Raw genomic sequence first — 69,307 nt, 5'->3', positions numbered from 1 at the left:
ATTTCAGAGTGCCTTTTTTATCTTAGATATAGAATTAAAGTCATGGGTGTTCATCCTATGTAAGATTTCAAATTATTTTGTTTGTAAATTATAGATTTTGTTTTATTTACATTAAACCTATTATGTACTAGGGCAAAATAATGAATAACATCCGGCTGAAAGGGATAGTTCACCCAAAATAATGCTAGGATCTGTCACTTGTCCGTTGCCCATCTGCTAGCTTCTCCGTAGCTTGCTAATCGCACTACTTTGAGCAATGTAAACACATATTAGTAATAAAAAAGTAAAGAAATTTTCAGATCATCCTCCATAACGCAGTGGTTATTTATAGCTCATATCATATGTAAACGTTTGTTACCACAGCCATGACTGACGTATATAAAGTGCATTGCATTGAGATCCGTTGTCAGCCCCTCAGTGGAAAACAAAACCAAACTGTACTGGCTGGCTCGGATCGGCGTGGAATAGAATGGTTCTGCAAAGAGAACCCTTCAGCGCGATGGTGGAAAAGCGGCTAAAGATTATTATATTTAGGTGAACTATACCTTTAATGTAAGACAACGGTATTGTAATAGATTTTTTCTGTGCATTCACAAACATTATTTTATGTGTGATTTTTATAAAATATATTTAAATATATATTTAAAATGTACTCCATTTTATGATAAACAAAAGGGTATTACGATGGTGGAAAATAATTCTGCAATGTTGTGCATATCTACCAAGTACTGTATGAGCAGAATATTTCATTGGGATTTTTTTTCTTTAAGGGTCTTTTTTGGTCTGTCTTAATGTGTCAATGTCTTTACGCATCAAGATCTATATATAAATAACATATTTTAGTCATGTTTGACTCTCCCTTGTAATAAATATGAAATGAACAATAAATATTTTAAAGAACAATGTGTCCTATGAGCTAAGGTGACTGTGAGAATAAATCTGCATCATTTATATTTCATTCAAGAAATATAGCCTATCATTGAAGTGAAACAATGTTTCACACTGGCCAAAATAATTAACATCTAATTATTGCAATGTCCTTTCCCCAAGATAACAGCAAAAACCTGATGAAAGATCAGAGACCATTCCTGCATACAGAATCTGTCCATATCCTTCACATTGCCAAATGTGTGTTGCTTCTTCTCTTTAGTTCAGCCCACTGATTTTCTGTAGGGATTAGGTCAGGGAACTGGGACGGCCATGGCAGAAGCTTCATTTTGTGCTCAGTGACCTGTTTTTGTATAAATCTTATAATGGCCCATTACAAGATTTCTAACAGTAAACCATAAAGTAACCCTCTTGAGCAACATGTGGTGCTGTAGAAGCTAGTTATTTATTTATGCATTCATACATAAAGTTGTAATTCTTGAAGCGTCTTTGGCCACACAAACTCTCTTCCCAAACGTGCAATAGTATGATAATGGACACACGTCCTCTTCCAGGCAGATTTAAAGTTAATTCCCTGATAGCACACGTACATTTACATCTGCAAGACATATTATTTAGGTTGTTTGTTCATCTGTTATACATCTGTTGGACGTCTCCTTTTAGATGTCTTTAAGATGTTTTTGATTTAGAATGTATATAAAACTGACATTTGTAAGACGTCTGCCAGATGTTGGTAGACAGTAGATGCTTTCCAGATCTTTTAACAGACATCTGGCAGATGTACGTGTGCTGTCTGGATTGATCTTCTTAATTATCGCCCTGATGGTGGAAATAGGGATTTTCAATGCTTTGCCTCTTTTTACAGCTACTTTTTTTGTTGTTAACCTCAAAAATGATTGGTGCAACTGGTCTAGCGAGAACTTAGCGAAATCCTTGTGATAGTGGTATGATGGAGTGAGGACCAATGTTATACTGGTGTATCAAAGCTCAGACAGAAAACTGTTGCTGCATTCTATTTATGACGTGCTGACACATTCAAAATGGTTTCCAAACATTGCTTTATCGCATCCAGTGTGGGCAGACTTGTGTAGACACTGTGTTATCCTGCGTTCGAGTCATGTCGTATTTACGAGTTGAAAGCACATGAAAGCCACCACAAAGCCGTTGTTACAAATGGGAAACTAATTTTTTTTATCTTTAAGCTACGTTTTTGAGGTGAAAATCATTTCTTCTATATCATTTCGTCTCTTTCAGATGTGAAATCTATGAAGCGCAAATTAATGGTATCAGCTCTCTGCTCGTGAAACAACTCCTAATTAATATCATTAACACACAAAATATCCCTAATCACCAGCAAACTGCAAGAACAGCTTACATTTTCAAAGACCTGCAATACTCAAAAAGTGAGTATGTCTGCTCAGACACTGGCTAAGCACATTTTTACATCAAAGACGTTTTTAATGTACGAGATTTGGCATCGATTTGAGTGTATACATACTCTACGATCAAATCTGTGCATACGCATGTTATAGGCCCCTTAAATTCTCTCCGGCACTGGAAAGCTAATACGATATTTACACTTGTCCTACCTCATCGTTCTACAGACATTTTCTGTAGTGTTATTTCTTTTTATTTAATTATACTATTTGTCATTTTTGTGTAATTATTTGCCTGTCAGCTTGTGTCAAAATATTTAGCAGTTCAAATGTTGTTTATTATAGCATGTAATACATTAAAATAGAACTTTTTTATTTGAAAAAGTTGATTACAAAATGCACCTACATTTTTTTGTTTGTTTTATTTTTGTTGAATAAAATACAAGATTTTTAAAAAAGAAATCCTCTATATAGTGAATATTTGTCTCGTCACACTCCTAGTATTTATGTCATATCTGTGGAAGGCACAGGAGCATAAAATGTTCATCGAATCAAAATGTTTAGTCCGAGCATTATAATGGGCTGTCTTACCTGCCTGTCAAAATATATCTGTATTATAATATCTGTCAGACTGATATGTCATCAGCACGGTCCAGCGAGAAAGAACTATTAATATAGGTGCTTTGTCTCTCTCATTCACAGATGAAAAGTACATCACAGTACAAAGTAATCTGACAGTGCTGCATTGAAACTAGGCCTGCTTTGTGAAGTAAAAATATTTTTGTGTATGTCTCACCAATGACCTAAAATCATCTACCACATTGAAAATCAGCCATTGGACCCCACAATAACTTAAAATAATACACATAATCATGTTTTATTTTAATCATTTAAATGCAGCCTTGATGAGCTTAAGAAAAACATTAAAAATAGTGCTGATCCTAACATTTTGACCGGTCCTGAGCTTAGACCAGCAATAGACCAGCAAAAGACAAGCTTACTCTTAGTAAAAGGAGGTTTATTCAAATGTACTATTAGTATAGTACTTTTTAACTTAAATTAGGAAAATTATACTTTTAGTCTACAATCAAAATGAACTAAAGATCAGTGAAATGCATTTATGCAACATACATAAATTATAATAGCATACATTGTTTTGTTTCAGTACAATGTATTTACTTGTATATTGTATTTGTATATACTGTGATGAGTGTCCCAAGCATCAATCAGCGTCGCCCTGGTAACAAATGAGGTGCACCTGACCACACACATCACTGGCTGATTGGTCACACCTGTACCTCGTCAAGGACTGGCTATAAAAGCCACATGAGGCAAGCTGAAAGATGAGTATCACACTGAAATTTGGAGTGGGATCAAGACAAGACAAGACAAGACAAGACAAGACAAGACAAGACAAGACAAGACAAGACAAGACAAGACAAGACAAGACAAGACAAGACAAGACAAAGACAAGACAAGACAAGACAAGACAAGACAAGACAAGACAAGACAAGACAAGACAAGACAAGACAAGACAAGACAAGACAAGACAAGACAAGACAAGACAAGACAAGACAAGACAAGACCCCTTGGAAAGAATTTTCACTCAGAAAAGGCTAGTAAATTTACAAACATTTGCCAAGTAAAAGCCTATTAATAGCTTAAATTAGAAACTTTTAAGTTTACTTGGGAATTCCCTGTAAATTATCAACTCTTTATTTGTAAATTTTACTTTAGTAATTATTAGAAATATATTATGATTTATTGCATTCTTTTTACATAAGAGTCCAAGTTCTTTTTTTTGTTAGTTATCCTGAGTAAACTTTTTACTTTAAATATTGTTCAAACATGTATTACTATTGATGTTTTCAATAAAACACTGACAGACAATTTTCTTGAGTACTTTTATTTGAATTCAACTCTTGGTAAAAACAGGTTAAACAGGGAATGATGAAAAAAATGTACAAAAATGAATAACTGCTGTTAACCCAAAGCATGCCAAAATAGTCCAGTGTAGTACAAACTTTGTTCTAATTTACATTAACAAACCTTTTTAGAACATTCTCACATCCTGAGCAAATACAAAATGTATCAAACAAACCAGCAGACTGGCCAACTGTCAGACTTGCATTAGTAGCTTTCTATGCAAAGAGCAAACTTTTGGGGAGAGATTTTCTGCAAGACTTCAAATGTGTTTCTCAGCTTTGGTGGATAGCTTAAGTTAAGTGAGTAAATGAAGCCTGTGAGCAGAAGGCACACATTTGTGAGATTCTTATATCCCAACAGTACCTCGTTTCCCTCAATGACAAAGATGACATCAGCTATGTTGGCATCTCCCTTTCCTTCAGTGCTGCCCAGTACAACCATCTTCATTAAATGATTGCTGAAGCTATGTTTAATCATGTCTCTGCTGACATCCTCTCAAATAAACATAAGTGCAAAGTGGTTACTGCATGTTCTCTTTAATTTCATGTGATAAGTGCTCCACACAGAGATTTGATCTCACCATTATTAAATCTGTTATAAAATGATAAGATTTAAAAAAAAAATTTACTTGATATGCTTGAGAGTTTTTCAAGTAGATTTGCATGTGTGTTTTGAAGCATTTTGCAAACATTGCCATGGTTTTTCTTGATTTAGGCTTTCTTAGTTTTGTCTCTTTCTTCATATAATATACAGACTCGATGATAGTGAGACCAAATCTTCTGTGGAGCAAGAACTGTTGTCAGACTCCTGTGCATACAAAAATTTCACTTGTTTATTAAAATCACAAAATTAATGTTTAGGAACATAAAATGATATTTCATTGCTGACAAACTACAGCAGAAAGAATTTTGCAGCACTGTACATATTTGAAGTCAAAACAAGATATGAATTCGTCTAATGTACCTGGTAGATTTCAATGAGCTCCTCAGATGATTCTCCGAGGTAGGGAAGTAGGCAGCGAATCACAGCGTCTCGCTTATCTTCAACTTGCTGTTAAAAACAAAAGTAAATTGCAGCGAACATTAATACAGTTTTAGTAAACTTCCATCTTATAAATGCATATATACACTGTCTATACACTATATACACTAATATTTTTTCCCAAGAACATTTTATCAACCCAAACCACATCAATCTGAATAACTACTATTGATTTTGTATTTAATCATATATAAGTGATATATAATTGTCCGGGAAGGCTGTTTTCTGTTTTCAGATAAAATGAGCCAAATTCCATAAAAACAGTTTTTTCATTGGCTTTATGGACCGATGTTTTGAGTATTTATTTTTCAAAATCTAGCAGCAAGTTTTAGGAGCACAAATCTCCTATCCTAAAACATCTGTTGTGCAGAGATCAACTAATATGTGCTCCTAAAACTTACTGCTAGATTTTGCTTGAACATGTACACTATAGCATTAACTTTGATAATCATTCACCTAAAAAAAGGGGCAAATGTAGTACTTTAAGGTAGTCAGTCGTCTTCCTGCAAAAGTGTAAGGAGCCACGGGATAGTAGTCAACCATTTCTCTTTGCTCAAGTAACTGAATGTTTGCTGTGCTTTCTAACTCATAGCTCCTAAGGTGCTCATGGTACCAACAACATCTTACAACAAAGACCAGTTCATCACAAACCAAGATAGAATGTAACACCTCACAAAAGTCTGGCAAGTCTGCAGTGAAGCCGTTACATAGCAACATTCCAGGTTTATAGTTGGTGCCTAAAAAGCAGACATTATTTGCAACATGTACCATTGTGACATTTGGATACTTATGTTGCACCAAATTTTTTATGTCATCCTGCTGTGACCGAAAGTGATAACTTGTTCAAATTTGATTCCTGGAGATGCAATGCTATCATGAGCTGGTGTTTTTTTGCAAGGGATAGCAGTATGTTTCTGAAACAGCCTATTTGTCTGACAGGTTTCTTGAAAAATCCATGTTTAGCTTCGAATCTCATCGTCCACAAGGTTGCTAGAGGACCAAATTCCTGAATGAATTCAGTATAGTGCTCAAGAAAGTGGTGTTTGGGAAGAAGCTTTTCTTGAGGAAAAACGTCAAGAAATCTGTGTTTGTTCTCAGAAATCAGCTAAGTAGCAAATGCTCTGCTCTGTATGAACTGGGGCATTCACAAGTTCCACAATGTCTTTTAAGGTCATTAACATCTGCCACACTTCATCATCCTGAGGTACTTTCAAGCCTATCATGAGAGGCAACAGACGCAACAAACACCAATTTTCATGCGCATTTCCTCCTACAGACCGTTTTATGGCGGTCAAATGTGGATGATTTGTTTGGTCACTCCACTTATAAGAGAACTGCTTAATGCAAGTGTTGAGCTCCTCAAGAGAAAAATATTTCTTCCTGATAAAGGCTTGAAATGACAATGCCAGTTCCACTGGAACAAGGTCATGTAATGCATCTGGTGGGTAACTAGATGTTACATGAACGTGATTAAGTTTTTTAGACAGTGCACACAATTTTTTCACACAATAGCAAGGAGTGGAAGTAGTACTTGACAAAACTGTCTCAACATGTAGAGTGTGCTGCTCTTTATCTCTCCTCTGAAAAAGCCCAGATCTTACTTCTGTGGTCTGAAACAGGGACCTGTCTGCAAGACAAAATCGGCAGACATGAGATCCCGTGAAGTTTTCAACGAATCCTCCCACAGAATGGGCTCCCAAATTATCAGCAATCACGGCCACCACAGTGCCCTTCATGAGTTTTCCTAGACTTGGAATAAAAATACCATCTTTTTCCAAGCTTTGAAGATCAGTTAACAGTGGCCCTAACACTTCCAAAATCCAAATCGTTTTGTGTCATCTGCCTTACAAAGAATGGCTAAATTAATAGATTCCAATTTTGATCTTGTGTGTGATGGAATGTTTCCTAACACCCAATAGACAGCGATGATTTTGTGAATCTTGCGAGAAGTTCCCAAGGGATTACACACTTGTACAGAATAAGGCTTAATCTCTCATCATCACCTGCGAAAAATTCATTTTCATGAAAGTGAAATCCATCATGGAAGGACTGGTATTTTTTTTGAGTGACTAGGTCCTTTTCTTTGACATTCTTCAAGACTTGCAAGAAAGACTGGAGTATCGGGACATACTGGAATGTCCTGTTGTCTTTATTGTCCAGTATATATTCTACTGGTTCCACAACTGAAAAATGTGTTTTCATAAATTCTCTCCTTTTATATGCTTTTGAAGAAAGGTCCATCCAAGGTCCTAAAGCTGAACTGACAGGGTTTGATTCATACAGATTTTTCACCAAATCTAAGATAACTGTTGGATCTATGTCACAGTTATGGCTTTTTAAAGTGGACTCAACAACATCTTTCAAAACTGGAGCAGATGCAGAAGAGGATATGATCAATGCACCTGTTTGACACATTGAAATTACTTTTTTTTAGAAAAAGTTGACCAAACTTCTTTTTATAACGTCACACAAATTATCTTGTGCTTCAACCAAAGTTTCATCCAGTTCTGTGTCATCCTCAGAGACCTCTGAATCATTGGGTATTTGGGTATTTTTTCAAGACTTCCATTTTAAAATCTTCAAGGGAGTGTTTATTGTGTTTCCTTTGTTTATGGGTAGCAAAGGTTGAATAAATGCTTGTGCTGAAGCTGCAGGTTTTGAATACACAGCTCACTACCTCGTACCTTCTCAGATGGTTGTTAAGGTGCTCAAAATATTGCTTCTGTGAAGAGAATGACTGTGAATTGCATAAAAGACAACAAAATGAAAGCCTCTGTTGGTTTGTCTGATTCTTTGTGGTGTCGGGACAAATGTACTTGAAGAGCATTAAATGTTTTAAATGAACAAGGGCAATCAGCATAAAGACAAGGGATCGATGACTGACAGCCAGAATTTCTGTGCTTTAGTCGTAAGTGTTTTAAAAGTTGAAGTCTTTCGTTTGACTCAAAGCTGCATTTTTTGCATGACCAACTCATGCTGTGGGACCTGCAATAAACTGATGTGCATACTGCAAGATTAATCAGTGTTGTATGTTGTAAGAAGTATTGTCAACTTACCTTTCATGACCTTGGTGTGTGCAATCTGTGGAACATATTTTTACAAACAAATTTGAATAAATATACATTTACATTTAGTCATTTTGCAGACGCTTTTATCCAAAGCGACTTACAATTGAGAGTACAACAGCGATTCATTTTTTTGAGAGACAAACAGACAGAGTAAGTGCTTGTAACACCCAGTCACAGGCAGTGTTCAAACTAGTACATGCCAGAAGGGAAAGAATAAACAAGGGGGAGGCGAAGTGAGACAGAGACAGTGAGAGTATTTTATTTTTTTGTTTGTTTTTTTTTTTTATGATGAGGTCAGGTATTGCTGAAAGATGTGAGTTTTCAGCTGTTTCTTAAAGATTGACAGAGATCCAGCATTCCGGATATGTACGGGAAGATCGTTCCACCAGCCAGGAACAGAGAACGAGAAAGTTTTGGAGAGTGATTCCGAGCCTCTTTGAGATGGTACCACGAGGCGTCGCTCGCTAGCAGATCTCAGACTTCTAGAGGGTATGTAGATTTGTAATAGTGAGTGGAAGTAGACCGGTGCCGAGTCTGTGGTTGTTCTATATGCAAGCATCAGTGCCTTGAACTTGATGCGAGCTGCAATCGGTAGCCAATGTAAGGAGATAAAGAGAGGTGTAACATGGGTCTTTTGGGCTCATTGAATACCAGCCGTGCCACTGCATTCTGAATCATTTGTAGAGGTTTTATTGTGTTTGATGGAAGGCCAGCCAGAAGAGCATTGCAATAGTCCAGTCTAGAAATGACAAGGGCCTGGACAAGTAGCTGTGCAGCTTGCTCTGTTAGAAAGGGCCTGATCTTTCTGATGTTGTGTAATGCAAACCTGCAGGATCGAGCAGTGTTTGCAATGTGATCTTTGAAGGTTAGTTGGTCATCGAGGATTACACCAAGATTTCTGACTGAGGTTGATGGGGTAATTGTAGAAGAGCCTAGCTGGATGGTGAAGTCATGCTGTGTAGTTGGAGTGGCAGGGAATACAAGCAGCTTAGTCTTTGTCAGGTTGAGCTGTAGGTGGTACTCTTGCATCCATGCCGAGATGTCCGCCAGGCAACCCGAGATCCGAGTAGCTACCGTTGGATCATCTGGATGAAAAGAGAGGTAGAGCAGTAATATACTGATATTATTGAAATTTGACTGACTTTGACTGACTTGAACAACTACATTACAGTTTGCAAGTATAGATCATGGTAGTGTAAGGCTGCCTGAACTTACTACTAAAAGTAGCCTACCAGGGTGCGATTTGTATGGGGGATTCCCTAATTCACAAAATGCGCTATGAAGTTCACGAAAAGAGCTTTGAAGTCCAGTTTTGAATCAAATGATTTGCGGAACGTGGTTGGTTTAAAAACTTTCTAATAATTCAAAAAGCATGTGAGGGCACAATTATTTATTCACATAGATGAATAAACAAGCCACAATGCCATGATGATGTGTCCGGCAAAGTTTGTTTTAAAGTTCACTGTACATTACATTTCTCCATAGATTAAATGTGTACAAGACAAGACAACTGTTTTCAACACAAATGTTGTTTGCTAATAACGAATGTTTGTTCAAATGTTCTTAGCAAATTCAACTATTAACAGTTAACGCTTTACCTCTTTAACCAACAGGACCGCAGACAGATTAAACGGCTATATACTTTTCTGCAAACATAATTACATTGACAAATAAACAAATATTTCATAACTTACCATTTAAAAATCACACCAGAAAATTGTCCGTTGCTGTCCTCTGCACGCCATGAACTGAGGAATCAGTTGAAGCATGTATAGCCTGCCTGGTTTGGTGGAGTAAGTTTTGTAATTTTTTGCATGAATTCATTAGATGACAAAACACTAAGTAAATATTACTTCGGCAGTTCCATTTGAATTTACTTATGAATTTACGCACAATAAATGAAAACCTCAAATAGCTCATGACATTTTTAAGTAAAAAGACAAAATAGGATTTGTTTGTAAAATGTACTTACATAATTTACCTTTTATTTACAAGTTAAAATATTTTACAGTGCACCATGAGTAGCAGAACTAACTGCACAATGGCAAGAGAGCACTGAAAGCACCAGAGCACCGTTTGCACAAACCACCCTCCAGGGATTTAATTTTCCGAGCTCTCCTGTAGTATGATTTTTCACCCATCACACTGGTGGAGAATGCTTCCCTCAACATGGAGAAAGTTCTTCAACAGCTTACTGAGTTACTGAGCAGTAATTCACAGCTCTCAGGACGGCCGCGTTCTGCTGCCTGACCACATGCCCAAACCACCAAACTCCTGCCAACCGCCAATTACAATGTGGAGGCATATCTTCAAATGTTTGAGGATGGCATCCTGATGATTGGGAGCAGGTGATTCCGCTCCTAATGGGTGAATTCCAACATGCTTTTCCCTCCCACTTAATTCAGCAGATAAATACCTGGATCTAAAGAGGGACATATTAGTATTGGGTTGTCCCCCCATATGTGCAGTGCAGCAGTTCCAATGCTGGGAATACAACCCCCATGTAACAGCCCGAACGAATGGGTCTTTCTCAGGAGCTCAGTGAATTTCAGAGTGGAACTGTGATAGGATGCCACCTGTGCAACAAATCCAGTCTGGGAACAACAGCAACTCAGCAACAAAATGGTATGCCACGTAAACTGACAGAGTTGGGTCAGCGGATGCTGAGGTGCATAGTGCAAATAGGTCGCCAACTTTATGTTGTCGCCAACTATAATCGTAACAGACCTCCAAACTTCATGTGGCCTTCAGATTAGCTCAAGAACAGTGTGCAGAGAGCTTCATGGAATGGGTTTTTATGGCTGAGCAGCTGCATCAAAGCCACACATCACCAAGTGCAATGCAAAGCATCAGATGCAGTGGTGTAAAGCACGCCGCCTCTGGACTCTAGAGCAGTGGAGATGTCTTCTCTGGAGTGACAAATCGCACTTCTTCATCTGAAGATCTGATGGACAAGTCTGGTGTAATAAACAAAGTGTAAAGTTTGGTGGAGGGGGGTTATGGTGTGGGGTTGTTTTTTAGGAACTGGCCTTGGCCCCTTAGTTCCAGTGAAAGGAACTCTGAATGCTTCAGCATAACAAGACATTTTGGACAATGCCATGCTCCCAACTTTGTTGAAACAGTTTGGAGCTGGCCCCTCTTCCAACATGACAAGCAAGGTCCATAAAGTCATGGATGACAGAGTCTGGAGTGAATGAACTTGACTGACCTGAGTCTGGTCCACCTTTGGGATGAATTAGAGGGGAGACTGAGAGCCAAGTCTTCTCGTCCAACATCAGTGTATTACCTCACAAATGCGCTTCTGGAAGAAGGGTCAAAAATTCCCATAAACACATTCCTAAACCTTGTGGACAGCCTTCCCAGAAGAGGTGAGCTGATATAGCTGGGTTATCACTTAAGTTTATATGCAAGTCAAGACAAAATTGCAAAATGAATTTATTAAATCAAAATAATTTTATGCCCCTTTTTGGTGTTAATTTGGTTTATTGTTGTTTTTACATAACAGCGAACTCTGTATAACTCCAGATAGCAAACTGACATAGAATCAACGTTGAATCAGTGTCTTTTGTGGCATTGTAACACAGTTGATCTCTGACGTCGATCTAGCATAGTTTTGCTCATTGGGTTAATATTGAACCAACTCAGACAAGTCGTTCAAATTTAACAGAACATCGGAACAACTGGTTTACTAACCTAAAGTTGAATAGAATCAACACGTTTTCAACTTAAAATCGATCTAATAGGTTTGCTTAGATAACAGATCGACATTGATTGCAATTGTGTAAAACATTATACATTAAACAACTATAATTTTTTTATTAAAAATATACACATAATACTAATATTATGTACATAATACATAATACACATAATAAATTAGACTGTATATGTAATAATTTATTAAACATACATCAGATTCAGTCCTTATTTCTTTATTAGTTATAAATACAGGTACAAACACGTTTATAGCACAAACCTATATAAGGCAATTATAGAAAATGCATTTACACAAATACACACAAAAATATAAATAGTATCGTTACAAATTTAAATTCAATATTCAATTAAGAGAGACAGGCATTCCGAGACAGACACAGAACATTTTATCAGATTGACTCCCTGCAACTGGATAAATGTGGTTTTCACTATCCCCCTGAAGGTGAATGGATTGTACAGTATGTTATACAGTATGTATATAATAGTTGATAGCCAATCAGTGTATTCATATCATATTTTTCCCCACCAAGCACACAGGTGCATCTGAATATGGTCAATTTCAGCAAATACCTAAAATGAGTCAAAGCTACTTCTACTATTTACTACTATTAGTAGACAATTTGTTTATTACTGGATAGAGCACAAGTGTATGTGTGGGATCTCACATATCATTCGTACAGTGATGCTCTATTGTAATATCGGCACCCTTAGCAAATATGATCAAAAATCCTGTAAAAAATAAATCTGCCTATAAGTGGATTTGTATCTGTACTGTCTTAAAGCAAGGTGAGGAGGAGAGGGCTGGACAATATGGTCAACATTTATATGGCAATATATCTTCTTATTTGGGTCAATACAATGTAATTCTGATATCAATATGAACAATATATTTTTAAAAAAGCCACTGAACTACGCTGCAGCAAAGTGCTACATTGTAGTATGGTGTTTATCTCTTCAGCACAAGCAGAACAACAATGCAGAATATTGACAATACAAACACTAATATAATAACACTTTTGAAATGTTTTGAGAGAACGCATCCACAAAAGGAGTTAATTCAGTTTTGCAGACACCTGCAATCGGGCATTTTGTGCAAATAGCTTGTAAGCTAACGTTATGTTGCAAAAATAACGAAGCGTATATTCTATATGAGGTAAATAATGAGTTAAATCCCATTGATTAAAAGCAGCTACAAAATGCTTCACTCTACAGGTAATCATCATCACACAACTCATAACAGAAATGCAGAACATTAATAAATACATAACGTTATAAGAGCACAATCGTAAAACATGTTGTGAATTCTTAAGGTTTCAATGACGTTTAATGTTAACTATCGTTCAATCAATGTCTCACTTGACTTACTAAAATGTTTAATGTCTTAACCCTTGGTTATGTTTTTTGCCCTCTGCCCCTAAATATATGATTTGACTATCAATCGACTATCAGCAAGATTTCCGATGTGACTACAAAAATAATCAAGAAAACCCCTACAAATATTACTAATGATGAAAAAGAACAGGTTGAATGTTAATCACTTTAATTTCAATATTATATAAACTATGATAAAAGTTAATCTGCATGCACTGATTAATACCATGTTGTAGGAACAAAAGAAATACAAATTTTGACCACACAAGAGTCACAAAAGTGCAACCAGTGAGAGTCTGGAGCCCTGAACGTTGTGCGATCAAAAACTGAGCAGTGTTAATCTGAAGATCCTCCATATAACATCCCTGAACTCTTTAAAGAGCTCCTCATCTTGATCATCTCTGGAGTTGTTCAGTAAATGTCACTGACACCAGCGGGAAGCTCTGAGAACACTCTGGGAACATTACATTACTAGCAGGTAGATGTAGTTCATTCTAACAGTGGTTGTGAAGTAATTTTTGTATTATTAATGTTTAGTATTCAAATCACATGTAAATATTGACTTATATAGCACATTGATGACACAGATTGTGATTAATGATATAAATGTTAACACACTGCTTGAGTTAAGAAAAATAACACACTGCTGTGTTAAAACTGAATTAACACAAAATGTGTTTTTCTTTACTAGACACACTGGTGTGTTAAGTTTTAACACAAGTTGTGTTTTTTAACACATCAGGTTTTTTTAACACACTAATGTGCCACAAATAACAATTTGTGTCAGAGATGTGCTATTCGTAAATATTCACTATTTAAATATTTAAATAATATCAACCTGAGTTAAGAAGAACAACTGGTTGACTTAAAATTAACATAACGTGTTGTCTTTAACCTGTGCAGGTTTGAAAACACAACCTGGTTGGTTTTGTTTTTGATCTGCTTTAAGAGTGCAGCACTTCTGAATTCTCATGATATCAGGTTGACAACCTATGTTTGTACGTGGAGAATGTGTGACCCTGCGAAATGAGAGTATGCTGTTCTTGACGTAATAGATACTGCTTGCTTGTTTTAACAGATGTAGAATTTGAGTCTGTTGAATGAGATGGCCTTAGTACATGCCATCTTCATACATGTCTGTTCTAAGGCATAACAAGATTCCTCCCCCCAGCATGAAGATGGTGGCACCCCAGCCCAACCCATAGCCCCAGTTGAATTCATGATATGTTTGCAAGACTTTGCCATCGATGAATTTGATTGGGTAAAGAACCAGAGCACACACCTGGAGGACCACTGCAAGAGAAAACAAACCACCAAAAACAATGTATTAGAATACATGATCAACAATAATTAAATAATGAGAAGTTTAACAGTGATTCTACCCCAGTTAAAGGACTAGTTTACCCATTAACTCATTATATTGTGGATAGATTGATAATCTGTTGAATATCAAAACCAGTCAGTATCTGGCGTGACTATAATTTGCTCACACAGTGCAATAGAGTTGATCAGGTTGTTGATTGTGGCCTGTGTAACGTTGGTCTACTCCAGTTCAATGACTTTGCGAAGTTGCTGGATATTAGCAGGAACTGGAACACGCTGTCATATCCAGAGCATCTGGATGCTCAATGAGTGACATATCCAGTGAGTATGCTGGCCATGCAAGAACTGGGATGTTTTTTTAGCTTCCAGGAATTATGTACAGATCCTTCCTGTACAGATTATGCATCACATGAGGTTATGGTCATGGATAATTGGTACCACAATGGACCTCGGGATCTCATCACGGTATCTGTCCATTCAAAATTCCATATATAAAATGCACCTTTGTTGCACCTTCGTTGTCCATAACATATGCCTGCCCATAACATCACCCCACCGCCACTATAGGCCACTCTGTATGTGGCCTATAGCATCTTTGAGCTCCGGAGAACCACTGATTTGTCTCTCCGCGCCACAAAGGAAACAGCTCACGCCATTGGCTGATCCATGACACATCTCTGGCACACCCTGTCTGACATGAAAGACGTGACAGGGTCTGCCTCCTGGACGCTCAGCTTTCCCCTTTGGGCCTGTTCGGCGACACTGTCAATTCTTTTGTGGACAGGTTTCAGGAGGCACGGAAACAAGCGGCGGCGTTCCAGCGGTTCCTCCTGTGCTGCTCTCTAGGTCTTGGGGCTGCCAGCTCCTCACACTGTGAGGCTCAAAAAAAGCGAGTTGCGGCTCGAGGTGACGCTCTTTAAAAACGATCACCACATCTAAGAGGTCCCAGCAACAGAAGTCCTGATAGACTGGGGCTCAGGACTTTTGAGGGCAGGCCCCTCTAGGGAAGAACGGTTTCCATCGTGGCTCGCGGTGCCCGCTTCGCCCTCGGCGCTGCACCCAACCTTCTCAAGGTTAGGTGGCGCGCCACCCCTCAGAGTGTCCCATCAGTGGTCGGCTCAGGTTCTTCCTGGCGGCGAGCTGATACAGAGCCTTGAGCCACCGTCTCTAATATCACCAGAGGCCAGCCTCGAGCAGCTGGCTCCCTTAGTATATCATTTAGCAGCATGGAAGCCATGCTAAAACTACTAAAACTAGGAAGTATGACCATATTAGCCCGGTTCTGTGAACACTGCACTGGCTCCCTATCAAACATCGGATAGATTTTAAAAACTTGTTAATTACTTATAAAACCCTAAATGGTTTAGCTCCTCAATATTTGAGTGAGTCCTGCACATCTGCTGCATTCTCAAAACTCTGGCTGTTTGATAATACCTAGAATATCAAAATCGACTGCATGCGGTAGATCCTTTTCCTATCTAGCACCTAAACTCTCAAACAATCTCCCTAACTCTGTTCGGGAAGCAGACAAACTCTGTCAGTTTAAATCTAGATTAAAGACACATCTTTTTTAACCTAGCCTACACACTTTTATTATTCAAATCCGGGAACACTACTACTAAAACACAATGTACTTGTGACATCGTAAAAAAATGGCATCTACGCTAATATTAGTCTTGTTTCTTTCTTAATCTGTTTCTAAGTTTGTATCCAGACTAGATGGTGGATCAGCACCCAGAGATTATGTTCATCAGACACCAGAACACCTAGATGCGCTCTGTGGACAGATCACCAGATCCTGACACACACAATAAGTCATTTACACTATCTGACACAGCTACGTTTAAAACGCTGGGCCAGAGGAGAACTGGCCCCAACTGAGCCCGGTTTCTCCCAAGGTTTTTTTTTCTCCATTCTGTATGGATGGGGTTTTGGTTCCTTGCCGCTGTCGCCTCTATCTAGCTTTGTTGGGGACACTTAACTTCTAGCGACTATCGTCAAATTGATTACAGAGACAGTCTCTGCATTTAATAACAAATTGTTCAATCTCATCATTATGCATACCTATCATTGTATTCTATTTTATATGGTTCAGTACTTTGATACAATCTGTGTTGTTATAAGCACTATATAAATAAAAAATGATGAAAAAAATTATTATACTGTATCTCATCACCCCGTTAAGCAGGGAGGGGACCAGAACATATTACAGTGTCTGACATTGTACTTGCAAGTTCACACACCTCTTTAAATGCGCACATTCCTAAAGTGCAAATTCACAATCATACAAATACACATGCGCGCACACACAGATATAAATGACAATTAGGGCTCCATGGGAGCTGTTGCTGCTCTCATCTAGAGCACGTTTTATTTGATGTAAAGTCAACTGTTTCTGAAGGCAATTTTCTGCCACTATAGGTCTAAACCACTAGAGACATTTCTTAAGGCTCAGCAGAAGCAGCATTTAAAATCCTTATCCTCCCTATTCTCTCTCTATCTTTTCCCCGCACTCTCATATAAGGATAATCCACCCAGAGCACACTGAGGGTAGAGCAAACTCCTGAAAGAGAAAGTTAGGTTCGACAAGAAAGAGAAGGGCAGAGGGTAGTTTCCTAAAGCATTGAGAAAGCATGTTGCTGAGAATATCAGCAGGAGGAAGACATTTCTCTTACATTCTTCCTCAGATTATGTACCACACTAATAATTGCTCAAAAATATGCTTAAAAAACATGCCTAACTAATCATTCACACAAACAAATAATAATTTTGTCATTGTTTACTCATGTCATTTGCTGTTTCAGAATTTCTTTCATTTAATGCAAAAGGATATAAAACTGTTAATGATGCTGTTTTCCAGACAGTGAAATTGGATAGTGATTCATAGTCAATTATAGGTGCTGTACATGTGTATATGTACATGTAACCCAAATTACATTTTACCCATATCCATAAATGATTATTATTATTTATTTTCTTTTTCCCAACTTCCCAATTCCCAACTTGAAATAGACTCAATAAAATAAGACGGGACTCTCCCTGACTGTTTGACATGTAAGAAGCAATTGTATTATAAAACATCCTTTAACTTTAGAATACAAATACATTTCTCCACTAAAGAACTTCATGTTGCACCTCAGGTGACAAGAACATTTTTATATAAATAAGTAATATTAATTGTCACAATCTCTGGACTTTTGTTGTTGTTTTTTCGTGTCTCGAGCCATGTGCTGTCTGTGCCCCGCCTTCCCATTGTGTTTAATTGTCCTCCAGCTGTGTCTTGTTAATTTAGTTATTTCCCTGTGTATTTAAGCCCTGTGTTTTCGGTTGTTTGTGTCGGATTATCAACGTTACAATGTTCAATGTTACCCAATGTCTCTATGTTACAACGTTACTCTGTTTTGTTCCCGAGCTCCTTTTCATGGTTTTAGTTTCTACCTGCCTTTTGTATATTTGTTTTTGCCATTTTTGGAAGTAAATCTATTTAAGTTGTATTTCGAGTCTCGAGCGTTCCTTCTCTCCCGAGAAATCACGAAAAACGTGACAGAACGATCGGAACATAAAAGTAGCGGCGTATTTTCCCCTTTTTGTTTTTTTTGGGTTTGTTTTTCATGGATTCCCCCTACAACGACCCAAATTTCCTCATCCTCCTGCTGGAGCAGGAGGATCGCTCTCTCGAGGGCTACACTAAGGACTTCCTCGCCCTCGCGAACTACTCGCGCTTCCCGAACGGCTTTATGTGCTCGATCCACTTTCGAGGACTGAACACCACCACAGTGAAGCTGTCCAGGAACGGCCCTCGAGAGAGCGTCGCCGCTTACATCGAGTGGGTGCTGGTGTCGTGCAACGACAACGACACCAGCCCCACTCCAGATCCAGAACCCAGCCCATCATCTCCCCGCGTCGCGGAGGCCAGGCCTGTGCCCACGGAGGGCGCAATCGCTGAGTCTAGGACGACCACGGAACCATCGCTGAGGAGAGCGACAGAGCCGTGGAGCGCCACCGGACCCGAGCCGATTGCGACAGACCAGGTGCGTGGCGGGCATCAGAGCTTGCCGCGGTGGAGACAGCCGACAGCGAGAGCGCGGAGTGGAGCTCCGCCCACTGCACATCGGCTGAGGATGAGCTGATCATCCAACTGGGGCTGCTGGATCTACAAGAGGAACTGGATGTGGACTCGGACTTGGACTTAGACTGGGCACCCATGTATCCTGAGTTGCTGGTCCCGCCCAGCCGTCCTGTTAGCCCGCTGGCCCCGCCCAGCCGTCCTGTTAGCCCGCTGGCCCCGGCCAGCCGTCCTGTTAGCCCGCTGGCCCGCCCAGCCATCCTGTTAGCCCGCTGGCCCCGGCCAGCCGTCCTGTTAGCCCTTCTCAAGAATGCACCCTAGAGACTGTTCCCGAGCGCTCTCCGAGTTTCCAGTGCCCGCGCCCGGCGCTCCCTCCAGTGCCCGCGCCTCGTGCACTTCCAGTCTTCCCACCCTCCCACCCTGGTCATACTGCGATGGATTCCAGCAGCCCCTGCGCTCATCCTCAGCTCACCATCACGAGCTCGCCACGGGTCTGCCGGTCCCCATCACCGTCAAGGGTGGACGATCCCTCGCCTCACCGTCCCGCCTCCGAATCCCGGACTCCTCCTCGGCTCGTAGACCCGTCGGCTCCCCCTGGGCTTCTAGCTCCCTCCTCTCCACCGTGGTCCGTCAGTCCACCAGCTCCACCAGGCTCCATCGTCCCTCCGGCTCCGCCTTGGTCTGTCGTCGACCATCCGTCGCCTCGGGATTCCTCTCCTACAGCTTCGCCTCGTCCCTCCATCCCACCGGCTCTGTCAGGCTCCTCCTTCCCTCCGGCTCCACCTCAGTCCTCAGTCGCTCTGGCTCCGCAGCGTCCTTCCTGTCCCCTGTCTCCGTGTCAGTCGCCGAAGCCGGCGGCGTCGCCTAGGACCTCCAGCGCCTCGACGTCACCTTGGCTCTTTGGCTCTCCGCCTCCGCTTCGGTTTCCTCCGCCGCCGTCTGTCGGACCCATGGAGTCGATGCCCGCTCCTCCTCCATGGCTCCTCCCTCCAAATTCAAATTCAAATTCAAATTTTATTTGTCACATACACATACATACATGGTACGACATGCAGTGAAATGTTCTTTACAACCGTCCAGCATCAAAATAGAAACAAAATTTAAATGTATATATAAATATAAAATATAAAAATATGTATAAAAAAGAAGTGTGCAAAGTAGAATATAAAAAAATAAAATAAAATAGAATATAAATATAAAGTATAAGATATAAAGTGTAAAGTGTATAAAGTGTAAGTGTAAAGTGGCTGTGCAATGTCCAGTGCAAAGTGGCTAGTGCAATTGTCCAAATGTAAGTGGCGAGTATCTGGGGAAAGAGGGGTGAACATGGGAATTCCGGTATTTAGGTGCTGGGTGTTCTCTGGTTCAGACTCCGAATGGCCTGCGGGAAGAAGCTCCTCCTCATTCTCTCTGTGTTTGCCTTCAGGGAACGAGCGCGCTCCTGAGCGCAGCAGAGAAAAGAGTCCATTGTTGGGATGGCTGAGGCCTTCCACGATCTTCCTGGCCCTGGTACAGCACCGCTTGTTGTAGATGTGCTGCAGTACAGGGAGCTCAGTGCGGATGGTGCACTCAGCTGACCGCACCACCTTCTGAAGAGCTCGCCTGTCCTGCATGGTGCTGTTTCCAAACCAGGAGGTGATGTTTCCCGTCAGGACACTCTCAATGGTGCAGGTGTAAAAGTTCCTGAGCACCTGAGATGGGAGTCTGAAGTCCCTTAAGCGCCTCAGATGGTATAGACGCTGCCGGGCCTTCTTCACCAGGGTGTTGATGTGACAGGACCAATACAGGTCCTGCGTGATGTGAACACCCAGGTACCGGAAACTGTCCACTCTCTCCACTGGGGTCCCGTCGATCATGATGGGATGGTAAGAGCGCACCTGCTTCGTGCTGAAGTCCACTATTAACTCCTTTGTTTTGCTGACATTCAGGAGAAGATTGTTCTCCTGACACCATCTCTCCAGGTTGTTGATCTCCTGAAGGTAGGCCATCTCATCGTTGTTGGAGATCAGGCCCACCACGGCAGTGTCGTCAGCAAATTTAATGATGGTGGTGGAGTTTGTAGTGGCCACACAGTCATGTGTGTACAGCGAGTACAGCAGGGGCTCAGAACACAACCCTGAGGGCTCCAGTGCTGAGAGTGAGGGAGGATGAGGTGTGTTTTCCCATCCGTACGGCTTGTGGTCTGTCGGTCAGGAAGTTAGTGATCCAGTGACGCAGGGATGGGCTGAGTCCCAGGACCTCCAACTTCGAGGTGAGCGTGGAGGGAACTATGGTGTTGAACGCTGAACTATAGTCCACGAACAGCATTTTCACATAGTTCCCTTTCCTAAAATCCAGGTGGCTTGTGGTTGTGTGGAGGAGGTGTGTGATGGCATCCTCCGTAGACCGGTTTTGGCGATAAGCAAACTGTAGTGGGTCGAGTGTGTCCGGTAGTGATGCGGTGATGAAGTCTCTGACGAGTCTCTCGAAGCACTTCATCACTACAGACGTCAGAGCTACAGAGCGGTAATCATTAAGGCAAGATGGTTGAGGTTTCTTCGGCACAGGAACAATGATGGACTCTTTGAAACACGAGGGGACTACAGACTGTTTCAGGGAGAGATTAAATATCTCAGTGAACACCGGTGCTAGCTGGTCAGCACAGGCTCTCAGAACCCGACCTGTGATGCCGTCAGGTCCTGCTGCCTTCCTGGTGTTCACTCTCCTGAATGCCCTCCTTACGTTGTGCTCCGAAATGGTGAACGCGATTTCCTCTCTGGCTCTCTCGGCGTGCGTGCTGTTCATCATGCCGCTAGCGGCGCTAGCGTGATTAGCTGCAGCCTCGAAACGAGCATAAAAGGTGTTTAGCTCGTTTGCCAGAGAAGCATCCGCACTCTCCACTCTGGAGGTTGGCGTTTTATAGTCCGTGATGTTTCTCAGTCCCTGCCAAAGGCTCCTAGAGTCACTGTGTTGAAACTGTGACTCTAGTTTCCTCCCGTAGCGCCTCTTTGCCTCCTTTACCGCTCTGCGCACGCTGTACGACGCAGCCTTGTATTCAGACATATCCCGTTGACAATCCCGTATTATAGGCTGCGGGCGCGGGATCTCAGAGAGTCACGGATAGTTTTGTCTACCCACGGCTTCTGGTTGGGAAGCGTCCTGATGACGGTTTTCTCTACCGTGTCATCCGCTAGTTTCCCGATGAATCCCACCACCGCTTCCGTGAACACGTTGGCGTCCTCGAGCTACACCTGAACATGGCCCAGTCTGCGTCATCCAACGCGCGTCCTGCAGGGCGGCCACCGAATGGTCAGACCAGCGTGACACCTCCCTCTGTACCGGGGGTTCCTGTTCCAGCCTCTGTTTGTAAACAGGTACGAGGAAAATGGCGGCATGGTCCGATTTACCAAACGGTGGGCATGATTTTGCCTTGTAGCTCTCTCTGAAGGGTGTGTAACAGTGATCCAGTGTCCTTTCGCCCCTGGTGGGGCAGGTGATGTGCTGGTGAAAGTCCGCAGTGCGCGCTTGAGGTTTGCACTGTTAAAATCCCCCAGCACAATGAGTGCGGCGTCCCGGTGCTGTGTCTGGTGTGTTGTGAGGTGGTCGTGTAAGTCCCATATTGCAGCGTCCGTGTCCGCTTGAGGTGGAATATAAACGGCGCTGACTATGACCGAGCTGAATTCCCGTGGAAGATAGAAAGGGCGACATTTGATGGTCAGAAGTTCCAGGTTTGGTGTGCAGGAGCGTGAGAGAAGAACAACGCTCGCGCTGTCGCACCAGCGGTTGTTCACCATCAGACACACTCCACCTCCCCGTGTCTTCCCCGACTCTATTGTTCTGTCCATGCGGTAAACGGAGAAAAACTCGGCCGGTTGTATGGCGTGGTCCGGTCCGGTGTTTTCCAGAGACTGGACGTTGGCTAACAGGACACTAGGTAGGGGAGCGCGGTGTGAGCGTGCCCTCAACCTGTTCCTGACGCCGGCTCGTTTCCCTCGTGGACGCCGGTGCAGGTCGCGTCCTTTTGTCTTCGTCAGGATCTCGCTCGGCCAACATGGGTCCGGGTTTAAAAACGGCGAAAGTTGGGTGCATTGTACACCAATAGATATAAGAGTGGCTCGGTCGTATGTAGTAATAGCCATCTTATATAAAGAAAACCGCGCAGACTGTCCAAAATACTAACAATTAAAAGAAAAACAAAAAGTTTTGCAGGAGCGGTCGTGACGGCAGCCGAACTCAACGGCGCCATCTTGCATACCATGCATACCGTCGGCGCCACCATGGACCATCATGGCTGGGCTCTGGATCTCCTCCTGCTCCGGATTCCTCCTGTGTCCTCCCTGGCTCCTCCCTCCTTCTGTGCCCCCCTGGACTCCTGTCTGCTTGCCCCCTCCTGGGGGCCGTCCTCCACCGGAACCTCCTCCCAAGATCCGGTATCCCCAGTTCCGAGTTGTTCGTTTTTTTTTTTGATGTTACTTTAGGTGCGAGGACGCACCTTCCGGGAGGGGGGCATTATGTCACAATCTCTGGACTTTTGTTGTTGTTTTTTCGTGTCTCGAGCCATGTGCTGTCTGTGCCCCGCCTTCCCATTGTGTTTAATTGTCCTCCAGCTGTGTCTTGTTAATTTAGTTATTTCCCTGTGTATTTAAGCCCTGTGTTTTCGGGTGTTTGTGTCGGATTATCAACGTTACAATGTTCAATGTTACCCAATGTCTCTGTTACAACGTTACTCTGTTTTGTTCCCAAGCTCCTTTTCATGGTTTTTGTTTCTACCTGCCTTTTGTATATTTGTTTTTGCCATTTTTGGAAGTAAATCTATTTAAGTTGTATTTCGAGTCTCGAGCGTTCCTTCTCTCCCGAGAAATCACGGAAAACGTGACAATTAATGGCTCAGGTATTGCAAAGTGGATTTTTTACATCCTATCGTCAAAATTCTAGACCCAAAGTCGCTCAGTGGAATTCCAGAAAGGAGCTTATGTGACACACTAGGCTATGTTTAAGGGTAAATAAGCAGATAACTTAGCTTTCGGTTGGCCAAGGCCTACTCATTAGGTTATTTGACTGACATGTCAAACAACCAAAAGTTTGTTAAGCGTCACATTTCGGGGGTGGAAATGTTGCTACAAAAACAGGCCAGTGTGTAAAACTCACTCATCGAGATTTTACCTATATTTCTTTGCAGCCCAGAGATACACACCAAATTGAGAAACTAACAGAATGCATAGTTGATATGAAATAAATTGGATAATGAGTAAATTCTTAATGCTAAATCAAAAAAAAAATTATTGGAATTATTGAAATTATTGGTGGTAATTATTGGACCTTAAAACCCTGCATGTAATAACGTAGAACACTGTTTACACTTGGCTGCTCTGTTAATTCTTCTTCATCAGTTAGGAACCTAGATGTGCTGTTTGATAGCAATCTCTCTGACCTTGAGGTTCTGCTGTTTGTTATATTTTCTTTCTGATCCGTAATTTACTCTGTGAGATGTTGTGTTTTTGTTATCATGCACATATTTTGCAAAAAGGACAAACAGGACTCTTGTTTTTGGTCCTATATTATAGCTATGTTATCAAAATAGATTTGAAATTGTTTTGGGTTTTTTTCCTAATAACTTAATATTTCTTCCCCACTATTTGTAGTAAGACGCAAGAGCACAAAACAGAAACAGAAAACTTTCTCCTGCTAAAGGCTTGTGACCAAATAGCACTCAGCAAGATGATGGCGTCTTACCTGCCGAAATGAGGAACACTGCAACCATACGATAGTGCTTTTTGTGTGTGCCTTTACACAAAGAGATCAATGCGATTAGAAATGACACTAATGTCACAGATGCTCCAGCTAATAACAATACCAGTGTTGCTATCTGCCAATCTGAAAAAGAGAGAGACAGAAAATCATCAGTTAGGAGGTTTACCAGAGATTTACCTGAATGGTTGTAAGTCTTGATTGCAATAAATAAAATTATACTCAATGATGAGGATTTCATGGCTTCTTTATTATCATTTAGAAACTTAAGCCTACCTTGGCTTTTATATAAACGTTAGATTTAAAATTCTTTGACAGAAAAACAAATATGTTGATATTGTCCAGTTTAAGGGAAGATCTTGTTGATGTTTCCAGACGCACTGAACATGCGTTCAGATGGTGTTCTTGTTGAGCAAATGCATTTTAAGCAACTGTGGCCAGGTATCTTGCCTCATTATTCCACCAACAAACAAGCGAGTCTTCGCTAGCCTCATCTCACAAACAAGAACTGGAAATGGCACTTGAGATATAGAGGTTTGTCTACTGGACTGGACGTGACACATCGTTTTTAAATCATTTGAACTTTTTGCCAGCACGTCATAAAATAATGCATCAGTTTACTGTTGGGGATTTGTTGTGCCACACACATCCAGTGTAGACAGCATCACTGATTATAATGTATTGTGTTTTATTGTATTTTGTTGTGCCTCCATCTTGCATCACTTTGCGACACGATGTAAAGGTAATGACATGTATGTATTTATAACAAATGGTATGCTATAAATACTCAATTCCATACTTAAGTGAGCTCTTATCACATTATAGTTCTGCTCGTTCGCTGTGTTCTCAAAACTCTGGCCATTTGATAATACCTAGAATATCAAAATCGACTGTGGGTGGCAGGTCCTTTTCCTTTTTAGCACTCAAACTCTTGACTCGTAGATCATCACCAAAACAAGACCTTCATCTAAGACCAGAACACCTAGATGAGCCCCATGGAATGGACAGATTACAGGAGCCCGACACACACAATAAGTCCTTTACACAATCTGACATAGCTGTGTTTAAAACTGAACTGGAAATTAAGTGCTGGCCAGAGGAGAACAGGCCCCTAACCGAGCCTGGTTTCTTCCATTTTGTCGCCTTTGGTTTCCTTAGTTTGGGACACTTAGCGATTATCGTCAATTTGATTATACAGACCGTCTCTGCACTTAATAAAAAGATAAGTGTTTAATATTGTCATTATACATTACTGTCACTCCATTCTCCTATTTGATACTGTTCAGTGCTTGACACACTCTGTATAAGCGCTATATAAATAAAAGTGACTGACTGATAAGATACTTCAATCATTCTGCTCTGCTCATCCTTGAGTGTTGGTGCCAGGCAACCCTTTTGTTACATAACTAAACTGCTGCAGAAAAGCTAGGTGTCATGCAAAACATAACGTGTAACTGCAGCACTTAATACAAATGTAGTGGAGAAAAGAGTACAGATACTCATTGAAAAATGTAGTGAAGTAAAGACTAAAAGTAAAAGTTGCTAATGTCTTTGATACTCAGTAAAACAAAGTAACTGAAATTTTACTTGAGTAAAATTAACTAATTACTGTACTTAAGTACTTTACACCTCAGCTTTCGCCCAATGACCTCTTTCAATTTGCCAAAAAAAAGCTGAATTTATACTTCTGTGACCAATCTTATCACTGACTATAACCAACATGCCAGTGGTCACTTCCGGTACACACCTAAACCCATTCCAGATGGAAAAGGGTGCCATTTCTCCCTATAGAGGCGCTATGCAAAAGACAACAAAATGTTGCACTTAAAAACTCTCCCTAACTAACCTAAACATCTCAAACAAAAAAAAAATGTTTCAAAAATAAAGTAATAACAACTAAATAGTACATTTCCTGAAGAAAATGTGAGTGGTGCTTGCAATGGCAAAACTTGGCATTTGATTGCTAGCTAACATGTTTCTAACATGATAAGCATGTTTTAGCAAGTGAATAACATGTTGCTAGTATAATTAGCATGTTTAGCAAGTGATTAGAATGCCGCAATAATGTTGCTATCATGTCTCTAGCATGAATAGGAAGTGACTAGCAAGTGGGAGCTGCCAGTGACTCTATTATATACATATTATTATGTTGTTTGTCAGTATGATTTAAAGAAACAGGCAAACAAGCCCACCCCCATGTCACTATGACATTCAGATTTGAAGATATGCCCTTTTTGGCTTTGGGTTGCTAGGGTAGGGTATGTTCACACGCATTTTGAAAACTTCTTCAAATGTGGTGATTCACAAGTTTCTATGACATTCTAGGTCTGTGCAACAATGCGTCAAAGTTGACCATAATGTTCAGGCAATCAGACACTTTAATAGCGGAAATTCATTCATTCATTCTTTCTCTTTCTGCAACTTGTATGAATGTGTTAGGTTAGCTCATGTGTCTTAAATGTATCCAATAAAGCCTTATCTATATTGAAAATAAGTATTTTTTTATTTTGTGCTTACAAGTTAATGTCTTAAACTGCTGATCATGTTACTGTTTGAAAGTTTAGGTAAACTTATTTTACTGAATTTATTTACCCACATCAATCGATTATTTTCAAACTCACTATTTTATTGCAATTTACTCCTCTTTCTTTTGTTTTGGCTATACACTTAACCACTATTGCTTTATTTAGTAATTCCATTCTATATTTAATTCCATTTTTGCTTATTTTTTCACTTTTCACTTTTTAATTTGACTTTGTCTTCCTTTTTTTTCCCCTCTGTGTATCCTAGCTTGGGAACGATACACCTTAGCCGATAATGGGTCTCACTTTTCCACCATTATGCCAAATGGTGTTCTTTCCAGAACCATTCCATGCCAAACTGAGCTGACCAGTACAGTTACAATGTTGTTTTCCACTGCATGGCTGATAAGGGGTTCAATTCAAATGTGTCAGTTGTTGCTGTGGTAACACGAATGTTTACATATGATATAAGCTGTAAATGATATTGCGTCATGGAGAATGATTAGAAATTTCTGTAGATTTCAGTACTAATTTGTGTTTACATTGCTTAAAATAGCTAAATTATCAATCTACGGAGAAACTAGCAGCTAGGCAACAGAAAAGTGACCAACCCTGAATGGTGATGTTATGCACACTCACTCTACCTGAACGATTAAGCATGGTTGTCTAACCATGCTGAGAATTCCGGGCTGAGAACGGTTTGTAATTTTGCAAGTCTTTCCAGGGTCTTGTGGAAACACAACTAGAATTGTACTTGACAGTTCTTAAAACCGTTTGGCCAATAGTGGAAAAGCAGCTATTGTTATCCCTCACTACATGTTAAAATAAACCGGAGTGACAACTATCTATCATTCAAATTTTATTTGTTTGATTAGTTGTGCAGCAACTAAAAACAACATGCTACTCGTAGTTAGACCTAACAACAACAGAACCTGCTAGTATAGTGGTTTTCAATTCCAGGGAAACCCCTTGCTCTGCACATTTTGCTTATTTAACATACCTTAATGATATCATCAGTTAATTTGTTCAGTTCATTGATCTCCCTCTTAACAATATAATGATTTCATCCAGGTGTGTTAAATAAGGGAGACATGTGAAGAGCAGGGGGTCTCCAGGATTGGAATTGAGCTTACTATCTTCTTCCCTTCTCTCATATTCTCTGTTTTCTTTCTCCTTCACTTTTTACATTTGTAAGGACCTGTAAGAACCATCAGTCAATTATAAATGAGTGAGATGCACAATCGTGCCAAAGACGAATTATCCTTAAGAATTTACTTGTAATCAAACCCTCCCTTATTCTTCCTAACATTCCTACAGTTTAAAACGCAATAAAAATTTTACAATTTTATCTGACACTGAGATCAATTTAATAGAGAAGTTTTGAGCAACTCTCACCTTCGCAGTCTCCCTAATGAATGGTCCAACTGTGAGGTGTATGGTATCATTATTATTATATTCTTTTGTCTAACAGAGATATAATAATACTGCCCATTGGGAAGATGTGAACACTTGGTTGGGAGAGATAACAGACAACATCACCCCTAAGATGTTTGAACTGTTATTATTTTTAACAATAACCCTGATCCTGAGAAGATTCCTGACACAAGATTCAAGGCGGAACAACAACCCCCTACCTTCAAGAGGAGCTGACACATGCTCAACACCACATAGCTGAAAGTGAAAGTTCAAGATCAATTTAAAGCACTCAATGAGCAAGAGTAGCAAACAACAGAACAAGTTAAAAAGCTCAAAGGAGCCCTGACAGCAGCTCAGCTCCATCAACCACATGTAAAAACTGCCCAGAAACACCTGGTAAACAGACTCCAGTGTGCCACACAGCTATTAGAAAAATCCAAGAATGACAGCAATGACCAGAATGTTGAAATCATTGCCTTGAAAGTAGGGTCTGGCCAATATATATATATATATATATATATATATATATATATATATATATATATATATATATATTCTTTGATTAGCGGATAATCTCCATCATCTGGTGTAAAATGGGGTGCCAGTTAATACACACAGAGTCGCAGACCACTGACAAGCTATGAAATATAGCATTTAGTTTTACGGGTGATTCATTGGAGTAGCTTGTCAGTGACCTACAACTGTGTGTATTAACTAGTACATTGTTTGAAAACAGGTGATGGAGATTTACTGCTAATCAAAGAATCGGCTTTACTGACAAGATGCACATAATATAAATACATATATACATATATATATATATATATATATATATATATATATATATATATATATATATATATATATAGCCCAGCCCTACTTGAAAGACCAGTCAACACCTGACTCTGACTCATTCAACAGCAACTTGTGTGGGTAAGCAACAATAAAACCCACCTCAACGCCACTGAGACATGCACAGTGCTGAAAATACACCAAAACAAGATAGCTTATCATCACAAGACATTGAACAAGTCATGAGACAACTGAAAGAGTTTCTTTATGACAAGCTGAAAGTAGATGACCAAACTTGAAACATGCTTGCTGTGACCAGCGACACAACAGAAGGCTGGTGATCACCTGGTACACTAGCATATCAGAGATGACAAGCACATGTTTAATAGCCACCCGAAACGAGCAAGTTGCTTACGGCCAACCATTGATGAAAACAACCGAACATCACCCATCACTCACTACCAACCTGTCAAATGAACTCCAAATTCACATCACTCTCTGTGCAACAGAAACCACCAAAGTACAGAAGGTCAGAAAGTCTGTCACAACCAGAAGGCATCGCAAGAGGAATGCAACATAGGAGACAAAGTTTTACACCCCAGCTTTACATAACTACCTCAAACTACCTCAGACTGTCTGCTAAAGAACATCCTGCCTTGCTGAACAGACCCCCATCAAATCACCCTCATCGAAGTCCAGGATGCAGAGAGCCAGTCTATAATGACATACCTGAAAGGGGGAAGACCACACAGACTGAAGCAGATTTGACCATACTGCACCACACTATTAACACACACATTACCTACACCTAGATGCAACCACATCCACTGATAGCACGTTTAACATACATATTCTCCTCACAAGAATATCCTAATTTTAGTGTACTTTATGCTCACATTAAAGATTATCCTTATAAAAACCTTATAATAACAGTGTGTGTCTTTCTCACAAGAAATCCTCTTATCTCTGTCCCACAATACACAAAACTACCCCATATAAGTTAAGTTTAAAAGTATCCTAAAGCTTTCCCTTAGGACAGATCTGTATAGAGACAGATAGGCTAACAATAAAAAAGAAAGAAATAGCATACATCAATATTCCAACAGAAAGGTATCTCAAGGGTTCTCCTCCAGACTATTATACCCATATATACACTCCATCTCCTGTGAGGAGCCTGTTTTAGGCTCATTATCATCAAAAGCTGCCGTGGGATTATTCAGAGATTGCCATATTTCTCAGTAGTATATGCCAGAAGAACAAGAGAGCCAGACAGAAAACATAAGAGAGAGAATTCACCAAAGAACTGTTTCAAGATATGCCAGGGACCAAACCGCAGCATAGTGGTAGGGGGAAAAATTTCTTGCGAATGTACTTTTAACACTGATGTGGTACACCATTTTATAGACCTAACAGAAATTGTGTTTAAATACAGGTTCACTGCACATTTTTGAGTGGGGGTATTAGTATATTATATATTAGTATATTTAGGACAGACAATTAGGACCCCGTTACAACCTGAAAATAATTAGCATATCTGATTTGATTAAAAAGGGAGAGAAGGGTGGGTTAGAGAGTAAGAGACAAACCGTGCAGTATGAGGTGGCTCAATATAAGAAAGATTCAGGAAGTGAGGTGATTTGGTAGGGGTGTGTCGAAGCCTCGGCTAACCAATTACTTCCATTTTAAAGAATTATTTTCAAATATATTCACACTGCAAAAAAATATTTTCAAGCTTAGTCTTTTTTTTCCAGCCAAAATATCAAAAAATATCAAAAAAAGGCCCACTGACTGATTACAAGATTGTGATGCTAATCAGTGGACACACCTTGAATTAACATGTCCCTTTGGTCACATTGTTTTCAGTCTTTTCTAGGGGTACCATTATTTTTGTCTAGAGATGTTCCTTGAGTTTAGTTTTTTTAAAGAATTCTGTTGAAGCATGGATGAAAAGCAATGTCTGACTTTCATTGGTTAACATTCATAGAAGTTTTATTTATTATTACTTTTGTCAGATTAAAGTTATTTCTGTGCTTCACACACACACTTTCTATTAGAATTGTAACTGAACTATAATAACACTACTACTAATAATAGTGATATACACACACACACACATAATTAATAATAATAATAAATCCACAACTGCACTTCCACAGTTTTTCAATGGACTATCAGGAAAAATAGCCATTGAGGAAAATGGTAATTCATTATTTATATAATTTATAAACTTACTGACCATAAAACTATATACCCTTCCCTCTCCCTCTGCCGAAATAACTCAGCTGTATGGTTACATTCGGAGCGCTGGCTTTTAATTCTCCTCAGAAGAGAGCACCTTAGAGCCAGCAATTTAATAAAATTATTCAGTGAAAATAAGGTTTGTATAATGAAGGTTAAAGTATAATGGAAGCAGACACACACAGGAAGTAGGCAAAATAACAAGGTTTATTTGCACAGATGAGCATGGAAAGTCTATTGCAGAGGAATCATATATATTGTCTTAATAAAGTCCTCAACTGGAATCACAGCGATACTGAGCACAGTTCTTATATTTTCCAGGAACCAGGTGCAGAATACGAAGGAGATCCTAGGAGCACACAACACAATCACGCTGACAGAGACACTGGAGACAACTGGGACACAGAGAGAACACAAGAGGTAAGTAACAAGGTAAGCCTTTCATCAGTACTTCATAGAAGCAGGCCGCGAGTCCACTTTGTGCATTCAAACCCAAACACTGAGTGAACTATGGTATGTGCTTTTTATAGTGCTTGTGGTGATTGGCTGATGATGTGCAGGTGTGACTGGTTAGATCTCTGGTGAGGGGGTGGTGACAGAACCTGGCAGATAAATGATTTCGACAATGAGTATGTCCAGACACATGTTGTCAAACTCCAATGGAGTTCAGAATGTCTAAAAAAGCTAATCCTAATGTGTCTTTTTCATTATCAACATGGATATTAAAATCGCCAACAATAAAAACTTTATATGCAGCTAGTACTAACTTACTAACTAAAAAAAAAAATCAAGCAAGCAATTTGCCAAGATGTCAAGAAGCCATTTACTCACCGTGAGTGACGGATGATTTACTTTACCACTGCTGTTTTATGAGCTCGAAAAAACTGAGAGGATGAGCAAAATTAAATGGAGCAGAAAAGTAGGCATGAAAAAACAATAGGCATGAAATATAAATGTGATTGCGATAGCTGACCGGCTAAAAAACGCTTAACACACTGCAGCTGCGTTTTTAGATTTTAGATACGATTTTAGATTAAAAGCGAATGACCAGCAGTTGAATTATTCAAATTAGTTTGATAGACAGTATTAGAAATATGAAGGGAATTAGGTTAAATTTGATCGCTTTAAACAACAGGGAGAGTTAAACAGAAGAGCAAAGCTACACATAGCTACATACACACAACGTCTCAGCAGGCAGGAGCAATCCAGTTTCAGTGGCATAAACAACTGCAAGGGGGGTGCCCTACAAAGTTATTTTCTGTTGTTGCATGTTATATTTGCAACACTTTTTTGTTTTCAGGTTTTGGCTTAAAAGCTCCCAATTTTTTGAGAGAGTATTTTAAGTTACTTAACACTGTTTTGATTTTGTAAATCTTTCATTAAAAAAAGTTCAGTCATGACTAAGTTACTATATACAGTGTATATATATGCTAGGCCACAAAGTCTATATAGATAAAAATCACAACAGTGGTGTCATTGTTTTTTTTTTCTTTTACTTTTTCTCACCCTTTCTCCTGATGCCGATATTACATGGTGAACTATGGTGGGGATCTTAATTTGCATGCCTTGGAACATAAAAGCCTGTGGGAGTCCTATCAAAAGAGGCACAGTTATGACTTATTTGAACATCATAAAATGGATATCGTATTTATCCAGGAAAAATGCTTTAAAGATGGCGAGGGGAGAACGGTCTGCTTCCAGGCCTCAATAAATGGTACTGCAGTGGTATTATGTAACATCTTCAATACAAATATCCTAATTTAAGTAAGAATTTAGGGGCATTGGATGCCCAAACATATATTTTAACTAAGTGTGGTATGCTTTTATAGATAAAAGTAAATCTAGTGACTAAACATACCATAAAGACAGAGCATTAATTCATATGATGATTAAAGATAACAAACAGATCAATGGATATTTGGCATTTGAAAACACACAGAAAAAAATATAACTTCTATTCACATTGTTATAAATCCCACTCTAGTACTGATGTTTATGATCTCGAACACCATGACAAAGCATGTTACACACTGCAAAACAAATGCTATTGCTTTATCAGTTCATGCAGCCATGAAGTTAGGCACTGATAATAACTGTGACAGAGACAAAAGGCAGATGGAGATTAAAGAGAAGATAAGAATAAGAATTGCTTGTTTTGTTTTTTCAAGCTCAAAATGCCAAAATTGTCCTTACAGGATATTAATATGTAAGGCACAATAACAGAAGTTAGTAAAGTAAATGTCCTAATTGAACTATGGCCCAATCTTTGTTTTCAAGGTTGTATCATGCAATTCAGTGAAAAAAAAATATCTCAGTTACCTTTTTATTATTCATAGTGAAAACGTCTATCCTCATTTAGGCTACTCTATAGTATACTAAGAAATTATTCAAGGTCAGCATACTGTGTTCCAAAAACATTCCTGCCAGACAACAATAAGGAACACACCCTCCCCAGCACAAAGCACACGGGAGTCAGTGCCAAACCTCTCAGATGAGAACTAACTGCTCATCAGCATAAAAGAGAAGAGTGTAAATAATAACGGAAGACCTCGGCTAGGTACAACACACGTTTAACGTGCGCCTGAAACTAAAGCAAATTAGGGTAAATCCTATGGGTGTTAAAGAGTGAAACTACGAGTCATGTCATTAACAAGGACTTCTTGTTTGATTCGGTCACCGTAAATTCCGCACATTTCCAAATAGAATCTGCAGCAGTCTATATTGTTATAATAAAAGGTCACATATAATGGGTTCATTTTCGCGTTTTTTTAAACAGGTTACAGAGTTTATGTGTAGCAGGAAAACCAAGCAAAACGTCTATAAAACGTGACAGTCGTTTTTTGTTGTTGTTGTTTAAATCAACTGATCCTTCCTTAAGGTAAAATCCTTCACACCCCGGTAACTATAACATATAACGTTAATGACATAATCACAATATTTTTAACGAATCTGACTCGTTTAAGTTCATCAGCCTATATTTGACTTCTTACCAGACTTGAGGGTGGAGATGCAGCTCCAGTCGTTCTCGATCTCCCTGCATGATTCCCATAGAGACAGCGCGTAGCCATCCGCCGTCACCCACGCTGGGCTTAACAACGCGACAATATCCAAGCAAAGTGCGAGAAACTCGCAAAGAAGCGCGATTAGTTTAAACGGCCGGAACATGTATACTTCACTCGCAGACATTTTCTCATAGCAGATCGTGTTTCGCACATTCACGCGAGGACGGAGAGTACCAGAACACAGCAGCTGTACAGCGCTAACACTTCGGTAGTGAAAGTTTGTCGGTCTTTAGAGCTGAGCTCTGTCTGCCGATGACACTTTCCTGAGCACTTAAAGCTCTGCGAACTGAGGATTGCGACACCCAACGACCAGTTGAGAAAAACACCAAACACAGCGGGGAGGTAGATGTCAGTTTATGGTAAACGTGTTGCCTTTAAGGCTAACTTTATCTATATGTGTGCAATGGAAACTATAATCAAATATCAGACGTCTAGATGTTATGTCTCTATTTATTTAGCAGTCACTAAAAAAGAGTGCCCGAAAACACTACAGACCAAAAGAAAATATGTTTAAGCAATGATACAATTTCTGTCAGATGTTAGATGAACAGTTACATTGCTTTCATATGACAGTGAATTTAGGTTATACAATTTATGAGTGTACGCTTACAAAAATAACCTACATGAATTCTGCAGGATTTTCATTTCTTCTATAGGTTTTACAATCATGCAAGGATGATCCAGCAGGATTTACATTTTTTGCTGCAGGATAGCTGCTGGTATTCAACAAAAGCATTCAGCAAACACAGGTATTAAATCCTGCAGGAAAGAAGGAATAGAAAGAAATGCATACCTATACCTACAAGTTTTGGCTATAGACTGGAAAATAAAACTCTGACAGTAGCTGTAAAGTAATGGACATTTCATTAAAACCATTTTTGGTATAACAAGCAATGCCTGCTGGCGGCAATAAAAAAAAATAGTCCTAACGAATAAACAAACAAAGAAAAATTAAATAAATACATCAATAAATAAAAGTATACTTATAGATTATAGTATATTTAATAGATAATAGGCAAATAGGCAAAAAACATACCATTACTCTAAACCATTTAAAATTATGCATTTATGCAAACATCCTAGAAGTTTCAATATTATATATGAACCAAAAAACTGTACTTTTATGTGTTATTACTATACGCTTTTATTTCATTCATTAAAATGACAATCCAGCTTTTTTGACACTCCCGTCTGTTTGGCTGGATGCAAAAAATAACTATCTGCAAAACCTGGTAAGTCCTTCAGATAAACACATGATAAATCTGTGCATTTTACGAGTCTATCCCTCTATCTTATAAATGTTTGTTGCTGTTATTCCTGATTCACTGTCTTTGCTTACAGTTGTTTATCGTTGTTTTCATTACAACGATGAAGGGATGTCCTTCTTCTTGCCCACTACCTACATCTACAAATGATCATAATAATGCTATAGACCCTGTCAGGACAGACGAGTAGACCCAATTGCAGAAAGAAATTAACTTTATTTGAACAAAAAAGTCTTTGTGTAATAATCCCACAAAGGGGTGAAACAGATGGCAGTCTACTCCAGCCACGATCCCAGCTGCAGAGGAGGTGAAGGATGGATCATCTAACCGACACAGTTCGATGGGACAAAAGGTGAACCAGGCCCAACCGGTGGAGCAGGAAAAGGGTGGCCGGCCAAAGCGGTCGCCGCGAAGCCTCCCACTGTAGCCACGTCCAACATCCACCCACTAGAAGACCGAGACAGGCACTGGCACCCAAAGGTCGTCGGTGAGGGGAGAGTCCTGAGCTGGGCAAAAAGCGAACTGGAGAGATGGGGGGCAGAAGACAGGGGGAAAAACTAATAAAAATAGAAAAAACACAAAAAACAAAAAGCATTAACTAGACCGAGAACAGGACTAAGACTGGACAAATGCAAACAGATCAGACTGGTCAACAGAGGTTCAGAGTCAGAACGAACTAACATTAGACGACGGACTGACAAAGGACAGAAAATACAAGGAGATTAAGTAGAGAGGGTAATTAACAGAAATGGGGTGCAGGAGTGTGAAACAATTAGGGTTAACAAGAGGGGAGGAGTTAACAGCAAAGCACATGGCGAGCTGTCAAAACAAAGACCATGTGCTTCAGGACAACAAAACACAAGACAAACACAACAAGCCGCTGCCAACCCCTGACAGACCCTGTTACACTGTGCGCATCAGGAATTGGTGATCTGTCCACGGGGTGCATCTAGGTGTTCTGGTCTCTGATGAACATAATCTCTGGGTGCTGATTCACCATCTAGTCTGGATACAAACTGAGAAACAGATAAGTAGTCATAAGTCATAAGTAGTGTTCCCGGCTCCAGCTGATCTAATTAATGCAGCCTAAAAAACCTTTAACGGATTTGAATAATAAAAGTGTATTAGTGTGTTATGTGTAGGCTAGGTTAAACAGATGTGTCTTTAATCTGGATTTAAACTGACAGATTGTGTCTGCTTCCCGAACAGATTTAGGAGATTTTTTTAGAGTTTAGGTGCTAAATAGGAAAAGGATCTGCCGCCTGCAGTTGATTTTGATATTCTAGGTATTATCAAATGGCCAGAGTTTTGAGAATGCAGCGGACGTGCAGGACTATAATGTGATAAGAGCTTGCTCAAGTATTGAGGAGCTAAACCATTCAGGGCTTTATAGGTAATTAATATGATTTTAAAATCTATCCGATGTTTGATAGGGAGCCAGTGCAGTTCCTCATCATCCAGTTTTTTTTATCGACTATACATTCTGTTAGATTCTCAATTTGTTGTGTATCACCAGGCTGCGCTGAAATATAGAGCTGGAGTATCATCAGCATAGCAGTGAAAGCTAACACCATGTCTCCTGATAATATCTCCCAGAGGTAACATGTATAGGTTGAAAACTAACGGTCCTAGCACTGAGCCTTGAGGAACTCCATATTTCACTTGTGAGCGATATGATACCTCCTCATTTAGTGCTACAAACTGATAGCGGTCAGATAGATATGATTTAAACCATGCTAAGGCGCTTCCTCTAATGCCAACATAGTTTTCTAGTCTATCCAAGAGAATGTTGTGATCGATAATATCAAATGCTGTGCTAAGATCTATTAGCACTAATAACGAGATAAAACCACAATCCGATGATAGAAGCAGGTCATTAGTAACTCTAATGAGAGAAGTCTCAGTACTATGGTATGGTATAAATCCTGATTGGAAATCCTTGCAGATACCTTTTTAAAAAAAAATTAATATAGTTGTGAGGATACTACCTTTTCTAGTATCTTTGACAGAAAAGGGAGATTAGAGATTGGTCTGTAATTTACTAAGTCTTTGGGATCAAGATGTGGTTTCTTAATAAGAGGCTTAACTACAGCCAGTTTGAATGTTTTGGGAACATATCCTAATGACAATGATGAATAAATAACAGTCAAAATAGGATCTATGACTTCTGGAAGCAGATCTTTTAATAATTTAAATGAAATAGGGTCTAACATACATGTTGCTGGTTTAGATGATTTAACAAGTTTGTACAATTCTTCCTTTCCTATAATAGAGAAAGAGTGTATTTTTTCCTCAGGGGCTCTATAGCTCACTAACTGATGTGAAACTGAAGTTGAAGGCTGCATAGTTACAATTTTATCTCTGATAGTATCAATCTTAAAAGTAAAGTAGTTCATGAAGTCATTACTGCTGTACTCCTGGGGAATGTTAGCACCTGTTGACGTTTTATTTTTCCTTAATTTAGTCACTGTATTGAATAAATACAGTTTTTAATGGTTTTCTGTATGACAGGATACTCTCCGGCCAGGCAATACGAAATACTTCTAATTTAGTTTTTTTCCACCTGCTCTCCATTTTCTGGGCTGCTCTCTTTAGGGTGCGAGTGTTTTCATCATATCATGGAGTCAGATTGTTTTCTTTCATCTTTCTTATGCGTAAAACAGCAACTGTATCTAAAGTGCTAGAAAAAAGAGAGTGCATAGTTTCTGTTATATCAAGTTTTTGTATTGTATTGGATGTGCTAAGGAATTGAGATAAGTCAGGAAGGTTACTTGGAAAGCTTTCTTTTGTGGTGGAAGTGATGGTTAGGATAAAGTGCAGAGTTTACAGGTTTAGCTATATAGAGTTCACACAAGATAGTGATCTGAAATATCATCACTTCGCTGCAGAATTTCAACAATATTAACATCAATTGCATGTGACAGTATTAGATCTAGAATATGATTTCGACAATGAGTAGGTCCAGACACGTGTCCCCAACAGAGTTATCAGAATGTTTAAGAAAGCTAATCCTAATGCGTCTTTTTCATTATCAATGTGGATATTAAAATCAACAACAATTAAGACTGTCTGCGGCCAGTACTAACTCAGTTAGAAAATCAGCAAATTCTTTAATGAAATCTGTGCTGTGCCCTGGTGGCCTGTATGCAGTAGTCAGTATAAACATGACAGGGGATTTATCACTAGCACACGATTCAGGTCAGGTCTGCCCCAGAAACCAATTGTTTATAAAGCCTATGTTGTTTTGCGGGGACCACTTAGACATCCAGCCACTGAGACCCAGCAGTCTGCTGTAAATCTCATCACCCCGGTAAGCAGGGAGGGGACCAGAGCATATTACATTGTCCAACATCGTACTTGCAAATTCACACACCTCTTTAATATTATTTTTAGTGATCTCCGACTGGCGAAGTCGAACATCATTAGTGACGACGTGAATAACAATCTTACGGAATTTACATTTAGCATTAGCCAGCACTTTTAAATTTGACAATGTCAGATGCTCTGGCTCCCGGTAAACATTGTACTATGGTAGCTGGTGTCTCTATTTTCACGTTCCATACAATAGAATCGCCAATTACTAGAGCACTTTCATCAGGTTTCTCAGTGGGTGCGTCACTGAATGGGGAGAACATGTTTGATGTTCTAATCGGAACAGAAGAGCGGTGTTTTGACCCACGACTAGTGCGCCTCACGCCATGGGAGAGCCAACGGGTCTATGAGCCGAAGTGGAGTCTGGGACTCGGAGGTTGGATGCCGAGGTGAGGGATCCTCCAGCCACGATGTTGGTGGCGATAGGCAGACCTGTGGCGAATCCCACCACCAGATGGTGTAATGCGTGTGAGCATAGGGGCTGCCAGGAGACATTTACGGAGACTGGAACGGGTGGGAATTTTTTGTGTTAAGGCCATTTTAACACATTTTGCAGCATTTTAAGTTGATCCTGTGTAGAGAGAGACACAATATGTTTTAACTATCATCCAATTATGCATTGCTGCATGCATCACTTCACGAGCTCTTACAAAATTTCTGCCTTTTTTTTCCTATCAGCGGATGACGTGGATGCACTCATGTCAGGTATTTCCCGCTAGAAATGTATTGTTCCCAGAGCATTCTCAGATTGTCCCGCTGATGTCAGTGACATTCCCAGAGATGATCATGATGTGGAGCCTTTAAAGGCTTGAGGGACATTATTTGGAGGATCTTCAGATTAACACTGCTCAGAGTGTGTTTGATGACCCAATAAAGAGTGTTAAAGTAACACTGAATCAATTTGACTTTTTTTTTTTGGTCAGACAAAATATCATAATGCAAATTAACAGATGTTAGATGTTTTATTTCACAAAATGTCACCATCACTGTGCTCGGTGTTTGTTTTAGTTAGGTTCATTGAAATTGCAAGAATGTTTTTTTTTTTTTTGCTATAATGGTGTCTTTAATACAGCAAAGAAAACTTGGGGAAATATGATAATGGGTGCAGTTCTCAAGTTGTGGTTTACATTATTGGTCAATAATTATTAGATTTGACACTGTTGAAGGAGAAAATTGTTTATTTCTGCAGGTGGGTTTGATGGTTGAACAAATGTAAAAAAAATAGTGCGCTAAAGACTTTTGCTCTTGATTCTTTCACAAACAGATTCATTTGTGTTGTTTGTTTTCAATATACAACTGAATGTTTTTTTTAGCATTTTAATTATAATAAAAGTGTTTCACAATTACAAATTTCTAACTGCCCATCTGTAGCCCATCTGAAGCAAACACAGAGCACAGTGATGGTAACGTTTTGTGAACGATAAATGAACTTGGTGATGCTGTTTGTGGAGTTGTTTAATCTCCCTCTGCTGAGATATTGAAACATTTTATGTGTTTTATTTCAGTTGATTTCCCCTCAGGCTGTGACTAAGTTAGTTGTAGTTGTGTTTCTGTTTGTTTCTCTTTTTTTCTATTTCTCTTTCCTGTAGTAATTCTGCTTGTTAACTTTTTCACTAAGTCCTGCTTGTCAGGACAGACGAGCAGACCCAATTGCAGAAAGAAATTAACTTTATTTGAACAAAAAGGTCTTTGTGTAATAATCCCACAAAGGGGTGAAACAGATGGCAGTCTACTCCAGCCACGATCCCAGCTGCAGAGGAGGTGAAGGATGGATCATCTAACTGACACAGTTCGATGGGGCAAAAGGTGAACCAGGCCCAACCGGTGGAGCAGGACAAGGGTGGCGGCCAAAGCGGTCGCCGCGCAAAGCTTCCCACTGTAGCCACGTCCAGCATCCGCCCACTAGAAGACCGAGACAGGCACTGGCACCCAAAGGTCGTCGGTGAGGGGAGAGTCCTGAGCTGGGCAAAAAAGCGAACTGGAGAGATGGGGGGCAGAAGACGGGGAAAAAACGAGAAACTAATAAAAATAGAAAAAAACACAAAAAGCAGAAGGCATTAACTAGACCGAGAACAGGACTAAGACTGGACAAATGCAAACAGAACAGACTGGTCAACAGAGGTTCAGAGTCAGAACAAACTAACATTAGACGCACGGACTGACAAAGGACAGAAAACACAAGGAGACTAAGTAGAGAGGGTAATTAACGGAAATGGGGTGCAGGAGTGTGAAACAATTAGGGTTAACAAGAGGAGGAGTTAACAGCAAAGCACATGGCGAGCTGTCAAAACAAAGACCATGTGCTTCAGGACAACAAAACACAAGACAAACACAACAGGCCGCTGCCAACCCTGACAGTACCCCCCCCCTCAGGGACGCCCCCAGGCGTATCAAGGAGGATAATCCCTGCGCCGGCGGAAATCCTCGATGAGTGATGGATCCAGGACGTCCCGAGCCGGAATCCATGACCTCTCCTCAGGTCCGTAACCCTCCCAGTCCACCAGGTATTGAAAACCTCTTCCCCTACGACGAACGTCAAGCAATCTCCGGACGGTGTAGACCGGAGAACCATCCACTAGACGAGGGGGGGGGGGAATGGGGGAAGAGGCATTAGTGTTAAGATGGGAGCGAATGACAGGCTTAACCCTGGATACATGAAAAACAGGGTGTACCCGACCAAGGGAGGAAGGTAACTTGAGCCTAACAACCACCGGACTGAGAACCTTGGTGATCTGGTATGGACCAATGAACCTGGGCGCCAGCTTGCGGGAAGTCGCCCTGAGAGGCAGGTCCTTAGTGGAGAGCCATACCTTCTGACCACAAATGTAGCGCGGGGCTGGAGTCCGATGACGGTCAGCTGCTGCCTTGGTGCGTCTAGCGGTCTGGGCCAAGACCCTCCTGGCCTTATTCCAGGTGTTACGACACCTCCGGACAAAGGCTAGGGCAGACGGCACCGCAGCGTCGGGTTCCTGAATGGGAAACAAGGGGGGTTGATAACCAACAGAACATTCAAAAGGTGACATACCTGTGGATGCCACTGGTAGAGTATTGTGGGCGTACTCTACCCAGGAAAGCTGCTGACTCCAGGAGGCAGGATTACGGCGCCAGGCAGCGGAGTGCTCTTTCAAGATCCTGGTTGGCTCGCTCACATTGACCATTCGACTGAGGGTGATAACCTGAAGACAGACTCAGTAGAGGCCCCGATCTGTCGACAGAATTCTTGCCAAAACCGGGAGACAAACTGGGGACCCCGATCAGAAACCACGTCCGTAGGCATCCCGTGGAGCCGAAAAACGTGGTCGATAACCAGTAACGCGGTCTCCTTGGCTGAGGGGAGTTTGGGGAGGGCAATGAAATGGACCGATTTCGAGAAACGATCCACCACCGTAAGGATAGCGGTGTTGCCCTTAGAGGGGGGAAGACCAGTAACAAAGTCCAAGGCAATATGAGACCAAGGACGGGGTGGGAATGGGGAGGGGACATAACAGACCTGACGGAGGCTGGTTAGAGGTCTTCGTCTGGGCGCAGACTGAGCAAGCCAACACAAACTGCCTGACATCCTGGCCTATAGATGGCCACCAAAATCGTTGACGGATGGCTGCCAACGATCTCCTGACTCCCGGGTGACAGGTTAGCTTGGAGTCGTGACCCCACTGGAGAACTTCAGAGCGAAGGGACTCAGGAACGAACAACCGACCGCTGGACACCCCACAGGAATAACCACTCCTTGACCGGCCTCGCTGACAAGTCTCTCAATCTGCCAAGTAAGAGCCCCCACAACCACCCCATGAGGGAGGATCGGGTCGGTAGAAGCCGCTTCTCCCGGGGGCTCAAAAAGGCGAGACAAGGCGTCAGGCTTGACATTCTTGGATCCGGGCCGGTACGAAAGGGTGAACCTGAAGCGGTTGAAGAAAAGTGCCCAGCGAGCCTGCCGAGAACTCAGCCTCTTGGCTGAACGGATATATTCTAGATTCTTGTGATCCGTCCAGACCAAAAAAGGCTGAGTGGCCCCCTCCAACCAGTGACGCCACTCCCCCAAGGCCAGCCTGACTGCCAACAGCTCCCTGTTGCCGATGTCATAATTCCGTTCGGCAGGGTTCAGACGGTGCGAAAAGAAAGCACAAGGATGTACTTTCCCATCCTGGGAGGAGCGTTGGGACAAGACAGCGCCGACCCCGACATCAGATGCGTCAACCTCAACAATGAATTGTCTCTTAGGATCTGGAACAGAGAGAACAGGAGCAGAGATAAACCGGGACTTGAGATTATCAAAGGCCTCCTGAGCCCGAGAATTCCATACAAAAGGTGACTTGGTAGAGGTGAGCGCGGTTAAGGGTGCAGCCACCTGGCCATAATTCCTGACAAACCGCCGATAAAAATTGGCGAATCCCAGGAATCGCTGCAGAGCCTTTCTAGAGTCGGGTACTGGCCATTCGGCGACTGCCTTCACCTTGACAGGGTCCGGTTTAACCTCCCCTTCCAAACAATGAACCCAAGGAATGAGACCGACCTGGCGTGGAACTCGCACTTCTCCGCTTTGACAAAGAGCTGATTTTCTAGCAAACGTTGGAGAACAAGGTGAACGTGGTGGGTGTGTACCTGGAGAGAGGGGGAGAAGATGAGAATATCATCAAGGTACACAAAGACAAAACGGTTAATCATGTCTCCCAACACACTGTTAACCATGTTCTGGAAGACAGCAGGAGCGTTCGTGAGACCGAACGGAAGGACCTGATATTCGTAGTGTCCCGAGGGAGTGTTGAATGCTGTCTTCCACTCATCACCCTCCCGGATCCTGACTAAGTGGTAGGCATTGCGGAGGTCTAACTTGGTGAAGACCTTAGCTCCCTGCAAGAGCTCAAAAGCAGAAGACATCAAGGGTAAGGGGTACCTATTCTTAACAGTGATGTCATTGAGTCCCCTGTAATCAATACAGGGACGCAGAGAACCATCCTTCTTTTTAACAAAGAAGAAACCAGCACCAGCAGGAGATGAGGAGTGGCGAATGAGTCCATTACGCAGCGATTCCTGGATATAAGTGTCCATAGCCTCTCGTTCAGGAGCAGACAGGGAGAATAAACGCGTCCCTGGGCGGAGAAGTGCCTGGGAGGAGGTCAATAGCACAGTCGTAGGGGCCGGTGGGGAGGAAGGGATAGAGCTCGGGACTTGCTGAACACCCGACGCAGATCGAGGTACTCCACCGAACGCCAGAGACATCCACCTCCTGATCCTGAGGAAAGGAAGACACAGAGACAGGAGAAGCAGCACCCAAACAAGACACATAACACGACTTGTTCCAAGACAAAATTAAGTTATGGGACTAATCAATGTGAGGACCATGCCGCCTCAACCATGGATGCCCCAAAACAAGACAAGCCTGTTGGGAGTCCAGGAGAAGCAGCACAATGTCCTCACAGTGATTGCCCGACACGACCAGACTTACACTGGGGTGGAATGCGTGATGGTGGAAAGTTTTGGCCAGACAGACCCCATACAGGAACAGGAGAGGTGAGTGGGATGGCAGGGATACCCCAATCTTTAGCAGTCTGGACATCGAGGAAGTTGGCCTCGGCCCCAGAATCAATCAGAGCCTCACAGCTGTGAGAGGTCCCTTGACAGGTGACTACTGCTGGAAGGAGGGTGCGGGAATGGGAAGAGGGCATAGGAGATGAACCCACTAGGACGCCCTGGTACTCTAGTGGGCCTTGGCTTTTAAAGGGCACGTAGAGACCCGATGTCCAGAGTTACCACAGTACAAGCACAATCCCGAGTCAGACGATGTTGTTTCTCCTGAGCCGTGAGGTGGAGACGACCCTAATTGCATGGGCTCAGGATCGCTGGAAGACAGGGATGGTGGGCCCTCGACGCCTGGGAGTCCTTGGAAGACCCACGCTGACCGTGGGGAAAGACGCTTTCTGCGGTTGGATCCGTGCCTCGATGCGTAACGCCAGGCTGATGAGATTCTCCAGATCTGCCGGGGTCTCCTGGGCCGCGATCTCATCCTGGATCTGAGGATCCAACCCCTCCCGAAACAAGGCACGCAAGGCCCCCTCATCCCACTTGCACTCGGCGGACAGTGTCTTGAACTGGACGAGGTAGTCAGTGACGGTTTGACCCTTCTGACGGAGTCGAACAAGCTTAGCAGCCGCCTCATCTCCCCTGACGGATCGGTCAAACAACCTTTTCATCTCCGTGCTGAACTCTGCAAAGCTGGAGCATATAGGTGACCGAGCGTCCCACACGGCTGTCCCCCACGCTCGAGCCTTGCCGGTGAGAAGTGTGATGACGTAAGCCACCTTCGTTTGTTCGGAGGCATAACGGCCAGGCTGAAGGGCAAACACCAGAGAGCATTGGGACAAAAAGGCCTTGCAAGAGTTCGGGTCCCCGTCATAGGGAGGTGGATTGTTGGCATGTGGCTCAAGGTGGGAATGAATGCTGGATGATACTCGGATCTCCGCTGCAGATCTTGAACCTGGTCGTTTAAATTAGCCAGTTGAGAGGTGTGGGAATCAACCTCCTGAGAGGTAGTAGACAGCTGATTGGCATGATGACCAATCATAGCCCCCTGGTGGGCCAGGGCGGTACGGACGTAGTCTTCTTCCGCTGGGTCCATTTTGGTCAGTCCGTACTGTCAGGACAGACGAGCAGACCCAATTGCAGAAAGAAATTAACTTTATTTGAACAAAAAGGTCTTTGTGTAATAATCCCACAAAGGGGTGAAACAGATGGCAGTCTACTCCAGCCACGATCCCAGCTGCAGAGGAGGTGAAGGATGGATCATCTAACTGACACAGTTCGATGGGGCAAAGGTGAACCAGGCCCAACCGGTGGAGCAGGACAAGGGTGGCCGGCCAAAGCGGTCGCCGCGAAGCTTCCCACTGTAGCCACGTCCAGCATCCGCCCACTAGAAGACCGAGACAGGCACTGGCACCCAAAGGTCGTCGGTGAGGGGAGAGTCCTGAGCTGGGCAAAAAAGCGAACTGGAGAGATGGGGGGCAGAAGACGGGGAAAAAACGAGAAACTAATAAAAATAGAAAAAACACAAAAGCAGAAGGCATTAACTAGACCGAGAACAGGACTAAGACTGGACAAATGCAAACAGAACAGACTGGTCAACAGAGGTTCAGAGTCAGAACAAACTAACATTAGACGCAGCGGACTGACAAAGGACAGAAAACACAAGGAGACTAAGTAGAGAGGGTAATTAACGGAAATGGGGTGCAGGAGTGTGAAACAATTAGGGTTAACAAGAGGGGAGGAGTTAACAGCAAAGCACATGGCGAGCTGTCAAAACAAAGACCATGTGCTTCAGGACAACAAAACACAAGACAAACACAACAGGCCGCTGCCAACCCCTGACACTGCTCTGCTTCAAAGTTACTTTAACACTCTGTACTTTGTGATCAAACACACTCTGAGCTGTGTTAATCTGAAGATCCTTCAAATAATGAAGATCCTTCAAATAATCCTCCTCATCTTTGATCATATCAGGAAATGTTCAGTGAACTGACACCGGCCAGTCGCTCTGAGAATGCTTTGGGAACATTACATTACTAGCAGGGCAGATGTAGTTGATTATGACAGTGCCTGTGTAGTACTTTTTGTATTAATAATGTTTAATATTCAAATCACATTTAAATATTGACTTATATAGCACATTAATTACACAAATCATAATTTATGACACATTGGTGTGTTAAATTTTTAATTGTTAATAAAAATAACACACTGCTGTGTTAAAACTGAATTAACACAAAATGTGTTTTCCTTTACTAGACACACGTTGTGTTGTTTTTAACTCATCTGTTTTTTTATGTCATATATGTTACTCCACATCATGCCTAACAACAGCTCTCTGCTGTTCTAAAATTACAGTAAACCATGTGGTTTGTTTTATTAAAACAGAAATAACCACACAGCAACTAAAATTTAACAATTTACTGATAATTCTTCCACTGAGCAATGTATTATAGTTCTTCAGCAATTTTTAGCAGGGGTTGCCAAGCAACACACAGACATAGCAATGCAGCAACTGCAGTGGTGAAGTTATACTGATATAATGAGGTCTCATTTGTTTATTTATAGATCATTTTACAACGTCGTTTAACGCAGCTTAGCCAATCATATTAAAGGAATGGATCTTTACAGGTTTACTCTTTGTTTATAAGGTTTATTCATTGCTACTTTTCTTTTCAGGACTAACTTTGCTACTTTTCATTTCAGGTTTATTAAAACCGGCTTTAATGAACAAACAAGCTTTTAAACGATCCTATGTTGCACTAGCAACTAAGTATAGAAACAGAGCATCATCAAAATTGCACAAACATACGCGCATAAAGGCCCAGAGACACTCTCAATTAAACCACACTTGCACATAGACACAGATGCTATTCAACAATCTGTTTGTCCTGCTGTTTGCCTACTCTTTTCCTTGTTTACATGTCCTATCTACAGGTCTCCCTTGTTAGCATAATTGTCATTCTGCATTCTGTCTATCCTCATACAGACTGTCACATGTGCGTGTGTTTGTGAATATTATGCTACTACAAATATGAGAGTTTCAGAAGATAGACAGCATTGGAAACAGAATATGGCTCTAATAGACATGGATCATTAATGATCAAATCTCAAATTGTGTGACAGAAAGTTTACTGATTTATTTATTAATGATTACAAATAACTTATTATGTTTGGCAGCTGGATGGTAAATAAGTAAATAATCACTTACACCATGTAAAGAAGGTCCATGTTGCAATGATAAATTTTCTGACTCCCCATCTCCCCATAGATGCGCTTTTAAAGAGAAGTCATCCTTACAGATTAAGATTATAATGAAAGAGTTTTTTTTTTCTTTATGTGGTATTGTAAAGCTTTCTATAGATATATTTATCATCTTTTTCGCTGAGTTTCGGTTCATTGTTCTGCTCCTGTAGGAAATGCCCCTTGTCAAAAAAGGGACATTTTCAGATTGCATTTTCAGATTATCCCATAAGATCCTATTGGATTGTTAGAATCCTATATGAAAATTCTGATTGATTTTAATGTAGTTTAACTTCGTCCTATAAGATTCTATTTGATTTTCAGAATCTTCTAAGATATTCCAATTTATTTTAATGGAATTTAACTTTGTCCTTTAGGATCTTATTGTCACAGTGTGGTTGTGGGAAGGAGCACTCAACAAGAATATCCCTCTAACAGTCTTTAATCTTCCACAAAAGAGTAAAGGATAAAAATGCAGCCAGGCAGGCAGGCAGGCAAGTAAGCAGACTAGAACCACACTCATACATAGAGGAGACTGGACAATTTAACATTGGAAAAACAAGAACTTAAATAATACAAGGTAAATTACATAATTAACAAGACACACCTGAAAACAATAAGACAATTAACTGAAGAGAGAACGTAGGGCACACAGAGCACATGGGACAAAAAACACTGAGTACCAGGGAGGAGCAGACGGAGGAAGGAGCCAGTGAAGAGACAGGAGCAATTACTGCATGGTTATTGGAGGGAGCACTGGAGGACTGGATGGACATGGGAACTCAGCATACAGGGGATGTGCCAGGTCTATCTCCAGATCCCAGTCCTCTAGATCCTTTTGCAGATCCAGCAGCCCCAGATAATTAGTACATCCTCAGCTTTGGTGCAGTGGGCGGGGCTCACTGTACCAGGCTTTCTCCACCGTGGTGTGCTTATATCCACCAATCATAATGTAGGTCTAATATACAAATAAATACTATACAAAACAGCTAAATCTCAAACAGTGGATTCTTTTTTTTATCGACATAACCTATCGCTCAGCTTTAAAACTGCTCAGTGTTAAGCATATGTCTGCTTTGTTTGTTGTGAAAAGCGCAATAAAATCTGAACTAATTTAAAGTGCTTTAGAAATATAGGGCTACTATAGGGCTACATCGTTCATCAGACTATGTCAGACAATGTTGTGAGCAGCATGGCTCTGTTCTGTTTGAAGTACTCAGAGATGTCATTGCCAATTGATTCTAACTAAATTGGCTGCCGTTAATGCTTACAATTTCTGTAGTACAGCCAAACAGTGTAGATCATTTATAAAATCGTTTATTGCTGTATTACAAACCAATAAAATTGTTGTCACCCCACCCCATCGTCAAGGCTGCACTCTGGGGTTACTCGTAAACTTTCAGTACAATCAATGAAGGAGAATATATGTATATAATTATTATTTTTTAATTACCATTATGATGATCAGTGTTTGCTGTAGTTGGGCTCTTGACCCTTGTTCGTCTGCTGGAACTGAATTGTAGCAGCTAGACAAGTCAAACGAAACAATGATGAAGTGTTTGTTGATTTCTGAATTATAGATAGATATACATAAATTCATATCTTTATACACTGCAGCATGAATAAATTATTTAATCTGTTTATCTGAATATGCTGTCACCATTGTTAAGATTCATACACTGACTATTGATGTCTGTCTGTGTCTAAAAGAAAACCTGTGTGATTGTTAGTTAATATCAGGGGTCTTCAATAACCTGAAAACAGAAGCTTTTGAGCATGATGCCTGTATCATCTCCATGTTAACAACAAAAAGATGAATTTACATCATGTGTATGAATATTACAATTTAGAGGGTTGTTTCTTCATCGCCAACTACTGGCCTGACACGTACAACAGTGTTTTTTTGTTTTTTTTTTATGTACTTAATTTTTTCATACTATTTTACACATTTTTAATGATACATTGTAAGCATTCCATTTCATTAATAATAATTAATTATAATATGTTGAATTAATTGCTTGTTGTATTTAGAAACTGAGGAAATATAGTGACTGATTTTTTGTATAAATTCAGTCCAGAAGATGTGTACTAGCGCCCCCTACCATATAACAATGAAAACACAGATTCTAGAAGCACAAGTATAGCTCAAATACATTTAGAATTTAGTCTCTTGACCCTTGGCTTTATAATAATAAGCTTTTTTTTGTTATGTTCATTATAGGAGCCCTATGATTTTATTTAAAAAATATACCTGCTCAGTTTAAAAATAAGTAGACGGTTTTCTTTTATGCACACACAGACATACGACACACAGCGTATTAATCTCAATAACGTTGACAAATTTAGTCCACTTTTAGTTTTGCTTAAGGAAACTTGAAGCGTACTGCTTTTTGGTAGAGGTTGACCATAATCTTGTATGGATTAAAGAAAAGGTAGATAATTAATACTTCACACTTTCATAATGGGTGAAGCACATGCCGTATGGAAAGCGATTTAGGTGACGATTGTCATTAGAAAGCAACAGCATTCGCATTTCGAGCACATTCTTCGGTTCACAGATTTCTAATATAATCATCTGAAGTCCGAGGAGAATAGCGGTGATATGTAGCGGTCTCAGTGTGATTCAATTAGGCTCTTTAATGAAGATGCTATAACAAGCCTGCGGTATCATCATCAACACTCGCAAGGTCATCACTGACATCAAACGGTGTCGTCTTCCGTTCATGAATTTTTAAACGTTTGTGAGACTACCAGAGAAAGGCACGGTTTAAAAACGACTATACTATACTATAATTGTTCTGGTTAGAAAAACAAACAAACTGAAATTGCGTAAATAACGTTGCGCTTCATCGAATCATCTGTGAAGATTCCGGCGGATTACGTTTTTCTGCGTGTACATTGAATAAACTGTGAAGGCGCTGCCGCTGTCGCGCGACATTCACGACGGGAGACATACATCTGTTTTCTTCCTGGATGCTCCAAGATGATGAAATCGACATTTCTAAGATATGCTGTTTATGTGCAGATCTGCATTTGTTGTACAACACCATGGGGAGACGATAACTGGGAGTAGTTCCGGTTTCATTTCAGTGGGCTTTATATATATATATATATAAATATATATTTTAATACCACGAACGGACTATCCTTCTTTCATCATGATAGATGAGCGAATCATTTGGAGGAACTTTTTCACGCCTTCACCCGACGATTTGCCTAGACTGTTGCAAAATGGATCAACCGAGGAACTGATTTGGACCACCACCGTGGCACACATAGGACGTCCGGATCCCAGATTGCCGAGTTTATCCACATATCTGGGACTTTTTGTGTGTTTGTTGCTGTTTCTGCTGGCCCTAATGATTGTGATGCTTTACCGGATGAAACACACTATCGCACCTTTACCGTCAGACGTGGAGAGCGTGGGGCAAACAGAGATGTTTCCTGAGGTAGAGTTACGCGCTGTCTGATGATGTGGATTCAGACGTCTTTAAATAATAATTATAATAATAACAACAATAAATTAATTGTTGACTGTCGGCACCGTTGGCTATACAGATTTCGACATTTCATATACAAAAACAAAACAAACAAAAAACCCAATTGCCTAACATGTCGTAAAATTGTTTTATCGCGGCATATCTTACGAAGACTATTTAATTACTGAGAACCAATGAGCTAAAGAGATGCTTATGATGTACACTTGAGTGTTTGATGGTAAACGTAGGCTATATATTATTAGGCTATATCATATGTTGTATTGATATTTTGTAGCTTTCAACTTTTGATATTCCAACTTTGCTGTCAATCGTTCAGTTGATGCGTATGTGCTTACAATAAAATAAATGAATAAATAATATAAATAATTTAAAATGTCAGGGTAACAAACCTAAATAAATAATTGTGATTAATGTGATTAATTAAAAATGAAAATAAGAAAATAACGTTGCTTTGTTCGAAATCACTTACTGCCTGAGTAGTTGCTGCTATGTCCATATTCTTTGAAGTCACAGAGATGTGTTTTGACAATGGAGTGCTGTCATATCATGACAATGACAACATGGCAAATAGATATAGATTAAATTCATACTATATAAAACAAATGCATACTGTTTAAATGGTCATAAGTAATTACTTATGCACTCAGTGAGCATGCTACATGTGCAGTAGACTACAAACGCAAGCCAGATGTAATACATGTTAGCTTTGTCATGTTACCTATGGAATCAGTTGCAACTCTTATCTGCCTTTCCTGTTGCCTCATGGGATAGTAAAGTATCCATCGAATGTATATTTAAGACTATGGTCAAAAGTAGTTGGTCATCTGGTTATTTTTCATACTATCTATTAATATTACTCTTTTGGCATATCTAATAGAGAAGTAGGCATATTTGGGTGCAGAATGTGTCTTTCTCCCTACTCTCAAACCAATTCAATGTACAAAAGCACAAAATTCCCCCTTTATGCTAGTATTGGTAACCTTAATCATGTTGCCAAAAAAATGAAGAAATAAAAGAAATAATTTTGAAAACATTTATCAGGATGTGCTATTAATGCTATATTAAGCTTGCACTTATGTCTTTGAAGAAACACATTTAGACAATGTGACCTGCTGTAGAGACGACAGAACAATACAAAAATAGCTGAAATAGAAAAAATTATTTTAAAACATTTGAAAATTAAATAATGCATTGTAATGCTAGTTTAAGAAAAATTATTTTAAGTAATTTAAGACCCACCGAATTTCAAAATACTGATTATTAAAGGTTTGTTTAATGAAATCTATGGTAATAAGAAGAAAGTCTCAGAAAATGTTCTGCATGTTAATGGAGACGGTGTATCTACAGACTATTTTAGCAGTTAGATGGGTATTAGATATTAATTATATATTAGGTCATTTAATTTATTGAATCAAATACCCACACAGCTAATACACAAGACAATGAAATATAAAGATCTTTATTGTTTCAGGCTAATACATTCCTTTAATATCTTGAAAAATATCACAAAGAAGTATGCAAATTGAATGGGGGTAACTGGATATTCTCCAAAAGACAGAAAAGGCAAAACAAATCCAGACTGTCGAACTAGTGCCCATCTAAACACATGCTGATTGGCAGGACAAGACAAGGTAAATGACTACAAATGTCCTCTGGCAACATATATAATAATTCTCATTATTCACTGATCTCTTGAGGCATTTGTGGTTAAATATCAATGAATGTAATTACTTGATTTTATGTTAATATGAGATAACTGTTGCATCATCTCTGTTCTATTTAAGGATACACGGGGCATGGACACTAGTCTTAAATATTTTTGAGAATCTAAATAGTATCCTGAATATTTAGGATAGTGATAAAATCTGTATTTCAGATTCAAGGAAGCACTCGTTTAAACACATGGTGCTTGTTCAGAGAAAGAAAAGAAGAATGAAAATTTGCTGCAGAAGATTCTTAGCTGTGTTCTGACACTTGTGAGTACATGTCCATGGCTTCCCTGAGGTTGCAGCTCTCATCTATTATGAGGCTAACCTTGCCTGCTTTAGATCTCTAAAACATAGAAAGTCCCTTACACCACCTGTTCACGTTTGACGTTCTCCAGGTGGAGCGTGTGGTTGCAGTATTCATCTGCACCTCCAGTCCAAAGCCTGTAAACTTACAGCTTACAGACTTACAGTGCGGTAGACCTCCTCTGCCCTACATGCCATGGCTGTTCTGTAAGAACACCAAGCCAAGGCCTTCAAGCAGATGCACAAGAGTAGTTCTGACCAAAGGTTAATGCAAGAACTGCATACAGCGTCTGACTCTACGAACAACAAGAGTCACAGCTTGATTCCTCAGTCAGGCAGGTGTACCATGGTGGCCCAGGAGTACCATCAACCTGGAACAGATGTGTAATCCTGACAAAGTTTGCTTTCTCAACGCACCCGTTTCAGCTGTGCGATTCAGTTCACCAGGCATCTGCCCAGGTTCCCTGGCCCATTTTTTTTACATCTATCCATTTGGATAAGGATGCTTCTGGAGAAGAAATTAAGATTTTACAGTCCTTATTTCATTGTACCCAAGAAGAGTGGTGGGTTGTGACCAGTTCTAAATTGGTCTTTTTATTGGTTATTGTTCAAGATGTTGAAGCAAAAATGTATTTTCTCATCCTGGAGCCAGGATTAGTTTGTGGCCACCGAATTGAAGGATGTGTGCTTTCACTTCTTGATTCTATCTCGACACAGACTGTTCCTTCGGTTTACCCTTGAGGGTCAGTTGTATCAGTACAAAGTCCTCCCCTTCAGGTTATTCCTGTCTCCCCGTGTTTTTACCAAACTAGTGGAGGGTGATCACTTCCACAAAGATGATGGGAAGTCTGCTTGCATTTTTGCTTTCACGCACGACTCATGCCTTGAATTTGATCTGGCCAAGTCTCATGGTCTCATGTGGTTACCAACTTGGTTATATGCCCACAGTTCCTTTACTCCCTTTTGGGATCAAGTGGTGAACTCATAAGTGCTGCCCTTAGAGAAGGCCGACCTGGCTCTTGTGTTGCTATGTCTCCTTTGCGCCTTTATGTGGAAAGCACCTGGTTTTTAAAGAACTCTGGGCAAATCTTTATCTGCTTTGGGGGACAGCAGAAGGGGAATGCTATCTCTGATAGCTCAATGGGTGGTGGATGCTATCACCTTGGCGTACCAGTACTAAGGTGAGTCGTGGAGTGAAAGCTCATTCCACTTTGCTTCCTCTTGGGCACTGGAGCACGGCTCCTGCCTTGCAGACATATGTAGTGCTGCAGGCTGGACGACACCCAGTACCTTTGTGAGGTTTATGTCCTTCCGTGTATTTAGGTAATTGCGGGAGGCCAGTGGGGATCTATACAATTTTCTTTAGTTGTTCCCCCTTGAGAACGCTGATTCCTACATTGTCTCACAGTTCAGACTAGTCAGAGTAGTTTGAGCTGTTCCCAAAGGAAGGACTCTTCCACGTTTTATCCCACCGTGTACCCTTTTGTAATTTTATCCAATTTTCACATGATTATGTGCTTTGCCCCCAGCTATTGCTTCAAAAATATTTTGGCACCCCTGGGAGTCCCGCAAATCTGGCTCTCGGGGTGTTTAAATGGTTGCATACTCAGGCTCATTTATTCAAACACACTCATATGTCAGCATTTGTACCTTCATTACATAATGCAGTACTGGTTTTGTACAGTGGTTTATATCAGTGAAAATGACTTAAAGGGTCAGATCAGAAAACCGGGTCTTTAGGGTATCATTTTCAGTTTTCATTTTATGGATTTTAAGCAAACCAAGTCACTAATGTACAAGATTTGAAGCAAACAGTGCATATGATATTTTATTATGCTACACAAGCATGCAAAATCTGACAGCTATTATGAGCACAGGTGTACTCCTGTACCATATTAAATCATCCTGTGTCCTATGTGCTAATAAAATGCGTAATTAAGGTAAGCCTGTTTGAAATTAATATTCAAATAATCAAAAGTGTCGTTATCAGAGAGTGGGTGACGTGTTTGTAGGGCTTTAAGTGTTTCTGAGCTAATGGATCTGCCCTTTGTGTTCTCTAGACTATGAAAGGTAATTGATTGAGAGTGCGCCTGTTTTAGCGTCCCTCTTTTTTCTCTTTTTCTCAGGATGGGAGTGAAGTGTCCATCTATTCTGCTGACTGATCTCATCCAACCTTCATTTGCCAGTAACATGTGTGGAAGGTGTACATTTTGTCTTTGACAGAATATTTGATACCAAAACCCCAAACCCCAAAAAAAAAAAAAACAAAACTGGAGCATATCAATTTATAGTATATCAGATGTAATATTGCAGTTTTCTGCTGTTTGTCCAGTTCTGAGTGGAGCATGTGAAAATGAGTGTGTATATAGGTGAATCTAATGAAGAAGAAGAAGAAAAGATCCAGGTTATATTTCATCCCATAATGGAAGAAGAAAATAAACTCTATTTTACATAAACAACATTAAGCTGGTTTAATGTGAAAATGTCAGTACTCTCTTGTTCTATGATACAGTAAATAAAACTATCATGCTAACAAAAGTAGTAATATTTGCATAATTTCAAATCAATACAAGCAAATAGTGCTGCTACCTAGATGTGTAATTACTATTGTACTTATTATAAATGTTCTTATCTTGATGCAATAGACATGATTATCATGACACAAGATGCTCTTTCTTCTTTTCCTGACCTAATGAAATAGGTGGTGTGGTTGTTTAATTGTAATGAAAATAAGGACACAAAGTCTAAACTTCTGCCAGGGCCACAACAATATAAATATAATACACAGAGACATCACAAGCCACCAAATGGCTCATGGCTAGTCAAGACCCATACAAAAAAGCAAGAATATATTCACAAAGTGCCCTGTGTGGTTAAGTGATTGTGAAGCCATGCATTTTTGTCATTATTCGACCTGTTTTCCAGTTTTACAAGTTTAGTTTTTATTTTGCTATATGAGAAATTATCTCACGAGAGAATGTTAACCCATTTTAAATACGGCCAATAGGAAAGGACTTGAGGAGGATGATTTGTTGTGATGTGAAAGTTGAATTGTTGGGTAAGTGTGTTTGGCATTAGTGTGGTTAAGATTTACTTGTTTGATACAAAGGAAAAAAGTTCATTTTGACATTGTCAACTGAGATGTATTTGGAGTTTGGCTAGACTTAACTAGTATGCTAAAAGTTGGTTGGCTTTACATTATGCTTTACCCTGAAATAAATTCTGCTGTCCTAAGTTCATGATTATAAACCACCATGAGTCTCTACACTTGAGTTTTATTGCTTTTTTCAGTAAGGCAACTTTTTGGTGGGGAATTAACTGCAAAATTACTAAAACCTAATCTGTTAATGCTGAATTTGCTATTGCAAGAACGTGTAATAGAATTTATTACAGAATATTAGAATTTATTTCCCTATGTTTTTTACAGATATACAGATTGTGTCAAAGCACTGAACAGTATAAAATAGAAGAATACAATAATATTCATGTTATAATGATGAGATTGAACAACAAGTCTGCATTGTAGTCATTCATACTAATGAGACTTGAATGCCGTTTGTTTGGCCTTGACTCAAAATGCAGTTACAGTGGTTTTGTGAAGGGGGTTCTTGAGACCGTTGCCAATGTCAGACTTGAAGTAAACTAGAAGTGTCCCAAAGTACTAGAACTTACCAGTTCTAGTAAGCACTCTAGCTGCTGCGTTTTGGACTAGCTGAAGTTTGTTTATCAAAGCGTGCAGAACAACCACCCAATAAAGCATTACAATAATCTAACCTTAAGGTCATGAACGCATTAATTAACATTTCTGCATTAGATGTTGAAAGCATAGGTCGTAATTTAGATATATTTTTAAGATGGAAAAACGCAGTTTTACAGATGCTGGAAACATGGTTTTCGAAGGAAAGATTGCTGTAACAGCACACCTAGGTTCCTAACTGATGAAGAAGAATTAACAGAGCAGCCATCAAATGTTAGACTGTGTTCTAGATTATAACATGTGAGTTTTTTATGTTGACTATGCAGTCTGTTAGTTTATCAATCTGATGTGTATCACCGGACCGCAAAGAAATATACAGCTGAGTGTCATCAGCATAAGAGTGAAAGCTAGCACCATGTCTCCTGATAATGTCTGCCAGAGGTAGCATGTATAGTGTGAAAATTAATAGCCCTAGTACTAAGCCTTAAGGTACTTTGTATTGAGGTACTTCTACAACCTGCAGTCAGATGGATATTATTTGGACCATGCTAAGGCGCTTTTCACGAATGCCAACATAGTTTTCTTGTCTCTTCAATAGAATGTTGTGATCAATAGTGTTGAATGCTGCGCTAAGATCTAATAGCACTAATAACGAGATACAACCACGATCAGGTGATAGAGGCAGGTCATTTATACCTCTAATGAGAGCAGTCTCAGTACTATGGTACAGTCTAAATCCTGACTGGAAATTACCGCAGATACCATTTTTCTCTAAGAATGAGTATAGTTGTGAGGATACTACCTTTTCTAGTGTCTTTGAGATTAGTCAAGAGTGGGGGTTTGGGGTCCAGATGTGGTTTCTTAACGAGAGGCTTAACTACAGACAGTTTTGGGATCTATTTTCACGTTCCATACAATAGAACTGCCAATTACTAGAGCACTTTCATCAGGTTTCTCAGTGGGGAGAACCTGTTTGGAGTTCTGATCGGAACGGAAGAACAGTGTTTTGACCCATGACTAGTGCGCCTCACAGTCACACAGTTGCTCTGCTGCGCTGTCTCTAATGCCGAAACCGAACAATGTACATGATTCACTGAACTAGTCGCATCCAAAACAATATCTACAGCCCTCACATTCTTACTGTCCCCAATTAAAGTTTAAATGAGTGTCTCTAATTCTAAAACTTTCTCTGTCAACCTAGCTATTTCCCTGTATTTATTAGATGTGAATTCCTGATCGCCGACAGAGATAAACTATATATGTGGCAAGCGGTGCAAGTGACAATGCAAGGAGAAGCCATTTACTCACTGTGAATTTACTCATTTACTCACATCTCATAAAGCAGCGATGGCTACCCTCAGAAATATTTGCCTGTATTTTTTTCATTTTCATGGTGTCCTAATATATAAAATGTAATGGTAGTGGTTGCAGAGATGTTTATAAACATGTTCAAAATAGATAAAATGGTTGCTTATTTGCATTGCTTGTTTTACTCTTTTCAACAGTGCTTGCACAACATAAGACCTTTTGTAGGTCAACATCACAGAACCCTTGAATCTTGACTGACAACATATGTTGAGAACATATGTTGAGGCATAGCTGATAATGTTTTGAAAACTTTATATCTGAATGTATACTTTTTGTTTTAGCCCTGTTACAGAGTAAGACAAACACAATCCTGCCAATTACAGAAACAATGAACTATATTTTGCCCTAAAATACCAGCTACAGCATCTAGAAATACCTGAAGAATATGTTCTGATTTTAAATGTCCAAGTGACACTTTTAAAATGTTGTAGTAGTTATCAATAGGTTAAAACCTTTGTTAATACCCCAAGGGTGCAATTCAGGTCAGAACACCATAGTAAATGTAAGAAATGCATCAGAATGTAAGTAAGGTTTGAGATGATAATTACTGTTGTCATTGTAGAGGAAGCAATAAACACTATAGTACAAACAACAGACAATAGCGTAATTCATAATTTAATGTAGTTTTCCTCCACAAATGCGAACATTTACTTACAAATTTTTTGAATGTCATGAGGCCAAAATGCCTTGTTTATTCTAATATAATTTTTAGTGATAACCTTTTATCTTTGTCTGTCTTTATCAGATATGATCCTCTTAACTTTCCCACAGTTACACACCTAGTTAAGGGTCTTTCTCGGACATCACGGTGGTATTGAAGAGAAAGCAGAGAAATAACTGAAAACACAGCCAAAATCTAATGCACATTTAATGGAGAAAATCAGATTACTGTACATTCCAACAGGGTAAAGAATCACACAACAAGGAGGGTAGATTTATTTATAGAGTGATAAAACAAAGGTGCTCAGGTGCTCCTCGTCCATTTCCAGGGCGATGCTGATGATTCAAGTCAAGTCAAGTGGCTTTTTATTGTCATTTCAACTACATACGGCTGTGCAGTACATAGTGAAATGAGACAACGTTTCTCCTGGACCTGGTGCTACATGAAGTCACACTTACAACAAAATACACAATACAAAAGAACTCAGAAGATGAAGACAGTGTCTTAGCCACATAAAGTGCAAAGTGTGCAGACTAGTGCAAACAGTGCAAAGACAAAATCAGTGCAAGGCAAAGACATAATCAGTGCAAAAACACAACAATAAATATGAGGTGCACGATAATAAATATGACATGCAAGAATGCTTATGGAACAGAAAGTCTATTTAGGTGTGGTTATTGAGGAGTCTGATGGCTTGTGGGAAGAAACTGTTCAGCAATCTGGTTGTGAGGGCCCGAATGCTCTGGTACCTCTTTCCAGATGGCAGGAGGGTGAATAATGTGTGTGAGGGATGTGTGGGGTCCTGTGCTATATTGTGGGCTTTGCGGATGCAGTGTGTGGTGTAAATGTCCGTGACAGAGGGCAAAGAGACGCCAATGATCTTTTCAGCTATCCTTACTATCCTCTGGAGGGTCTTGCGACTGTGCAGTGATGCAGCTGCACAGTAGAGACCTGCGCGGGACAGATTTTTCAGTCCCGCTCCCGCCCGCTCCCGCAAGGTCCTATCCCGCTCCCGCTGCTCCAGCAATTAGAATTTACGTTATTTTGAGTTGTTCTTGTTGCTTTTGTGCAGCAGATAAATAATATTTTATTTCTTTTTAACAATTTAATTTCAAGATATTTCCATTTTGCGGAGTCCCGCAAATAATTTTATTCTCCATAACCCGCACACACGAGGACCTTACCGCCCGCACCCGCGTTCACATATCAAATTTCGTCCCGCGCCGCACTGGGTTGCGTCGGGTCCCACGAGACCCGCGGTACTCCCGCGGGATTGCAGGTCTCTACTGCACAGAACACTCTCAATGGTCCCCCTATAGAACATAGTCAGGATGGGTGGAGGGAGATAAGCTTTCCTCAGCCTCCTCAAGATGTAGAGGCGCTGCTTCTCCTCGGGACTTTCATCACACTCCTCTTCTAAGGTGTCCTGCACAGACCTGCAAAAGCTGCCCAGATCTGAGAGAGGCCAACAGCGTTGGTGTTCGTGGCTCCAGCCTGATGACACAAAACAAAGTGGAAGTCCTGGAACACGAGGAACCATCAGGTCACCGTGGCATTGGCCATCCACTGAATGGGTGCATAATCCATGACCAGGGTGAACTTTCAGCAAAGGAGGTTATACCACAGCTCCAGGACTGCCCACTTGATTGCCAGGGCCTCCTTCTCCACCGTGGCATAGTTTCTCTCAGCTGACGTCAGCTTCCTGCTGATATACAAGATTGGATGCACTGTCCTGGATTTGTGACAGGATGGCTCCCTGTCCTGTATTGGAGACATCTGTCTGCAGCACGAAGGTAAAGTCCGTGGCTCAGAGCACCAGCTCAGAGGTGAGGCATGTCTACATCTCCTGCAAGGCTTCCTCTGCTGCTGGCGTCCACTGGATCTTCTCTGGCTGCCCCTTCCTTGTCAAATCTGGTAATCACCATTACTTTTCATAAAGTTTGCTGCTAAACTGCTTTTAGATCTTTGTTTCAGTTGTTTCTGTGATGTACTGAAATATAATTGCAAGCACTTCATACGTTTCAAAGGCTTTTATCGACAATTACATGACATTTATGCAAAGAGTCAGTATTTGCAGTGCACTTCTTGGAGTTTGTCATAATTAGTGGATTTTTGTTTGTCCACCCGCCTCTTGAGGATTGACCACAAGTTCTCAATGGGATTAAGATCTGGGGAGTTTCCAGGCCATGGACCCAAAATTTCAACGTTTTGGTCCCCGAGCCACTTAGTTATCACTTTTGCCTTATGGCACGGTGCTCCATCATGCTGGAAAATGCATTGTTCTTCACCAAACTGTTGTTGGATTGTTGGAAGAAGTTGCTGTTGGAGGGTGTTTTGGTACCATTCTTTATGGCTGCGTTTTTGGGCAAAACTGTGAGTGAGCCCACTCCCTTGGATGAGAAGAAACCCCACACATGAATGGTCTTAGGATGCTTTACTGTTGGCATGAGACAGGACTGATGGTAGCGCTCACCTTTTCTTCTCCGGACAAGCCTTTTTCTAGATGCCCCAAACAATCGGAAAGGGGCTTCATCGGACAATATGACTTTGCCCCAGTCCTCAACAGTCCATTCACCATACTTTTTGCAGAAGATCAATCTGTCCCTGATGTTTTTTTTGGAGAGAAGTGGCTTCTTTGCTGCCCTCGACACCAGGCCATCTTCCAAAAGTCTTCGCCTCACTGTGCGTGCAGATGCGCTCACACCTGCCTGCTGCCATTCCTGAGCAAGCTCTGTACTGATGGCACTCCGATCCTGCAGCTGAATCCTCTTTAGGAGACGATCCTGGCGCTTGCTGGACTTTCTTGTACACCTTCTTAACAAGAATTGAACCTCTTTCCTTGAAGTTCTTGATGATCCTATAAATTGTTGATTTAGGTGCAATCTTAGTAGCCACAATATCCTTACCTGTGAAGCCATTTTTATGCACCGCAATTATGGCTGCACACGTGTCTTTGCAGGTCACCATGGTTAACAATGGAAGAACAATGATTTTAAGCATCACCCTCCTTTTAACATGTCAAATCTGTCATTCTAACCCAATCAGCCTGACATAATGATCTCCAGCCTTGTGCTCGTCAACATTCTCACCTGAGTTAACAAGATGATTACTGAAATAATCTCAGCAGGTGAAATGCAGTGGAAAGTTTTTTTCAGGTTTAAGTTAATTTTCATGGCAAAGAAGGACTATGCAATTCATCTTGATAACATTCTGGAGTATATGCAAATTGTTATTACAAAAACTTAAGCAGCAACATTTCCAATTTCCAATATTTATGTAATTCTCAAAACTTTTGGCCATGACTGTAGTGGCAGAGTCGGAGGCCCAATGGCAGACACCGCCTGCTGTCCACCTTCGTTTTGCTAACCAGCAGCAGTGTCCCTCACAATCGGTTTCTATAAATGTTCTACACAACTGACTTTGAGCTGCAGTACCGTTGAGGCTGCAGCCATCAGATCCAGCATCTTCTGGAATGCTTTTAGGGGGCGAGAAGTTGTGATCTTGAAGCAAGACATACCTTTGCGGGTGGTCCAGCTGCAGCGAGACTTTTCCCACCCTCTTTTTCATGCTCAGATCTGGCAATGTCTGAGGGGGTCGGATAGAGAACTACTCAGGATTTACCTCAAAAAAGGGAGGAATAACATCTCGGTTAAGTACGTAGAGATGTTCCTTCTTCAGGGAACGAGGGTTACATATGTTACTGAGACGTTCCCTTTTAGTCTGTCACTTCGAGTCACATCGAATATGCCCGGCGAATTGGGATCCCTGCCATGCAAAACACGATGGATGCTGCCCCTTCCAGTGTCTTGTGTTAGCCTCCCTAGCCCCCTCAGTTTGTTGTAGGCTGGGGCTCAACCGCAAGAAGCCAGCTGCTGTTGCTAAGCACTACCCACTCAGTAAGAGTGGATCACTGGGGAATGTCCCACGTTCTAGGGAACAGGGACGTATGGAGATCAAGCCTTCCCTCAGGAGGTCTCAAAATATATACTCACATGGACAGTATTTCAGTGCATATGGAACATTGGAGTTGAGTGCATCCTATTGGTTCACAAGGAGTCATCGAGTGAGAGCCTGACACCAGATGCTCTGCAACATCTGGCTGCTGAGGCGATGGAGAAGCTCAACAAGGTCTACTGTATGGACACTCTGGAGCAGTTAGACAAGACAAGACCAGACGATTTCACATGGAAAAATTGGAACTCTTATAGGATAAAGAAAATTAATTAACAAGACACACCTGAACGCAATGAGACAATTAACAGAGGACACAAAGTAGGGCACACACAGAGCACATGGGGTGTGGAAAACAACAACAAAACAGTCCTAGTACCTGACACCCAGAGTGAGCCAAATAATAAAAACAGATATGGCTGATATATGGACCTTACTGTCACGCCAGCACCGTCGTCATCTGAACCTGTCACATGGTCACAATCCAAATCACCTTATTATTAATTGCCCGCACCTGTAACCACTCACGTGCGCACCTTTCTAACCCACTCCTGCCATTCACTCAATGGCGGTTCTCAAGGTTGCACACCTACCTACTGCTCACCTTCTCATCTGCCTGCCTATCTGCCCGATCTGCTGGGACAAAGGATCTCCTGGATCTGCCGTCTCCTAAAGGAAAGAACCGTTACCTCAATTTACTTACTTTTCCTTTTTGTGTGCTGTTCCATCCTATGTTTGAATTATCAGCTGTATGCCTATGCCTATGTTATCTAATTAAAGACGCACTTGTTTGAACTTACCCTGTGTCTGCCTCCTAAACCAGAACGTGACACTTACATGATGTTCTTAAATGGCTGAGCTTACAGTCCTTAAGTGGACCACATGTGGCTGATAAACCAAATGTCATTATTTAACCATGTTTACAACACATTATTAATTATTAATTTAAACACCCAATAAACAGTAAATATTAAACATAAATTCACACTAATTTTTAAGCAGAATTTTAATAAAAAAATTAAAAATACAGAGCATAACAGAAGTGTACTATTTTGTCAATTTTAGATAAGTGAATAATTAATTAATCAGTGTCATGAACCCGTGCCTCTGTGGCTCTTTCCGACGGCAACTGGAGGGAACCCTCTCCGCAGTACTAACCTTGAGAACTGCATTTCCCATAATGCCCTTACCCTAGTTTTATTACCTGCCCAGGTTTACCTCGTTAGATCAGCTATTTAAGCTGCACTCAGACTCTCTATCTTTGCAAAGTCTTATACTTGCCCTGGCTGGTTATTCTGAGTGTTATTTCAATTTCCGAACAAGAACCCAGACAATTTGGCTACACTCATCTGAATTCAGAGGAACATGAGAACCGATTACAAAATCATCTCAGCACTGGCTAATGTGGCTGCTAGCCTAAGTAGTCTGACATTTGAAATTTCAAATATGCCTTCAGACAGCAACCAGTGTTGGCCCAGATTTTGCCCACATGGATTTTTTTTGGGCCACATATAATAAAACAGATGAGGGCCAATTCTGGTTTGGATGTTGCACTTGACACTGGCTAAATAAAATTGTATTGGCTGTTGAAATTGCATAAAAACGTGAACTACAATGACAGCACTTACTGACAAGGTTTCTGTTAATTTTAACTATGTTTTATTTTATTTCTGTGTTGATTGTATTCAGTTCATGTGCGCCTAGTTAATTGGAATTGGTTGGTTTGAATACTTAAGTTCCCATTCAAAAGCTACTCTCGATGCTGCACTCAATAGTGCTAATGAAAACATCTTTTGTTTGACTGGTTGTTGAAGCATGTGTGTCAAACACGCCAAAGTTTGGATCATATAATCTCGGATAGGTGATGTCATTTCATTATGCACACCTGGAGGTTATAAATAGGCATGAAATGGAAACATCCTCAGGTCTTTTGTCTTCAAGGACCGCACTGTGTGCATGTGTGAGAAAGAAAGATGGAAAGAAATAGAAAAATAGAAAAATAAATAAAGCAGAAAGCTAATGTCCTTAAAAAAAGAAAAAGGGGAGCTTACCGCATTGCGAGTGGCTCCTATCGAAAAATGATCTGAACGCTTTCTGCTTTGAGTGCTTGGGGGAAGAACACGCAATCCTCAGGCTGGAGGGAGATTGCAATCAAAGTGAGTTGACGCTCCAATAGATACTATTCTAAGCGCTAGGGCTTCCTCCACCAAGAGGTCTTATGCCCTCAGATGGAGTGTTTTCGAAGATTGGTACATGACACATCATGCAGACCCAGTTCACTGCCAGATTGTTTCAGTGCTGGAGTTTCTGAAAGAAAAATTGTCCTCTGGCACATGCCCTAGTACTCTCAGAACTTACGTGGCCACCATTTCGGCTTGCCATTTTCTGTTTGATGGGGTTTCTGTGGAAAGCACCCTCTAGTTGCTCGCTTCATTCGTGGAGCTAAGAGGTTGAAGCTGCCTATCAGAGCAACGGTCCCGTCATGGGATTTGGCCGTTGTGCTCGAGGGGCCAAGCTTCTGACTTTAAAGATGGATTTTCTGATGGTCGTTATTTCTCTGAAGAGGGTTGGTGATTTGCAGGCTCTGTCGGTTTCGCCATCCTGCCTAGACTTTGCCCCTGGGCTAGTCAAAGCTATTTTGCATCCTCACCCTAATTATCTTCCTAAGGTGCCATTCTTGACTGTAAATCCAGACAATCTTGAAGCCTTCTATCCTCTGCCATTCATTACATCGGAGCAGGAAAAAATTCACCAGTGTCCAGTATGTGCTCTGCAAATTTACGTCCACCGCACTGGTGGAGTAAGTCAAAGCAGCTGTTTATGTGCCATGGGGGCCGTAACCGGGGGGCAGCTGTCACTAGACAAACCATGTCACATGAGGGTGAGGGATTCTATTGCCTAGCCTACGAGGCACATGGCCAAACTTCGCCTTTAGGAGTTAGGGCTCATTCAACCAGGGGGGTTGAATCTTCAATGGCTTTAGCAGGAGGTGCGCCCCCTTGCAGCAAGTGTGTAATGCGGCGGGTTTTATAGTCTGGATGTCCATGCTCCTCCGGGCTCTCATGTCCTTGAGTCTACATCCCAGAGTCATGTCTGAGACATCTTTGATATTTGTGCGCACACACTACACAACACTTGGGGTCCAGACACTTCCAGTGTGGCGGTGTTGGTATTCTTGTTCCCATTAGCACTATTGAATGCAGCATTAAGAGTAGCTTTTGAAAGGGAACGTCTCGGGTTACTTGACTATAACCCTGTTCCCTGAAAAAGCAGAAACGAGATGCTGTGCCTCAATGTCGCATTGTATGCATTAACCTGAGGATGTTTCCGTTTCATGCTTATTTATAACCTCCAGGTGCGTGTAATGAAGTGTCGTCACCTAACTGAGGTTATATGAGCCACACTTTGCTTCAAACAACCGGTCGAACAAAAGATGTTCTCATCTCGTTCCCACTTTTTCAGGGAACAGGGTTACAGTCAAGTAACCCAAGACGTTCCTGGGTGTTCACTTTGCGTTTGTTTGATCTTACATGTCTTAAATGTTGCTGTGCTACATTGTGTTTGGTTGTGCTCTTGTTGGATTAAAGACATAAGATATGTAACCTTGTCATGTGATTTGTAGTGTTAAAGAACACATGACAAGGATGAACGGTTACATATCTTATGTGCAGCCATGACGCTTACAGATTGTGTAGGCAGAGTCTGATTGAGAAGCATTTAAGTTCAAACTTGTGAATAAAAAATAATAAATAAATGGATCGTGTCTTTGAAAATTTATGTGTAAAATTTCAATTGCTGCTTGGGCAAAACCTGGGTCAGGATATTTTTACCAAGTAAGACACATTGCTGGAACTTATTTGAACATTCTGGAGGGGCTTTCTCTTTAAAATTTGTTAGGTGTTGTTAATGCATAAATCACTCAAAGCTTAATGTGGTGAAAATAATGTATAATTACGATTTATTTGGTTCATTATTAGCTAAAATGTGGCTGTGCAGTGGCTGGCTTGTGGTCCCCTGCCAAAATACTACAATGCCACCATTCTTTTGCAGCATGTGGGCCACATGACCACTACAAAAAAGTAGAATACTTCAAGTATACTAGTATACCTAAGTAAAACTAAACTGATGGTGATCATCAAAAATCAAATCGCAGTGCCTTCTGGGTACCACCAATAAAAACTCTTTCATGATTCCCAAGATGCATTGCGGCACAAAAAAATTTGTTAATCTGTAAGTCTGAATATGCTATTTGTCACAGCTGTTGAGATTCATATGCTTACTTTTGATGTCTGTGTGTGTGTTTAAAAAAAACCCCACCCCTTATATTTTTGGAAACAACCAATTAAAAAGAAGGAAAAATTAATTTATTGAAACTCCAGATCTTCTGATGTAGGGCTGCTATAATAAACATAACTCAGAGATTAATCTCTGAATGAGTTCAGTGATTCTGGTCAAATTATAATTGTGTAAAACCACAAACATCACTTGATCTTCTTCTCTCTTGGCTTGTTTAACTACCACAAAGCAGCCAAATAAAACTTCTTGTTAGAAATTCAAGAGTCATTAGCCCAACTAAAGCAAACACTGACCAAAAACAAAAACAAGTTTCTCCATCAGTGATTGTTTGTTAACATCAAGTGTCTTCAATAACTCTTAAAACACAAGTTTTTGAACATGATGACTATATCATCTCCAAAAATGTGAATTTGTAAAAAGTTTGTCTTGTGCATGAATATTACATTTTAGCAAGTTGTTTCTTGATCGCCGACTATTGGTCTGGCTCGCATAGCATAGTTAGCATGCTATTTTACTAATTTTTAATGGTACGTTGTTAGCATTTCATTTGATTAATAATAAATTATAATGTGTTTTAGAATTTATTTATAATTATAATTGAATTAATTAATAATATTGCTTGTAATATATAGAAACAATTTTATTAAGTAAATATAGTGAATCAGTTTTTACAGTGTGTGTGTTTTTGTAAATTCAGTCCAGTCCAAGATGTGTACTAGCACCCCCTACCATATAACAATGAAAACACGAATTCTAGAAGCACAAATATAGCTCAAATATACTCAAGTATAAGTCAAGTATACTTAAAAGTCATTTTAAGTATATTTCTGCTACCATACATAATACCCATTTCTGAGAAGTACATAGGTAGACTAAAAGTACATTTTCCTATTTTCCAATTTAAAAGAAGTATACTAATAGTACACTTGAAAAAACTTCCTTTTCATAAGGTGAGGAATGTGAGAGAGACTTGGGATCAAATAAAAATGGCATTATGTGGCCTGGGGCAAGTTGTTGGGTCTGGGCCAAAATTCAAATAAATGTGTCCTGTTTTCTTTGGCTTATTCATGGCTGACGTTAGGCTGTCCTTTGACTTCTTTGTGGCCCAAATTGGCAAACAGGAGCGGCCTAAGTGCCATTCCATGCCAAGAGTGGGCTAGATGAAAGTGTCAGATGTGAGCCGGATCTAGGCCACAGCAGTTTTCCTATCTAGGTTAAAAACTAAACAAACTTTTTCCTGAAATATTCTGAATGAAGTGATATAATTTAGATGCATGTAAAAGGTCTGTTTGATACTATAGCAAGTAGCAGTTTTCTTTTAGAATCATCATTTATTTAATGATATAGCTTACCTGGAGACCTGCTTTAGACACCACTGTTTATAATGCTTTTTCTATTGATATTGCAATATTAAGAAAATTATATTGCAGTGACAGAAAGTCCTAAATGTACATACCAATTATGTCCACAAGGGGTCATTGTGTGATTTACAGTTGTGGAGTAAAATAGGGAGTTCCTCGTGGAATGGAATCCTTATCTAAACTTGGAATCAATCCTAAAGAATCCACACTGCAAAAGCACATTTAATTAAACTATCTTAAATCAAGGTAAATTCACTTGAGAAGCAAATTACTTCCGATATAAAGCTTTGGTTTCAGAAAAGAAAAAGTAATTTGTAGCTTTAAACAAGAAAAAATAAGATTATTGTTCTTCCTTGGATTTCTTTTTGTTTCCCCATTTAAAAAAAGAAAAATTCAAAGTTTTTCAGTAATTTTTTAAAGGATTCTTGCTATGTATTTTAACAATGTTTAGATACTGGTAATGAAAAAGCAAAAAATATTCTACATGATCTTTCTTATTTCTTTGTTTCTTTCTGTCATTTTCCTTTTTTC

The 69,307-nt window shown here is 40.5% G+C and overlaps 3 protein-coding genes across 3 annotated transcripts in view; 2 read left to right on the top strand and 1 right to left on the bottom strand.

Moving 5' to 3' along the window:
• Positions 1–903, top strand: part of hip1rb (huntingtin interacting protein 1 related b) — a 32,898-nt gene extending 31,995 nt beyond the window's left edge. Inside the window, exon 32 of the mRNA XM_043240061.1 lies at positions 1–903. This exon is cut by the window's left edge and continues 164 nt beyond it. The gene's annotated coding sequence lies outside the window, so the exon portion shown is untranslated.
• An 11,307-nt stretch (positions 904–12,210) lies between these two features.
• Positions 12,211–34,793, bottom strand: LOC122346137 (transmembrane protein 47-like). Its single transcript, XM_043240824.1, has 3 exons — positions 34,462–34,793; positions 24,489–24,629; positions 12,211–14,680 (listed from the first exon to the last, which is right to left on the bottom strand). Exons 1-3 carry the CDS (start codon positions 34,655–34,657, stop codon positions 14,499–14,501), a joined length of 519 nt encoding a protein of 172 aa, XP_043096759.1. The 5' UTR covers positions 34,658–34,793; the 3' UTR covers positions 12,211–14,498.
• Positions 34,794–50,399: 15,606 nt separating this feature from the next.
• LOC122344921 (serine-rich and transmembrane domain-containing 2-like) lies at positions 50,400–55,975 on the top strand. Its single transcript, XM_043238566.1, has 2 exons — positions 50,400–51,379; positions 55,569–55,975. The coding sequence occupies exons 1-2, from the start codon at positions 51,089–51,091 to the stop codon at positions 55,602–55,604; spliced, it is 327 nt and encodes a 108-aa protein (XP_043094501.1). The 5' UTR covers positions 50,400–51,088; the 3' UTR covers positions 55,605–55,975.
• Positions 55,976–69,307: the final 13,332 nt, after the last annotated feature.

This window comes from Puntigrus tetrazona, chromosome 5, assembly GCF_018831695.1.
Source record: "Puntigrus tetrazona isolate hp1 chromosome 5, ASM1883169v1, whole genome shotgun sequence".
NCBI lineage: Eukaryota > Metazoa > Chordata > Actinopteri > Cypriniformes > Cyprinidae > Puntigrus > Puntigrus tetrazona.
The sequence above is the reverse complement of the archived record's forward strand: the minus strand, read 5'-3'. Positions and strand labels throughout refer to the sequence as shown.

What these genes read in the sequence shown, in the direction of transcription:
- LOC122346137 (XM_043240824.1), bottom strand. Translation starts at nt 34,657, where the DNA reads ATGTCTGCGAGTGAAGTATACATGTTCCGGCCGTTTAAACTAATCGCG. An exon ending in CATCTCCACCCTCAAGTCTG is followed by an intron (nt 24,630 to 34,461) that starts GTAAGAAGTCAA and finishes TCTCTTTTTCAG; the next exon opens with ATTGGCAGATAGCAACACTG. An exon ending in AGTGTTCCTCATTTCGGCAG is followed by an intron (nt 14,681 to 24,488) that starts GTAAGACGCCAT and finishes TTTCTCTTGCAG; the next exon opens with TGGTCCTCCAGGTGTGTGCT.
- LOC122344921 (XM_043238566.1), top strand. Translation starts at nt 51,089, where the DNA reads ATGATAGATGAGCGAATCATTTGGAGGAACTTTTTCACGCCTTCACCC. An exon ending in AAACAGAGATGTTTCCTGAG is followed by an intron (nt 51,380 to 55,568) that starts GTAGAGTTACGC and finishes TCTTTTTCTCAG; the next exon opens with GATGGGAGTGAAGTGTCCAT.